Source organism: Photinus pyralis, unplaced genomic scaffold, assembly GCF_008802855.1.
Source record: "Photinus pyralis isolate 1611_PpyrPB1 unplaced genomic scaffold, Ppyr1.3 Ppyr1.4_LG2, whole genome shotgun sequence".
Taxonomy (NCBI): Eukaryota; Metazoa; Arthropoda; class Insecta; order Coleoptera; family Lampyridae; genus Photinus; species Photinus pyralis.
The window spans coordinates 2,678,667-2,750,755 of record NW_022170403.1 but is presented as its reverse complement, the minus strand read 5'-3'; the positions used below and the strand labels follow the sequence as shown (position 1 = coordinate 2,750,755).

The 72,089-nt window shown below is 35.4% G+C and overlaps 1 protein-coding gene and 1 long non-coding RNA gene across 2 annotated transcripts; one reads left to right on the top strand and one right to left on the bottom strand.

The window, feature by feature from the left end:
- Positions 1-23,227: 23,227 nt before the first annotated feature.
- On the top strand, positions 23,228-52,565 carry LOC116163087 (alkaline phosphatase-like). Its single transcript, XM_031476932.1, has 4 exons — positions 23,228-23,294; positions 24,972-25,150; positions 52,024-52,231; positions 52,552-52,565. The coding sequence occupies exons 1-4, from the start codon at positions 23,228-23,230 to the stop codon at positions 52,563-52,565; spliced, it is 468 nt and encodes a 155-aa protein (XP_031332792.1).
- Positions 32,581-33,226, bottom strand: LOC116164813. The gene is made up of 3 exons (XR_004144004.1): positions 33,061-33,226; positions 32,922-32,966; positions 32,581-32,870 (listed from the first exon to the last, which is right to left on the bottom strand). It is a non-coding gene; the product is annotated as an uncharacterized LOC116164813 (long non-coding RNA).
- Positions 52,566-72,089: the final 19,524 nt, after the last annotated feature.

The window sequence follows — 72,089 nt, the reverse complement described above, 5'->3', positions numbered from 1 at the left end:
CCATTGGTCATGTCAAAACAAAAGCTATTTCCGTAAAAAAAATGCGCTTTATCTGCACTTGTTTAATTAATAAGGAGACTAGGCGTTTGAAATTAAAAAGAACTTTTTAAATTTGCAACTCGCAATTTACTATTTAAAAAATTTTAAATTAAAAAAGTTTTTTAATTAGACATTCGAAATTCCGAACCCGTAATTAAATTGAATTAAACTTAAAAGATTATTTTTTAATTAAACATTAGACAATCCAAATACTCAACTGGCATTTTGAAATTTAAAATATCGTTTTTTCATTAAAAATGAAAGTAGCATTTTTAAAAAATCGTTTGTTTTTAATTAAAAATGGGCCTAGCAACTTGAAATTAAACAAAGTTTTAAATTTTAAATTAAGAATGATGCATTCAGAATTCGCAACTGGCAATTTGCATTAAAAAAAAATCGTTTTGTTTAATTCAGCATCAGAGTAGCAATTTACTATTAAAAGAATCTTTTTTTAATTGTAGCAACTTGAAATTTAAAAAAATCGTTTTTTAATTAGAAATGAGACATTCGAAATTCTGAATCAGTAATTATAAATTGAATTAAACTTAAAAGATTATTTTTTAATTAAAAATTAGACAATCCAAATGCTCAATTAGCAATTTGAAATTTAAAGAAATCGTTTTTTTCATTAAAAATGAAACTAGCAATTTGAAATTTAAAAAAAATCGTTTTTTTAAATTAAAAATGGGCCTAGCAACTTGAAATTAAACAAAGTTTTAAATTAAGAATGATGCATTCAGAATTCGCAACTGGCAATTTGCATTTTAACAAAAACCGTTGTGTTTAATTCAGCATGAGAGTAGCAATTTACTATTAAAAGAATCTTTTTTTAATTGGAAATGACATACGAGATTCAGAAATAACAATTAAATTAAATTAAAAAAAAATTTTTTAATTAAAAATTAGGCAATCCAAATGCGCAGTTTGAAATTCAAGAAAATCCTTTTTTAATTAAAAGTAAGATTTTAAGAGTAATTTGCCGTTAAAAAAATCGGTTTTAATTAGAAATGACATTCGAGATGCGAAACCAACAATTTAATTAAAAAAATTGTTTTTTAATTAAAAATTAGATCATCCAAATGCCTAATTAACCAGCGATTTGAAGTTTAAAAAAAAACTGTTTAATTAGGAATGAGACATTCGGAATTTGAAACGAGCAATTTACTATTCAAAAGTCGTTTTCTAATTAAAAATGAGACATTCGAGACATTTTGGCAAGGGAATTGACAATTGGTTGTAGAATGTGAAGGATTCTGGATACAGGAGAGCCAAGAAGAGTAAGCGATGATGAAAAATGGTAAGTTAATGGGAGAAAAGTACTTAGACTTTATACCAGAAATGAAAAACGGTCTAATATGCGTCGGGGGTCGGTTGGAACTCAGTAGTTTGGATTATGGGAGAATAAACCCAAGTATACTTGAATCTAGGCAAGGAATTACATGAATAATTATAGAATATTATCATCAGATGGCAAATCATATGGATAGGGAGAGAGTAATTTAAATTAATTACGTCAGACAGAAATATTTTGTTATCGCACTCAGGACTTTGGCGAAGAAGGTTGTTACGTTCACTTTGAGCAAAAATAACAAAATTACCTTAACACAATAAGCTTAGGCAAAGTAGAGGTTGGTCAACGAAGCAAAACGGCCACAGACATAAAAAAGAAAGAGAAACCACTCCAAAGATATATGGTAACAGCCAAAATCAAAAGCCCTTGTACAGGTAGACACGAAGTCAGTAGAAAAGTAATGGCGTATTCAAGAAAAATTATTTGCAACCGACAGAATCTTCACTGAAAAGAAGATCGCAACCTCTAGCGACGAAACAAAGAACTAGGTAAAAGAAACCTATAATAGATGGCCTCTAACGGCGAAACAAAGCACTACGGTAATAAGAAACCTTTGCATTAAACGGGTTTACAAAGGAAATACCAGATGGCGTGAGAATATCGAATGTACATTAGAGTATGAACATAAATAACGAGTACAAATCGAAGGTTACTTAAATGGGGAATATCAATCGGCAAGAAAATAAAGATTTATTAATGGAAGCGGACAAATCTTCTTCATTCAGATAACGGAACGAATTTGTGCGGGCAGCGGCTGAACTAAAGAGTGCATGGGACGCTTTAAATGTCAGAAAAATAATCGAAGATCTGAGTGTACGAGGAATACATTGGGTGTTTATTCCGCCAACTTCGATGGGAGGTGTTTGGGAGTGGAGTGTTTAATTCGTTCGGTTAAAAAAATTAACCAAAATCATAAAGGAAAAATTTCCCAGAGAGGATGTCTTGACTACAGCAACTGACCGGCTTTATGGCTCAGTGGTAGAGCGTTGGACTATAAATCCGAAGGTCGGGTGTTCGAATCTGGGTTGATGTGAATTTTTCATCTGTGGCAGAGATGGAAATTTCCTTAGATCAGTTTCGAGCATTCTGCCGGCTACTCCGAATTAGGTTTTCCTGCAGTTTTCCTAATTCGTAAGGTTAATACCGGAGTAGTATAGAACAACTTAAGACCTTCTGCAGAGGCACCTCTAAAAAGCATTATGCGGGTCACTCTGTAATTGGGCACAAGCCTGTTGAGGGCCCAGAACAAGAGAGGGATAATAAATAAATAAAAAAAAACTGACAAATAAACATAGTTCCTTTACTTTCTCAAAGGTTTTTTATTTCGTCTTTGGACTTAACAAATCAATTTGTTGACTTTAAATGCTCACGGCGAGAAAACGAAACGACAATAAGGAAAGCTTACAATTTTCCAAGTACGCGCTCGAGTGTTCTCTATCCGACGCTAAGAATTAGAGTGCAGTATGGTTTTTTCGACGGTGATGTTTTATGTCGCGCTCGCTTACCGTCATTGTCACAAAATATTCAAGTCTCAACCATCTAGAAACCAAAATGGACGGAGAACTTGTACCTTTTACTTTACCACTTACATAATGCGATTGAATTTTGCATAATAGAAATTGTGTCTGCCTGTACATTTTCAACTTGAAATTATTCAAAAATGGAAAACTTAAATTTTTAGAATAACTACTCGGCCGAAAAGCTACGTTTTATCAATTTCTGCGAGTGCGTCATAAAGTGTTCATTTTCAATGGTTACGTAGAGCATGAGCCATCAACGTCAGACGCAAGACGTTTGCCCACATTTCTCAAAAAATTAAACGACCAGAAAAAATAAACGTTGCGGCGTTGAACTTTAATCAAATTCGGAATCTGCATAAAAATTAGATTTAATTCGAGCATTTCGCAAAAACAACATCGTTAAGCGACAGAAGAAGAAGAAAAAAAAACAAATCTTCGCTATATAACGTCGTCGACGCCGCAACATAAATAAAGATCGTAAACCTTACTCCGATATGGCTTTATTTCTGATAGATGGACGCATAAAGAAGTTATGAACTCAAAATTCGTCGATAGAGCGGCTTTCCAGTTGGCGTGGCATCGTCTTCCCTTTACCGGAATTAATTTCGTAATTTTACGAGCCATCGAATGAGATCGAGATAAAAGTTTCTTCCTCTACTTTTCGATCAGCCTTGCATCTAAAGATCCGAATCGAGAGCCCAAGTCTATGATTATGGAGGATTAAGCCAAATTGCTCAGCGAAAACTTCCATTCCTCTATAAGCGCAATCGACAATGTTTCGGGAATATGGAAAACATTGCCTATTTAATTCTATTAAATTTCAATATTTATACAGACCACTTGTCATACTGCCAAAGTTGTTGATCTAAAGTGCTTTCAATATGGCCGCGCATGCGGTTGTATTGCTAATTTATTGCTGTAGTGCGGGATTTATAGCGCCACCCTATTGGCATTTTTTTTTATGAAATTGGTGGTAAATTGATAATGACATCAATAATTGATAATAATTTCCATATTTGCTTAATAAACTATGTATTAACAACTTGTAAATAGAGCTATTAATTTCAAACTTGCAATTTAATAAGCAATTAATGTAGGAGCGGTTTAGCATTAAAAGTATAGGAGCAATAAATTTTAATTTACTTTTGCAAACCGTTAATATGCAGTTTATCGCAGCAATTAATTCGAAATAGATGTTATTATCAATAACTTAGCAAAAAACTGTATTTACTTTTACTAGCTTAATGGTAAGCTAGAACCCTCAATTTCATAAAGGTTGCCATTTTTTTTTCAAATAAAAATTATAACCTTTCTTTAATAGCACCATTTTCCTTTGAATAAAATTGGAGCGAATTTTCTAGAGATTTGTGAAGGCGCCGTCAAGTCGATAAGGAATGATGGTGAATGTGACTTTCCATGAAATATGATATGCTGATTCGAGAATTTCTAGAAGTTTCTTGTTTGGTATACGAGAAAATTGAAACTGAAATTTCAGTTTCAACATCGTTGCCGAAGTGATAAACGTTGAAATTGGTGCTCGTGTTGTAAATTTACATGTTTATAAATTTCAGTAAAAGTAAGTGAGAAAAAAACAAACAGTTAGCAAGGGGAGCCTTTTTTTAATAATTAATTGTACATATATAAATCCCGTAAATTTACGTGACAATATGTTTCTATAGTAAAAAAAGATTTTCTAATGTTTTTTAAGGAGAAAAGTTGACTATGGCGAAACTCTCTCTGTTTCTGTGTTTAATTTCACTATTAATGTCTCAAATTTCGGCCACAGAAAAAAACCCATTTTTCTTTCCAAACTCATAATCTAAATCAAAACAAGCTTCCACACGAAACAACGGAGCTATGATTGTTAAAAGGAGTCGTCGAAAAGAAAAATTACATTTGAACTCTGGTTGTAACGGCCTTTTGAGCTCAGAAGGACGCTTTTCTGCTTTATCTGTAACAGATAAAAAACAAACAAGCGAGGGATAGCTAGTAGCGCGGCACAATATTGCGGTAGAAAAATCTAACGTCTGACACTAGGTACTCAGACTTAGGATACGAAACGTAGTGAAGCTAGTACAATTGAATCTTCGGAGCGGATAAAGTAATGTAGACAAGATCGGGTCTCCAGTACAAAGAGCTCTTTGCAAGGAGACAATAAGCCATGTAAAAGTAAGTGATAGAGCGAGTAATAACGAGTGTAAACGAGATAAGAATCGAAAAGACCTACTTAAACGGAATTTAAGATGCCGCCATTAACACCCAAACTTAAAATTGAATGGTAACAAAAAGAGCTATTTAATAACAAATTGAAATTATTATGGCACCCTTACGCTGTTTAATTTACGGTGAATAAAAAACAATCATCGTTTTACGCTACCTTCTAAACATTTTTCTTCTAGAGTTTCGTCGACCCCATACAAGTTCACATTCGTGATATGTGAAGTGCACAAATGGACAATGGCTCACAAAGTGTAAGTTTCGCCCAGATTGAAGACATTACTGAGTTGATACTTCGTCAGCTTGTCTTATGTCAAGGTGCGTCGTTGTTGATAAAAGAATTTTTCGTGCGAGTTCATGAGTTTCGACGCACTCAAAGCTCGTAATACACACGTAGAATAAGTGAAAAATAGTATTTCATATCTTGGCGCATATTCAACATATTAACAAATACTACAAATAAACTACAAAGCTAATTTAAAACATACAAAATCGTTGAATTATATAATTCCTGGATCTTGTTTCATTAGTAATACCACGAATTTTGACACCAATTTCATTAATAAATTCTTTAGCAGGACCTCCCCAAAGACCAAAAGCTTCAAAGGCAAGAGGTAATGAAAAAGATTGTCTGAAATACCTACTTCAATTTTTTATCATTTTCTAGAATTCACGCTGCCTCTCCGGGCGTTTGTGATGTTAAATTTATGTAGGATTTAGCGAGGGTATTAGCGCACGTCACAACCCGTACCAAAGACCGTCTCAACTTCTAATCTGGTCTTTTCTTGTCATTTTATTTAACAACCATTGGGTAGAATGTTTCATTTCCCGCGAATACAATTTGATACTTTTTGGATTTCTCGATCGTAACACCAAACTAATTTCATGTCGCTCAAATTTATTATAGAAAATTCACACGTATGCCGCTCTCTCGAAAATGCAATAACGCGATTACGATGTCACATGTTTCCCAAAACGAACGAAACTATCTGCCCCCCTTTATCTTTTTACTTCGCTATTTATTCTAAAATCAAAACGGAACCAACACACTTTGCGATCAGCGTCTCCTCTAAGTCAATCCGCGAGTTCCGATTTTTATATACTTTGCGGGCTTTGCAAAAGGGAACCGACGCAAATCTCTCGACACGCTGCTATTTTGGTAAAAACCCACGCATTCTACATACGAGTACTAATAAACTGACTCCGACTACTATCACTATGAAGCGGTACATATGCAATTTTACCTATATATTTCTGTGTGCACAATTGTATGTGGTCACTACACCACCCACAACACCCCTGTCCAGTTAGCTCAACACAAAACAACCTTTAAATTTAGAATTGTACTTATTTTCCTCGTAGATCCTCGACTCTCTTCACAATGAAAAATCTCAAAGTTGACTTTACAATAATAATTTGGGAGACTCAGTAGCCTCGATGAACTTCCGAAAACTACAAAGATTTTTATTAACCCCTGACATAATTCTTGGACACGAACAGAAAAATCTGACAGTCGCACAATGGATTCGAATAAACACATAATTTACTGACAACATTTTTTCCCGAAACAATGAAACCAAATTAAAACAAAGTCCTTGAATGACAGAACAGCTTACAAAGCTTGTTTGGACGTAATACCCCGCACGCAAGCGGTCGACAAATAAAATATGAAATGGTAAAATTACTTAATTATTTTTATAATAATGTAAATAATTTGGTCGTACAAAGTTTGCGATATAAGACGCACTAAACTCACACAAACGCTGACAGCTTCTGAATATTACTTTGCTTTTTATAACACAGAATTAGATGACCAACAAAATTGATGAACTACGTCTTCACAAAACAAAGGGGACTGACTGCCCGTACCTTAGTGTAAAAAAATGTACACGCGTTTCAAGCGTCGCAAAAACTAGCAGCAGCTGCAACACCGTTTACTAGTTGTCTTAATGTTTCACCACTTTTATCATAAAATAGATTTCTTCTTTAAGAATTTTTAACACATCGCCAATCACAATTAGAGTTGGTAATGTCCGTGCGGCGAAAGAACTCGGCCCCACTTACGCCGAAATAACGCGCACATCTTTTTAACACCTTATCTCTTAACAGCGATTACCCACGTGCGTTAATTAAATTTCGCTTGATAAAACTCCTTATCGCAAACGACCAGATCCCTACATTTTAACACTCAATTTGACGTTTTACAATTAAATACACAAATCTAAATAAGCAATTTACAAAAGCGATAAACAAAGAAAATTTTTACGTACCATTCTTTCTAACAGAAAAAATCTTTCAATTATTAAGTAAACTTTAATACTTATATTCACAGGGTGCTCTAAAACTAACGGCTGATCTCTTTTTACAGTTTTATTCCAAAACCAATAGGAGACACTACTTAGTTGCAAGTAACTACCAATTTCCGCCTCATCACAAAAGCTAATTTAGGACGCTCTGGTTCTCCCTTATGATGCAATGCAGACCTGGTCGAAACACTTTTCAGGGGCGAATTTCAGGTAATTTTTTTTACGAAGGCCGCTTTAAGGTAAATAGCCTAATGATATGATCCCCTTGCCTGTGGTGTTTGTCTGAATAGTTGGAGTAAATCTTCATGTAGACTAGCTTTTCGGAAAACAGAGAATAAGAGAATTGAAGAGGAAGAGATGGGGTTGGGAGAAAGAAAGTAAGAGAAGAAACAAAAGAAAGAAGAGGAATAGCCACGAAAATAGGGAATAGAAGAAAGGGGGTAGGGGATATGAACGGTTACGTGACGCTAATATGCCCCCCAGGTACGATCAAGAAATTGATAGAAGTGGATAGAGGACATCTTTATAACACGTTTTCAATTAAAAAAATTGCGGAAGAAGCCCTAAATTTTCCACAATCTTAATTAAAAGTTCACTTCATTTTCTGGAAATCTGGTGTTATTTTACGTATATTTCGTCATTCTTAAGTTGGCGAAACTGAAATATTTTATGTGGCAGCTTTCTTTATTCACTTAAAAAAATATCAATATTAAGAAAGAGAATTTCGGTTTGAACTTGACAGAACGTGAAGAATAAGAATGAGGGAACGTAGTGAAAAACGTTGTAATGCAATAACATGGAAACACGTAAAAAGAAGAAAGGAAAGACAATGCATAATGATTATGGAAAAAGAAAAGAAAGATGATGAGTTGAGAGAACCAAAAGAAGGAAACAGTATGAAGAATGAGTCAAAGGAATGAAGAAGTATTAGACAAAATGGGAAGTGAAGAGAATTGAATGAAGATTATAGATGGAAACAAAGTGAGAAGATGAGACAGCGATGAGGAAAACTACAGTGACTGTATAAAAACAGTGTGGCAACTATCAATACAAAATAGTACCACTGTATGACAACACTGTCTCCATAGAGTCTCTGAAAGGAAAACGAGCCAGGACGCCAAGGGCGAAAGGCGTAGAATGGGAGAAGGAATATTTAAGTTTACGTCACGTAATAGTATATTGAAAGACAAGTGTTACAATGCGACCTATTGTAATACGACTATCTTGTGGCACGAGTGGCGACGCGAAGCGTAGCCACGAGTGTCCGCAAGATAGGAGTATTTGCATTGTAACACGCGTTTTTCATACTATTTTTTCTATTTCGGTGCTTTAATTTAATTAAAAAAATCATTATCAGAAACTATAGGGAACATTAGAACTAACATGTTTTATGTTGGGAACACTTTTTATGCCGTTAAGTTTTAGGTTGGCAGCGTAGTAAGACGGACATTTTGAAGTTCAAACATGGAAGTACGAAGTACCTTGTACTAACTAGTAACTGCCAACTTAAGAGATAAGTTACCAAAAAAAAACGACTATAATCACTGTCTTTGTACAACTGTTTTCGGCCGAAAACAGTTGTACAAAATCATCATTGTGACACCGAAATAGAAAAAAAACAATGTTTACCATAGAATACAAAGTCTTTTTGGCCGTTTTAGAGAGCTCGTGTGATTGGTACATCCAGTATACGAAATTGCACGCGTGAGTGTGGGAAAATAAACGCGTGCCATTTGCCATATCTCTTCCGTAAAATTATACCCTTAATCGATATCACACGAATGTTACGGCAATAAACGGCCTTGTTAAGTGGTAATAACACCCTGTTCCGCCGTGTAATAATTCGACCGCGCTCACTTATAATAATAATAATAACGGTAATTGCCTCGTACGTCTCTCCACGTTTTCGCCTTTGATCTAATTTCCTTGGTGGGAGATTTTTCGCGGGGTTATTAAAATGTTCCCGAAAGAAAATTGTTTCTATTGCGTAATATCGCGAGAAGCGTTACGTATATAAGGTCTGGGATTTGAATTTCCCTTTAGGAAAATTTCGGGTTGAACGTACCGGTTACGAGCTCCTATTAGGAGTGCGCACACAATGCCAACATTTATAATGGTCAGCGGAGTGGAGGAGTTCACTTCCTTCTACCCTTTCCGTGAAGACCTCGAATCGTAAATTGTCGAAACCTTTTTCATCCGAAAGTCTGCCCCTAAAGTTATTAGTAATTGAAAAGATGTGTGAGGGTCGCCCCGTACTTTTCGATGACTGGCGGAGCTGCGACAAATGCGCCCCAGGAACCTTCGTCCCGGAACCACGAGATACAATCTCCAGTAAATTCTCCTTTATAATTAGTTTTGCCGTTTTTAGAAGATACGCCTTTATTTTCTACGTTTCGCGCAAACGGATGTCTTTTGTTACATTAAAGCGTACATCTTCTTCCGGGTTAGTAATTCTAAATTCCACCACCAGGGCTAACCACCCTACTCCCTGAGCTCCTGGAATACGAAAAACTACCCCAATAAACTACGTAAGTACACATCAATTAATTGCGTATGCATATTGCATGTGAATACTTAAATATGCAAAAATATGCATATGAACTGGTCGTTCTACTTAGAGACGTTTGTTTGGACACAAAACATATAAAATTTGTGATGGCCCGTTTAATCTACGATTAAATTATAAGTCAACATTTTTACAGGGTGCTTATGCTAAAAAAACATTAGTACCTATTTGAAAAAACATTGTCAATTCATTTCAATTGAAAAAAAAATGACTAAGCAAACACAAAAAGTTTCATCCCTACTCCCATTCTACACCATTCATCCTCGTTTTATCCATTCTGCATCGCTTTTTCTTTCCTGTCCTTTTTCGTTTTTGGACCTCCTTACGTTCCCATAACAGAAGATTCTCCTCCTTCCCGCCAAAGTCTGGATTTCCGTTCTTTCCTCTCCTTATTTTCACATATGTGAACCTTGGCATTATATTTGACTTCCACATTTTTGCAGTCTGTTGCTGCAATTTTATATCTCGACCCCTTTTTGTTAGTTCTTCGTCGATACTTTCCCTCTCTTTCTCTCCTTGTCTCTATCTTTTCAGACTTATACCCGTTTATTTCGTAAAACTTTCTTTGTTCCGACCATGCTCATTTTGTATGCATCATTGTCTGCAAACCTGGTTGTATTTTGCAAATAGGTAGATATTTTCTTATTTTAAATTTTCTTTGCATATTTTCCCCTTTCCATCCCAATTTCCTTCAATTGTTCTTCCCCTGTTACAATCTCGGTTACAATTGTGGATGTATGTCCAATTGTCCACCTATGCTATGGTCCATACCTTGTTTCTTACTACTAGAAATCCTCCACTTTGGTCCTATCGTAACTCCTTTATATTTTTTTTTGTACACACCGTGTCCAAGATAAGGATGTCTATAATGGGGGAGTTGCACAATTTAACAGTTATTAGGGGCCTATTCTCGCATAACGATGTTGTTACATAGCGAATATCGTTCGGCAACGACTGTCTCTATTCTGTATGACATATAAGAACATATGACAGTGATACGGCATATATCTGTCGTTCAAGATCAAATCGTTACCATTACGATATCGTTTGTTAACGACAATATACAGAATAGACCCCTTATCATGCTTTAAAGAAACCCAGGAAATTCCGATTACTTCCGAAGATATGCCAGAAAAACCGAAATTTGGCGATTTGGGTTATATTATTTTTAACGCATTTTCCAACGAAGTTGGGTGCGTTATTGCAGCCACTTTTTCTGTCCGTCCGTCAGTTCGAGGCCTTAACTACTCCTACAGTTTTCAAGATATTTAGTTCGTTCTTTTTGCATTCGGTAGCGTATAGCTCTGGCACCTGAACCAAGGAAAATCTTGACGATTAAACTGCGCAATGTCAACTTTCCTATTTATGGAGATATTTCTTTGAAATTTTAACCAAAGATGCTTTTAGAAGCAAACGTAGCGCATATTGTAAACATCAGATTAATGTACGCATGCGTAGGATGCGCAATATCAACTGTCTTATTTATCGAGACATCTTTTTGAAATGTTAACCACAGACATATCTGATATTGCAAACATTAGATGTGAGCATGCGCAGTCAGTCCCAATTTCCTTATTTATGAAGATATTTCTTTGAAATTTTAACCATAGATGCTTCTACTAAACATATCACATGTAAAAGTAAAAATCGAATGTGCGAATTACTTTTTGAGGCACTTTTTCGCAAATTACTCGAAGAAATAGTAATAGAATTTCATTAAAATTTGCGCTTCCGAGGTGTCGGGTCGCACCCCCCTCCCACCCCCACATTGCTTATAGATAGCAATTTGGCGTTTATTCGGAAACAACGGCGGCTAGAACCGTGCCGTTTTTTAGGTTGTATCCCATTTACGCTCGGTCGCGTTTTAAAATCGAGGGCGAGGCCTCTAATAAATGCATATCCAAAAAATCATACTGCGCATGCACAATAGACAACAGTCTTATAATCGTTTTTAAATCAGGAACAATAAGATCTGACTACCTCGCGTCGACGAACTAACAGATCCTAGGAATACAATTTTAAAATATACTCCACGTTTAAAAACTTGATTTAATGTATTAATAGGGCGAGGCGCCCGGGCAATAAATAGGAGCGAGGCGAGGCGGCGAAATCGCCGGAGTCGAGCGGAAGCATTATGAAAACCAAATTAGAAATTCGTAATTGTAAACGTTTGATAGGGATTTGACGATCCTAAGTCAAATATCAAACTCCATTGTATACACATACGTAGACGACGATTTAAATCGCAATTTTCATAAAAAGTCACAGGTGATGTCCCCAAAAAAATAAAACTCCCTTCAGAAATTCAAAAAGTTTAATCATCTAGAAATTTCGCGAAACACGTAATTCCCAAGTTTCGAGGTCGTAGATCGAAAGACGACAAAGATGCTTCGATATCTCGAAAAGGGGAGGGGATGGGAAAGATTTGAAAATCCCGTTTCGAACGCGCCAAAATGCGAATCTCGGTAACGGAAAAAGTCGAAGGAGGGCGCGAGAGGTATCGTCGGAAAGGTCTCGGCGGCGCGGTTACGATGGGTTAGGTTAGGTTTAAGGTTCCAGGTCAAGTTCAAGGTCAGATGTACATCTCGATCTAACACAACGGCGCATCTCGACGTAACCTAACCTAACTGCCCATTTCGAGCCAGTGGCATCTTTACGCACGGGCACGATGGGCTCGTGGGCCCCCGAGACGAGACGACTCTTAGTTATATACTTAATTATAAATTGCAAATGAAACTAATAGCTATTTATATATCAAGTACATAAACTGGGTCTTTATGGACGGCTCGTTTATTTAGCTGAGCGAGCTTGCGAGCGTGGCACAAATAAACAAGGCGAGTTCCCATAAAGCCTATTTATGGACGCGATATACAGGGTGACAATTTGAAAACTTACCACCCCCCATATCTTAGTAAATAAACAAGATATATATATTAGTTTATTTTTTGATTTGCACGATAATTACTAACCTAAATGTAATGCTATTTGGTATGGTTGGAAAGCATTTCTTCAGAGCTTTCCAACGACGTATCACACATGTGGGGTCACTGTTTAAGATTTAAAAGTTGGGGTGGCTGGGACGCAGGGGGTTTGAGGGGGTGCGTCGCCAACTATGTCATTGTGATTCCCCCTCCGAATTACCGAAACGGATTTAGATTTTTTTTAATATCTCGTTTATTTACTAAGATATGGGGGGTGGTAAGTTTTCAAATTGTCACCCTGTATGTATGAATTCACATCTATACTGAAACATATCTTGCACTCTTTAGTTTTGAAGTTCCGAAGTACCTATTCTCAATATGGTTCACACTTTATAGTACAACAAAGTAAAATTTATCGTGAATGTAGAACTTTTATTTATACACGAAATATGGCCAAATGAAATTTGATAACCTAAAAACGCTTTTCAATTTAGTAGTTTTTAGTGTTAACTTTTCCCATACGTATAACTTTTGTACTCCTCTTTCTTTTCATTACACTCTTGTCTGGCGAAACTAGTACGCAGTTTTGCAATCAAATCCCACGTTATGGGTGAAGTTTAGTGTTTCTTTTTATATTTACTTTGCGTCAGATGGCGAACTGGGGGAATAGTTTTCATTTCAATTAAATGGTAACCACCTAATGGCATTTGCGAATTAAAGATTCTTTTTGAGGTACTTACGAAAAGAACTCAAGAACTACGAGTATGTTTATGCCCCTAATTCGCTGCACTAACCTCAATTCGCAAGCTAAATGAAATAGATGGAAAGCGATCTGCACAAGTCTTGCAGCTACAAAAGTTGTATTCGACAATTGTAGGAATACTTCCTGAACTAATGCAAAATGAGATTAAGCAAGCGAAGTCGTCGGTGTCGGTTTGTAAATTATAATATGAAGATTTTAGTATCCCCAAATGTTGTAATAGTTTTAATTCACTTCGCGTAGTTAATTTGTGAGATAAGTAACTCGCTTCCGTGAGGCAATCAAATTATACTTGCAAATTTGCGTGATTCTGCAACATAATTCGGTTTATCGGAAATTAAAGTAATACGTGCCATATTATAGCGCCAGCTACTTTCGTGGGGTAGTAGCAATCGTCTCTTTCTGTAAACTTGCAATGCCAAATACAATTTTCAATTAAGTCATAATTACAACTATACCTTTACTGTGGGACCTCCTTTTTCATTCCACACCGTGACGATGGCAGCGATTGTAAAGAGATACAGAATCACATTAGGACAAAGTTTTTGGAATAAAAACACTTTTGGGCTCACTTTTTTAGTTTTCGTAATATTGTGGGAATAAAACCAAATTCAGAAATTTTCTAATTTGTTTTAGAAAGCGGTGCCGGCTTAGACATTGCTAGAACATCTTCTTAAGGGTAATTTTAATTCTTACGTTATAACCAACTCTCAATTTGACGGTAGAGTATTGTACTTACAATGAATTTTTTTTTACTGTGACACAGTGCAACACTCTGTTTATTGGTTTGCTGCTTTTGATGGAACTTTATTTGGACAGTAAAGTACCTACCGTAATGCTCCGGACTACTAACTCTGCACGAGCGGATATCTATTTCTCTCAAGACCAGTGGGCTAATAATTAATAATGACTCTAATTCGACTAAAATATATTACAATAAAATTAACGCTACAATTAACTATAATTAAGGACACCCTTAATCCTACGAAGACGCAAGAAATGCAGAGTCTACCGCCATAATGTCACTACTAAATCACTGAGTTAATCGCGCTGATCCGTTCACAACTAGATGGTAGGACTACCTCTTTGGTGCCGGCGCTGTGGAGAAACGACTCCTCGCTTTCGATGCTACGCCTTGGTGATGAGTGATGACGATCCACTCGAACAAAACTGCGGATTTCGCTATCGCAAGACAGCTCACTTAGTCGCGCACACTGGCACTTTGATTCGCGATTTTACGGAACGTCGAGAAACTCAGAACCCGCGCTTATACCCTAAGGACCGCTGTATTCTTCCGCGATCTTCTACGTTCGCTGCCCTCGGGGGCTACCGACGAACTTCCTAAGTTTTTTTATGACCCATTCATAGAAACCACAGGCGCTTTTCGCCACATGTAATTTTTCAGAGTGTCACTGATACAATTCGGGTCCTTAAAATGTTAGCGTTAACGCTAACGTTAAACTTAACGTGCAGGTTATCTGTCAAAAATGTTTTTTGGCAGATAACCTGCACGTTAAGTTTGACGTTTCTGATACATCACAGGTTCACCGGGTTCGATTCCATGTTCCGCAGGACCATCTTTAGCGCTTTCTCCTCGGTCGGGTTCATTCACTCTCTAAAATGCTTGGGGTAATACAGGCGACTGTGGCACATAGTTTCGGGCACACTCTGGAATTATTTTCAGACAATGCCGAGACTAAATTAAATGGCCCTAGCACATATAGAGCCGTATAGCATTATGATGTTCATAAAAGTATAAATTTTTAATATTATTATTAGAATAGATTTACAAATTAAATTCGGTATTAAATTCGACGTGCAAACCGGGATTAGATTTATGTTTGTGAATCTCAAATATTTCCAGGATGTTAAGAAAGGACCCTTTAGAAGCAAAATGAAACATTCCAAAGTCAGAGTCCATGTGAAAATGTTTTTGACAGGATTTTATCGCGTTTAACCGTTACCACCGTAAATAGTTTAACACGTTTTTGGTGTGTTTAGTTTAGTTTAAAATTGTTAATAATGTACGTGAAAATACGAAATATATCAGCCAAACCGGGTGAAAAGGACGATATGGTCGATTTATCCAAAAATAACCTCATAAGGTAAATTAAAAGCCTGATTTGTGTCGAAACGGAGATTGCGGGCCATAAACAAAGTCTTTATTATAAAACAAAGCAACTTCATGATGATTCTTTCGTGATGGATTACAACATAAAACCACAGATTTAAATATACATACAACTAAGCAAATGACGTTAAGTATACAAATAATGGAGCTCAAAAGCCCTTTGATACCCGACACTCCCTGTGATGAGGACTCCAACGATGACGATTCATACGAGAATAGATCTTCCAAACCCGAATAGACAAAGCGCGGCAAAGTCGACTACCGACGTACTTTTTGAGGTAGTGGACAATACTCCACCAGAACCGGCAGAGAGCAAATATTACAAAGTTGGTAATGCGATATATTTTCTTCTGGAAGAGTATGGTGCATGGTTTAAAGGCGAGATTTGCGAAATAAGTACTTAAGGCTTAGTCGGTGGATCCTTCCGATAAATAACATTTAGGTTAGGTATAGTATTTAAAGTTAAGCATGTTAGTGAACAGGTATAACTGAGGGGTATCACGAAATTAAGCCTCGAGCGTATCAACTTTAAATGTACCTACGAACTACAACGTATTGAAAAAAAAATCAATAGTAAATGTGAGATTTCACAAGCATAATCAAAACAAAAGCGTAAACAAGATTAACAGTGTAAATTAAATTAATTGTTAACACATAATAAATTAGTATACAGGAAACAATGATCTACTTAAATATAACAAATAGTAGAGGCAACCAAAATGTAATTAATAATATGACATAAAATTAAGATACAGTAAATAAATCTATACGGTATGATAGCAAATACGACGTCTAGAAACGGAAAATGGATAAATAACAAGCGTAATAAACCGATTAAGAGATTTTAAACAATTTCTTTTTAACAACCTCCCCAATCCACAAAATCCACCACATTGTTTGGCTATAACGCGCAAGCAGCAAAATGCAAGGCACTACAAAAATACCATGTGCTTCATAAATAAAACACACGCCGCTGACCGGCCAGCTAGCTCTGTTGATCAAATAGCAAACAGCGGAGAGAGAAAGACTAATGTACAGGGTTGTGGGTAACAGAATTAACTCAATTGGTAATTGGCACTTATAACTCCTCGATCCAGCCTAGGTCGTCAGTACTTACTTTTTTTGGTCGCTTCAATGAAAATCTCTTGGGCGCCACCTAATTCCAAGTTAAGTTTCGCTTGCCACTACCGGAACTAGGAAAGGTAGCTTTAGCTTTAAAGTAGGCAACTGATAACCCACAAAAAATCAGTGTTTATTGGGTGCAATTGCACCTGCATACGTAACACCAACACAAAAGTTATGTTCCCCAAATGGGAATCAAAAATCAATAAAGTATAATAAACACGTTATGTAAAAAAAAAACTAAACAACCCCAAGTATAAGTGTTGAAATAATTATCCCCAAATTCCAAGGTTTACATAAAATTCCCCCAATGAAATATTACATAAATTTAGTAGCTGAAACTAGTTCACACCAAAAATCCTGAAAGTAGGTATAGAACACCCATCTACCGTTGCACAGTGATTGAGTTTAATGGGTTAAATTGACAGTGGATTGAATACCTTGATTGTAGGGTATCGAAGTTTAAATCATAGTATAGAGCTCTGTACTTCACAGGTGATTTACTTCACATGAGTAAATGCAGTTAATTAAAGCAAATTATTCCCTTTCAATTTCAAGCGTACTAATTAAGAGTAATATGGGTGGCTCTAGTGTTCGGCCAGTTAACATTTACCACATAAGTATGGGTTAAATGAAATGCAAATACACAAAGGCAATAGTTTAAACAATAATAAGATATCACCACTACGATAGGTAGGTCTCTGGTTCCTAAGATTCCTGGTGTACGTGTAAACGGCTAACGGTTTTCTATGTACCGCAACAGGTGTCAAAAGGGTTGGTGTCCGCAGTATCTGTTTGGCTGCGCCTTAGAGATAGTAACGTTTCAATGGCAGATTCTACAGTACACGGAACTCCTGCATGTTGTCGTTTAACGTAGATGTGTTTCGCTTAGAGAGTAAGTAGAAGCTACGGAATCGTTGGACTTTGACTCCTTACAAGGACTCTAAAATATAATGTAATTATGGCCACGGTTAACCAAATATAATGCGCTAACCTCTTAAAGCAGAGAGTACACAAAAAAAAAGAACTTCGTTAAAGTAAGGTAACCTTCTTATACCATAAATACGATGGATTCCCCGATTAAGGTGGCTTGAAATTTCACCAGTACAAAAAAAAATTCCTTACGGAAGTTTGTCCCCAAGCATTAAAACGAAACTGCTTGGTGCAAACATTAATTTGGGTTGACTTGGTTAAAAGATGCTTTCGCCAGGGTGTTCGATCCAAAATCAACCACTGGAAGATATAACAAGCACCCCCAACTCGGGATCACAAATCGACCGTCTTTCTAAAGCAGGTGGTGAGAAAAAAACGCTAACTTTCTTGTTTCCGGTCACGATGCAACCGACGACGAATAATTCCAACCAACCACGAGAGCCGATGGATACGTCAATACCATAAATGGTAATATCTAATGCTTATCGATAAAGGAAACGAATTTAAAACCAATGACAGCAAGGTATCGAATTACAGTAAACTGACGTCATTGATCGGTAGATCGAGAAACTAAAACGGGCAGGCGACACAAAAATATAAAAGTAACTAGAGAATTGACATATTGGTTGCACTCAACGATGCGCGAACATGTAATACAGGGTAATGGAAATAGAAATATGACTACAAAGGTTAATACTATTTTAAACTGTTACATGGCATATGTCGCGGCCCAGCGTGATGGCTATAAAAAAAGTGGAGATGCACCCCTGTTAGTGCCTACCAGAGACGCCCTCACGACAGATGCTGGGAGAGGCAGCGACGTCAGGCATATGCCAAAGTATCAAGTATCAATAAAAAAATGTACAAGTTGCGAAAAACATTCTTACTATTCATAATTATCATAATTATCTGACTTTTAGATCCTTCATTTTGCCTCTAGAGGGTCCTTTCATAACGACATTTATGGTAAAATTTAATACAAAACTCGTCAGCAAAATGACGCTACTTTACTAGAAAATTAAAGCACTCGACCATTTTGCCCCTAATGGGTCCTTTCATAACGACATTTCTGGTAAAATTTAATACAAAACTCGTCAGTAAAATGACGCTACTTTACTAGAGAATTAAAGCAGTCGACCCTAAAGAGGCCCCCTACTTCAATATTTCCTCGCCAGTAATTTAACATTTTCCTGACTTTTATGTAAATAACTATTACTTGAATTAATTGCTATGGAATCTGCAGTTTTGTAATAATTAGGATTTGAATTAAAGAAAAATCTTTTTTAGACACGTTTTTATATTTTCTAATGCGGCTATCGATTTCAACCTATATTGGGTCATCTTCAGGCCGAGCTATAATAGTTTACTTTCAAAATGTGAAAAATAATCAAGCCAAAGAAGACCTCGAGCATCAATCAAGTTTGGCTGCAAAGTAACGGACAGTGACACATTTTGGCAGAACAAAAACCTATGCACATATTTGATAATTTTAAAGCTCTCGGGGTATTACTACTGAATATTTTTAAATTTACATTAACCAACTAAGTTGAATGAGAGATCCAAAGACACTCATACTTCAAGTATAAAAAATATAAGGTCCATTTCCCTGAATTTTGATTATTTCTATTTAGAATATCAAATGTTTGGGTAATTTATTCTTTTTAATTTTGATTCTGATTTGAGCATTTTCAGGAAAACTAAAACAGGATGCTTTAATTTCTTGATTCCGCTTTAACTTTGCTCGTATTCAACTGATCCCCACAGAAGGTGCTTAGTGATACATTTTCCGATATGCTGTAGGCAGGGCTGTAGGTAATTAGCCTGGTAATTAGCTTTATGTTTAAATACTCTACAGCTGATGCTACCAGGTTTTCTAATTATTAATTTAGTATCTATAAAAACGAATCAAGTGCCTTCGCCCATTTTCCATGCGTGTATCTGATGTATCGTACAATTTTTTTCTACTTATGACACAAACAAAGTAACGTGAGGTGAGTGTCTTGATTGAGGCACATATTGATGAAATGTATATCATTTTGATGGAACTCACAGGGAACAGGTCCTCTTGAAAGCGATTTTTCACAGTCGTGCGATTGTACAACTCGGCTTCGCCTCGTGTGGCAGTAATAACCATTTTGAAACGTATTGCCAACATTCATTATGTAATATACCTACCTACTATTCTCGTGAACATAAGCAATCACCGAGAAACCAAGATTATAAATGAATGATTTTGCTTTTGTTTTTAAACAATAATCGCACTAACATAACATATTAAAGTGACGCAGTATATGGCGAAAGATGAAACTGTTGGATATTTTCATAAATATTTTAAATTTTTCCACCGACATGTAATACAATGAAAATCCTTTAAGCATAGACAAAATTCCACGCTTAGACCCACGAAAGATTTGCTTTGTTAGTGTGTCTCGTCGCTTTCCATTTTTCTGGCACGTTTATAGCTTTACATATAAGAAAGTTGATTAATTCCACTAAAATCGGCCAATACCCTAACTTTCTGCGCCACCATCAATTATATTCTTATGAATCATTCATATTTCACAAATTTTCATAAAAGGATATTATTTTGCAGTTTATCATCCATTCAATAGGGTTTTCAACAGTATTTAAAGCTTCATATAGCTTGGCCAACTCCAAATTCCGTCACATTTTGCAACTAGACATCCGTACGGAGTTACTTCAATACGAATCGTCATAAATAGTAGAAGCCTAAGCTCCACCTGCATTGTATTATACCTAATTTAAATTGTCATCTAAGTCTTAAAGGAAATATTCGTATATCTACATAATTGGTATTTTGCACTTGAGGGATTCGACTGAAAACATTTAATTCTCTTATAATTTTCATTAAATTTGCTCCTATTAGCTAAAATCGGTAGGTACCTACCCGATAGTCACAATCACGGTGAATATTCACCGTGGTCACAATTTAAAGCGTAAAAATTATATTTTACAGTATACAGGTTTTATTATACATTCGCTGCATAAATAAAATGACCAAAAACACGTGACGGGGGATTACCACCAACCAAGCTATAATTAAACCGAAAATTAAATTAATCCATAAATTAATGAGATGGGATGAGAGATAAATACCACTAATACTATTAGGACGTGCCAGCTTGTTTACAGTAGAAGTTCATAAAAAAACACATAATAACAATAATTGCCTTTTCGAAGTGACTACAGGATGTTATAATCTGCTTATGACTATTCAGGGGCAGCAGATGTCATTGCTTGGTTTTAAATGGTCAATAAAGTCCCTAACTATTCTACAAATAACATAAACGTTTTCTGGGTAAAATTACAGTGCTTGTCGTTTGCTTTTTCAGAATGTGGTAATTGTAATTCAGAAATGTAGGTTGAATTTATAAGTTTCAATTGGAAATTAGACTAACTGAATGTCATGAACGATCCAGTGGAATTCGCATTAATCGTTTGTATTTTATAAAACGGCCTATTCAGGTTCAGAATAATCCATTTAATACAAGGTGTTCAACGATGAGCTGATTCGGGAGTTATTCAATGAGCACATTGCAGCTAAAATACTTTTTTCATTTATTCGAGTTCCTTGAAATTTGGGAAAATAGGTTGCCTTTTGTACACTGACAGCAATACAGAATATCTTATACCTATTATCCTTATTATTTAGAATTTTTGTACTCAAACCTAAAACCAGGGGTTGTATTAGCACTATCGCCAAAGGATCTTTATGTTACTTAATACATCCCGTGTTACTTGGTAAAATACAAAGTGTAAAGGGATTAAACTATCATGTATCGTCATAAAATAGAATACGCTAATTAATTACTACCCTTTCTACAGTAAACATTCCATTTTCTTATGAAATGAAATAGAAATTAGTATGTCTGGTGCAATATTCGTAGGGTCCATTCTACTTTTATTACACGTTGTATTTCTATTACATAATACATTGAAAATTTGGTAGTGTCACGTTGAGTACACAACGACAGTGTGGTTAGGCTCCATTAAATTAGTTTATTTTATAGCACGTGATAAACGTAGATAAAGTGAAACAAATGCTTGCGCATTCTGATTAAGTCTGTCATTCTTATTAATAATGGGACGCGAAGCACGAAATAAACTGCAGTTCATATTCCATGGAACCTGAGCTTGCTATTTTTAACGTATAAATTAAATTCAGAATTGTCAGAAGCTGTACCATGATGTCTCTGGCTTAACGGACGTACGTCTTTTGCTGTGGTCTTGATGGATGGGGATGTAATCCGTGGTGCCGGGTTGGTGAGTGGGGTGCCGAATTACTTGGTAGATGTGGTGGACGTGTACTGTTTGCGTTATGTTGGCGATGGCGTCTACCAGCTCGGCTATGTCGGCAAGGATGGCCTGGATGTCTCCTGCTTGATTCATTGATGATGTGATACAAAACTCGCCAGTAAAGTGATACCACTTGACTTGACTGGAATTAAGTTTATTTAATATTTCCTGGCTAGTAATGGTGAATTTTCTTGACTTTCATGTAAATAAATTGCTGTGTGCACTGATCCGTAGGCCATAAAAACCGTACAAAAACACCAAACAAAAACCTAGCTACCTCTTGACTTTTATTATGATCACGGCACAAAACCTCTCCCTAGACCTCTCCCCAATACAGAGGAAAGAGTCGACTCTGCTCTCAGTTAACCTGTTAACTTCTAACAGATAGTGGGTTAGACCAAATACCTTAAACTCCAAACTGAACTCCAAATTTTGAATAAATAAAATAAACCTTGGGCAAGCAACCAATAAAAACCCAGGTAAATTAGAACGTTCGTTGTGAATGAAACACACGGAAATTAATGTGAAAATTACAAAAGTGCGATTTAATCTTAACACACAAAAAGAAAATGGTACAAAACACAAACAATAATTATTACAAATAGACTAAAATTAAGACTTCACTACATACCTTACTTGTCCGGGAATTGAAGTATCCAATCAAAAGATATCCGTACACAGTTCACAAAAATTAAAATTTTCAATTAACACAAATGCCACTACTACACTAACGACATCGGGTAATCGCAGCATCTTGTCTTCGAGTAGACAAGGACGTTCACAAAAAACTCAACTTCAAACTGAGTCACGTTGAAAGCAAACTTAGGAAGCGCCGACCAGCCCCTCTCCTTGCAGCACCTTTGATGGCCAAAAATTTTATGACAATTCTCCAGCCAGTAAGACAAAAAAAAGACTTCGGGGTTGTACTATGCACGCACAAACGCAGAAAAATAATTAGCCGCGAATTCCGGTTTCACAAACGAAACTTCTTCAATCTTCAATCTCACATTGAACGACAACTTTTGATGCTGGCTGCGGCTTCAAATGAGTAATAAACTGGCCGTAATTCAACGATGGAGCTCCCAAGAAACGAATAAATCTTCAACGAAACGTAATTCCGCTCTCAACGTGGCAAAAAGCCGAAATTAAAAATTTCAATGAAACGTAGTTCTGCGTAGACTGTGGCTAAAAGCCGATTTTAAATCTTCAACAAAACGCAACTCGGCGCTGAACGCCGCTAAAAGCGACGCTCTTCTTGTGAACGTCCTATTTAAGGCGAATCCGTTCTTCCGATAATAAAAATTACAACAACCAATCATACACAGTCGACAACAATGAGAGAACCAAAATTTGTTATCAGACATTAAGAGATAAATCCAAACTTAAATTCTAGGAGAAACAAAATTTTATCTCTCTTAACCACACAGAAAAGGCCAAAAATCACATTAACCTGTCCATCAAATTAACCACTTACATTTGATAATTGATAAGGAACTTTCTTCGTTTGAATAAAATGTAAACAAAAACAACTTTGACCGCCCTGTTGTACAACACAACAATCTCCATGCCGTTACACAGACCAACGACAATTAATAAAATTTAATTATGAATGTTAGTTACACAGAAAGGAGACCGCCCTTGTCCACCCTAATTAGGATTTCCGAAAATTTCATCCTGCCGGGCGAAATAAACACAGCATAATATTAGCACGATGACACTCGGGCTATTTATTTTCGAGCCCGCGAAGCAAATATTTTCAAAGTCAATCGTATGTATGTAAAAAATGCAAGTAATACTTGTCTTGCAATGAATGTATTTTGTCTCGTCTTGCAAAGGTTCTTCTCTTCTTGTACAAAAAGATCAACATAGGTCGCCGAATCAAGAAGACACCTCCTCCACCCTGGAAAAAGCTTTGTGACTTCGACAATAAATCCCGAGTACGCAATACGAATTAGTACACTGACTAAAAAAATGTTAAGCTTTTAACTAAAACTTATTAGGTGTTGCAACATCTACCGGTACCAGTATAGCCTCAATCCTTGCAGCCGACGAAACACAACATTTAAAATTGAAATGACTCAAACAACGAAATCACAGAAAGCTTATCCGATAAAACAAAACCAAACACAATGTAGCAGATAAAATTATGAACCACATTGGACATGAAATTTGTATACCACCCCATATTGCTACCCTATTGAAACAGACTGGGAGTCTTGTAATAATTTTTGCAACAAGCACATACAGTCGCAGGAAGTGATGTTGGTCATTCCAGCGTGGAATATAAACAAACATATACTTACATGTATCCGTCGTTCAGTACTACAAATACAAATAAAAGGACAACACTTATGAAAAAATATTGGAAACAGAATACCTATACTTACTCGTAAAGCTTAAAACCTTAGGTTTGAAATCAGAGCGATGTAACTTTTGTATGAACGTTTTTAATTGATGTACATTAAAATAAGGGAATGATTCCCCCATTGTGCTGATGAAGTAATAAAATAGAACAACTCTAACCCGCAGAGTAATCCAGGCGTTGTTGATGAAAAAGGGTTCGGAATATTCATATGTGATTGGTAGTGCAACATAAAACGCCAGTCCCTTACTTATAACGCCCAATTTAATCTCAGAGTTTTGCTGATTGTATAAATACACCTCGAAAACGTTCACGGATTTAGTGGGATGTAGAAGTTTTAACGTGTAAATGTGTTTTACTTGTTTGACTAAATTATGAATTATAAGTTGGACGTGCTCACTAAAGCGTTTAATTAACTTTTTACAGGGAAGTCGACGGGAATCGTTACCAACACTCGCATTACGCACGCAACGCCCGCGGCTTTATATGGCCACTCGCCCTCCCGATATTGGGAAGACGACTCGAAGGTACCGCCAGCAGCACGGAAGTCCTGTAAAGATTTGGCAAGGCAACTTATTGAGAACGATCCAGGACGGAATATAAATGTACGTATGATTCGTTTTAAACAAGCTTTCCATAAACCTAACTCTACTGCAAGAACTTTCGGAACTCCACAAAATCGAAGTAAAGTTAAGTTCTCGAAGAAAAAAAAACACCCGGAGGAGATTTACAATTTGTTCCTTAGTTTTAAGCAGCTTACTCAAAGCCTTCTTATGCGTTCATCCAAGGAATAAATTCTTATAATGCCAAAATACGATCACGTAGATTAAATTTTATAAAAATATTGTATTTTAAGGAAGAATATTCATACGTTCATAGCGGAAACTTCGCTCTAAATTCACAACGGAGTTTAGATTAGGCAGCTCAACTGATGAAGCATTTTTAGCGCATTTTTGCAAATTTATTTGTAAAAAGTAGCTTTTAATCTCACTTTGGCTGGCTGGCTGGATGGCTGGCTGGCTGGCTGGCTGGCAGCAAATGTGGGCGCGTAGAAGAACTCTTGTAGAAAGGCAACGGGTGTACGTGTATCTACAGGGCCGTGAAATTTGTCACCCTTAGGGACATGGCTACATGATGTGGGGTTGGCGACATCTGGGCGTCATCCTCGAGCGTAGTATACTAACGTGAAGGTTTTTCAGTTTTTTCCTATCTTCTACTACAGTTTTGGTCCGATTCTTTTGAAATTGGTGTCGTCGGAAAGATGTTGTAAACGCGCACAACTCCTGCGTGGCGGAATTTTGTTTTTTGTCATAGGGGCGAAATTAACGACCTTTTGCGAGGCGCGCGCGCGCATCTTCGAGAAGTAGTCTACTTCGGACGCCTTTTCCTTCCGTTGCGAACTCACGCGGTTTAACGTTTCGTAAATCTCGAATCGCTGTCTCTCTTTCTCGTGTCGCCAATAGAAGTGAATTGCGAGTGAACGGGACGTCGGAAGTGGGTACCGTAAAAGAGAATGTGTTAGCCCGCGAAACGATCTCACTGATGGTGGAGTCAAATCTTCAATCACGAATTGCGGGTGAACGGGACGTCGGAAGGGGGTACCGTCAAAGGAAATGTGGTAGCCCCCGACACGATCTTCCTGATGGTGGAGTCAAATCTTCAAACGCGAATTGCGGGTGAACGGAACGTTGGAAGTGGGTACCGTCAAAGGGAACGTGGTAGCCCCCGACACGATCTTACTGATGGTGGAGTCAAATATTTAAAAGCGAATTGCGGGTGCACGCGGAAAGTGGGAAGCGGTTAGTGAATGTAGTAGCCTTCGACAAGATCTGTTATTGATGGTTGAGTCGAAAGTGGCTAATAGAATACTGATCTGCCACACAAAAATGCGCTGAAGTCCCTTCGATCTCAAACGAGGACTTTGATAATTTTTTTAATTTTCGAAACCCAAATTATCACCTGTTATGTTCCAAACATTCGATAACATCACAACGAAAGGAAATATAACGAACCAAAATGCCTTGTAGATGTAGTTCAAAGTTGGGTGGCTTCATAATTAAGTTTATACCAAATTTATAAGCTTAATTATTAACGAGATATACATATTCATGTCCAATTCCGTAATCGCAAATCATTCACGCATATAACGAGAAAAATTCGATTTATATTCAAAACTGGCAGAATCAAATAAATTGTACGTACGGGTCAAGTTATTATCTGCGTGATGTCATAAAATGTACTTGATATAAGAATATTTTCGTAGACACAGTCACGTGGGCTGTATCTTTCGCCTCGTACTTCAATATTTCACCAATAATGTGTCATTTTCCTGATTTTTACGTATATAATGTATTTACTGGCACTGAATGTGCCGCAAGACCTGCATCTCCACCACAACTCGTCTCCATCAACCGTCTTTCACACAGGACAAAAATCGTTATCCTTCTGTTTCATTTGCCTACTATTTTTCCTTCACTGTATGCTTCTTTCTTGTATCTTCTTGTTGCTCCACCCCCTTCTTTTTTTTCTTATTTTGCTTCGCTCCATTCTTTTCGTTTTTTTTCTTTCGCCATCTTCTCTTCCTTATCTTTCAGTGGAGTTGATGTCGGCATCTGTGAACGACCAGCCGTCCTCTTCCGACTAACACAGTGTTTAACTTGTGGTGTTGGAATAGCACACAAATCTCTAAAAGACATATTGACTGCGTTCTTCTTCTTCAAGCTCACAGATTTGTCTTCATTATCACTTTCAATAACCTCCTCAGATTCATCTGGAGATTGCAATTCGGACGTTGAATTTAAAAACAACATTATAAATATGGGCCGCTAACCCTCTGCTCCACTCTGTTGATTAACAATTTACTTTGTTTGGATCGAAAAATGAAAATTGCAATTAGAAAACTGCCGCACAAAAATATAACATTGAGATAAATTACTACAGTAAATGAGTAACTAGCGCAGTTGGTTCGATTTTTATTAACTTTTGATGTATTGAAGGAAAACGGACACCTAAATTTATGTAGGCAGTAATTTCTTATGAAATGATTTAAACCTGAAATCCCTACCTATCTCGGACATGAATAACTACTTCTTAAAGAAGAAATGGCCATCTCTTTTTTAAAGTTAAATGGTTTAATTGTGCGTACTGAATTCCAGGAAAATATAAAAAAGTCTGGAAAGACTGGTCACAAACTCGAAGATTTTTTCGATGAGAATACAAAAACGTATACAATTTTACATAAGTTTTTCGACACTTTTATGATCTGGTTCTGAATTTAATAGGTCTAGTAATAGTTCGATCGGAACGATCAGAATTTACAATAACAATACAACGAACTTTGTCGTGGATATACTTGCTGTTGAGGCCTAGGTGGTTTACAACTCAGGGGGATTACATTGGTATAGTTGACGAGTGATTGCTGGAAATGCATTCTTAATCTGACAGCATGAATATGATTGATTCCAACTGCAGCTTTTGGAAAGAAAACTTCCTGGGCGATGATCAATAGGTTTGTAGTTTCGGTTGTTATTCTATTGGTCTGGTCAGTACACAATTTTGGGGTTTGAAAAATGAAAGGCGAGTATAAACATATCCCGCTTTTAAGTGTTTGTTTTTGACTTTGCGATTTAGTGTGTGGGAAATTCCTTTCACAAAGTTTTCACTTTGATTAACTTTAACCTTAACGGCACAATATAAACGATAATTTCAACCTCGACGTACTATTATCTTCTAATGGTACTACGGAGCGTCCGAAATGTTTGCGTAATTCGCTGATTTGCACGATATAAACAAAGTCTTTATTTACATTGAAATGCGATACGATTATGTGTCTGCACCTCGGTCCTCGACAGAGATATACGTAATTGTTTCTTCGCGTAATTTTTCTCTGGCGATAATTCTTATAGAAGATGCACTTTCTTACCGGCTAACACGTGCAAATTTTACACGCCTTAGTGAAAAACTAAACGCACTATCGTTATGATAATCCAAAAAATGATAACTCAAATTTTTCCACTTGGGCTAAATGCTAACTTCCAAAAAACTATTGGATATTATGGACACTAGACTGTCCCTGGGAACTAACTATTTTTCTACTCTTTGAAGCTCGTAATATCCCCAACGCTGGGTTTACTGATTGTGGCTCTGAAATCAAATAGGAATGTGCGTGAGCTTGCTGCTAGATGCGGTGTGAAGAACATTCGTATTTGAACTCATTGTATCAATTTTGAGTGTATCTTGAGTGGAGCGTGGTTCATAATGTCATGTTCGGTGTTTTATTCTCTCGATTGGAGTTCAACGAGCTTTACCACAGCCGGCGCCGGCGCTCCATTGCCGGTGAATGCTATCGTGTTACGTGTTAAAAAGAGGTACTATAAGGTTTCATAGCTGACGCTGCGAGTTGGAGTTGCATGCGAAGGAGAGATGTAAAATTTCTGCTATGTTGGCATTTTTCACCTTCGATTTGGAGACCCAATGCAAATTAACGAAGCATCTCCGCCATTGGTGTCCATTATGAAATAGTCGTCTTAAGTTAGTTTAGCATAGAAGGAGGGGATGAGCTTTTCACAGAAATTAGGGGATTTGCGTTTGATCTGTGGCGCTAGGAGGGTGGCATTTGAAGAGCCAACCAGGGAGATTTGCGGCGTAGAGATTAGAGTTTTGGTTCTCTAGTACGGCGTTTTCCAAAAGCGGCTTCGAGAGCCTTAATTATTAATCCCAGCGTTCTTGGTATTCCGAGCTTCAAAGAGAAGAAAAGTAGTTAGTTCCCAGCGACAGTTAGTGTCTATAATATCCAATAGTTTTTTATTTACTACTTATTTGTTTGTGTTTTAGGTAAATTCTTATTTTTTTTTATTATTTGATTTCATAATGTAACTCACTACAATATTTCCCAGAGTCGTAACCTCTGCTTATTTCAAGTAACATAAACAAAGAATTTTAGAACTGGAAGGCAACTGTTAGCTAGAATTACCTACAGATAAATTGGGTTGATGAATGTGTTGAACTTAATTGAGCAGAAAGCCCCCAGGTGAGAAAATAAATAATTATTACTAAAGACGAAAGAACCTGGCTGTGCATTGGCAGATTTTTTCAAAATATTCGCGGAGAAAGCCTAATAACACAAAAACAATATTCGATCATCATAATGGCAGCACTTGGGCATTGCTCGAGATCAAAGGCCAATTTATTGGAAGAAAATAGGCTCCCAGAAAGAAGTAAGCGAACCCTTTATGCATTAATTAAATTTCTTACCGAGACTTAAATCCGCAAAGACAAAAACACCGCCTTTACTAATTAATGATATACAAGGAATCTGGAATCCAATATAAATAAACGTCAAACAGAATTGGTTGTTATTTTCAGAATATACACAAGGATTTTCCAGTATATTATTACTTCGATTTTAAAGGGAAAGTGTTTTTCCCGAGGATTTATTGGTGCCTATTAATATTACGACGGTTACAGATTCTACCAGCCATTTGGGTCAATTGATTTCATGAATCTTTGTTAGGAAGGTCTTCACGAATACTTTACTTCTTACGAAGTGTAGGGTCGGCATGGGCAAGATAATATTTGCTTATATGGTAATTTACAATTGCATTTACTTACGAGTATAGTAAATCCTCTAGCTACTTACTTATATCTCTACCTCAAATTGAATTGAATTCGTTAGTGGTGCACAACATCACTAAGTAACGGCATTAGTTCTATTTCCGTTTTAGTCAATTACCTGATTCGATAAATTTAAGTCGATAAATTAACTTATTCGGAACAAATGAGAAGTGCTACGTATTCTTTTGTTAAATGACAATTGGACAAAAGACGTTAGTTGCCAAAGTGCCAAAAAATTGCTTAATGCAGGAGCTTCCAGTTTTTTGTTGTAAATTCACTATGAAAATTTAAGTGAAATGAAACAAAAATGTAAAAGAATCATTAAAATGCCTCCACAAATGAAAAAGGCACAAGATTTTAAAGTCGCGCTTGAAAAAATAATTTCGCTTAGGCGTGTGACGTCACTTGACCTATTCGCATACGGAGCCCATTGGTTCGCTTAGGTTACCAACGTAACGGACGCATTCAATTAGGTTAAATGACGTCACAGGCAGTGCAGACCACTACTGTGGTGCGCACTGAATACTTAACTTAAATAATATATTTCTCAGTCATTTATTGATGGATTTTTCTTTATAGTTTATTAGTTTTGATCTATATTTTAATGTCATTAAGTTAAATATTGTATTATCAACATCATGAACCTTGTCCATTGAGTAAGTCATGACACTTTACTGCAATGAAATAACACTAATTCGCTAGGCCAGCCGTCAGAGGGTTTGTACCTTATAAAGAATCCCAAGATTTTCTAATTTCGGTGTGCTTTTTATTTATCGCCTCTGTAGTCTACAGACCATGCAGTGTAAAAGGTTGTGCTTCATATAGCTCCTGCATTTCGGAAATGTAGTTCTGGTAATGGTTTCTGAATTCTTATGTCTCTGAAGTTTATGCGATTGTAGTTTGTGTAGTTTCTTTAGCTATTGTAGTTGTTCCCACAGTTTTAATATTTCTAGTTTTTGCAATTTATAAGATTTTTTTCTAATTTTGCAGTTCATGCAGTGGTTTCTATAGTTGTAGCTTCGGCAACTCATTTAAATGTGATAGTTTTGTATTTCTGCAGTTTTCTTAATTCTTGTAATTATATACACTTTATTCCGTATAACTTCCGTTGCACGTCATCATTTTCTGTGACGTAATTACTATGCAATAATGCCAAATCTAGTTTTGAGCGATTTAGGTTAAGTCACTTGTCAACAAGACAGTGCATTCTTTGTGTGAACAATCCACACCTTAAATAAAATAAAAATAATTTTTATTATTCATTTCGTTAATTGGAACCACAATATACATACAATATACTTTAATAACTTATGAACTGTACAAATGTAGCATCTCTTTTACAGAGAAAGTACTAAATATAAAATTTTACAGGTTATGTGATGGATGATATTCAAATTAATCGGAATCATCGGAACTGCTTTCGTGTTCAAAGTTTATAATAATAGTAGCAACGTTTTCAAGATCTAATTGCTTTTCTCTTTCGTACCACTCGTGTATTACAGTTTCCGTATCCTTAACTGAATTGCGCCACGTTTCGGAAGTTATCGATTGTAGTGATTCTTGTCACGTTTATGCAATTTTCAATGCTTCGTCCATCTCTACCAATGTGTCGATTGTAGTAATTTTTCGCTATGCCCCAAATATGTTCGATAGGATTAAAAATGCGATGATCGGGTGGTAATCGTAAAACGAAGTAACTGTATTGCTCAGCTAAGTGGTCAATGCCTTATGCGGTACATTTTAGCTGATTTATTCCTAAAAGTATCAACAAGATTTATATAACATCAAATAATTTGCGAACGTACTTACTGTGCAACCTTTTCAACAGTTCGGCTGTAAAATCATTTTCGGAGAACTGCACATTATGATCACCTAACCACACTTTAATGTTGTCTGTTTTCCCGTTATCGAACACAATTATTGACGGGTTATCTAAATTCTTCAGTAATTTCTCTTCAAACCAATGCACAGCGAAAGACGTAGAAAATAATCAAAATCAAATCAAACGAAAAGTAAACCAAAAGCAACCTGTCAAATTTACAAATTTAAACGCGACAACATAGCGAAATGCTACCAATTGTTGCGGCTAAAATAAACTACATGCTTAATGTGTTGCCTAATAAACGAAAGTAAGTTTACGTTGGTACGTCGTTTTCTTCAGGTAATGACGTGCAACGGAAGATATACTGAATAGACCGTATGTAGGTTAATAATAGCAGCAATTTATGTATACTTGAAATCAGGAGTCTGTGGCCCTGCGTCATTGATTTGTGAATCAATTTCAGACACGCTTTTTTATCAATTTCGCACACTTGATAGCTGGTTAGTGTTTTAACGTATGTCTGCATATGTCCAAAATTGATTCACAAATCAATGACGCAGGGCCGCAGACTCCTGATTTCAAGTATATATGAGTTCTGTAGGTATGTAATTTCTGGAGTTTATTCTGTGTTTCTGTAGTATAAGTAGTTTATTATTTTACGCTGGAAAGGACTCTTCTTAACGGTCCATATTTGATAGTACGCAACAAAAGACGATTGAACTGTGTCACACATTAGAACGTTAATGAAAATTTTGTTTCCAACGGAAATTTCTCCTTCAAAGAAATTGTGTTACGCGCACATCTCTTTTTTGGTGCATTTTGTTTAACTTGGCTCAGAACTTTGCTTTGTGCCCTTGTACTCCTTCAAAATGTATCTTTGGCATACATTCCTACACACGTATTATCAGTTTTGATGACAATTTAGGGATAATGTAATTTACCTCGTCCTCTTTCTAATTCAGCTATCGTTGGTGCAAGTCTATTTTCTACAAAAAGAATTTTTGGATAAATTCAACCCTTTTGAGGGTATAGTTATAGAAGAGACAAATTGAAACAATTGATTAAATTTGGAAGCCTTACCTATCAAGTTGTAGTTTCACGCCTTCTTTTGGAGGAAAATGCAACATTTGGAATTTCAAACCAATTCTTTTTCCACACAGTGCAGTAGGGGGCATCATTTTAGCATTGGAAATGCTGATGTTTGATGGCATTGTACGGTTTTAATTTCCAATGTCTCCGATGGTTGCATCATGCATGGATTGCGAAATCTGTGAATTTTTTTAATGACAAATTGAAGGAAATTAAAATTTTGTTTTAATGGAGTAGATTATTATGGAGAAATGATAAATATTTTTTTACCTAAACAATAGTTATAATGTATTTATATTCAGTTTTTGAGGAAAAACTTTTTATTAACTAAATATTCCTAAAAAAAGAAAGAGGCAAGCTAGTTTCAAATAAGTGGACATCTAGGAATTCTGTAATTTAGACAAAAATACTTACCTACCTTCCGTTTTATTCAAGAGAAGATGCACATAATTAAGAATTGTCACGTGTTGAGAAATAAAAGACCAAATAGTTTTTATTTGAAACATTTTTCCATTACTTTGGAGACATTCTTAGTAGAGTAGAGAATTGTTCACATCCGGCAGGTGGCATGTCGCTGAGTGAAGGATTTTTCACTCAACGCTTACATCGACGCTCTGAGTTGGTATCAAATCCAAATTCCATAAATCCAACGGATGGGGAAGGAACACGATTAACCACATCTCTGATTAAATGTATGCGTTACTAATTTGTTCTATTTCGATGTGGAAACAATACCGAAACCGTACATGATTGGCCCAGTTTGCGTGCGTTTCTAGACAGAAATGATGCTGAATGAAATAGAAACGTATTATTTTTTTATTTTGTTGGATTGGTACCCCTCGCTTTTTTGCCGTCAACGGTATCCGTCAAATCAAAACTAAACATAACCTGTAAAGTGTAAAGTGTAAATAACGTACGAGGAACTTGACAGATTGTATTAATTCCGATTAATTTTGAATATATACTCCAACGAGTAGAACTTTTTTTATTTTTACTTAGCGTAGTAAAATATGCCAGCAGTACATTTTTGCTTACTTTTTGAACTCCCTTCTCGGCCAGCCAGTTTTCCAAAATTTTGTACTCCTCGTACTTTACTTTCGATTTTACAGGCAGTAAATTTAACGTCGCTTCATTGGCAATCTCTTGGATCTCTTGGAACTGCCGCAAAATGGAATTATGACCAAATAATTAAAAGTTTGAAGTTTGAAAATACAGGAACCAGGTTAGCCAACGTGAAAATAAATGAACTGTATCTATTAGCAACATACACTGAATGATAGTTTACAATTACCTAACAACGTCTAAAGGCAATATTTATAATTTGTATAATTTATTATTTAAAATAAAAGTCGAAATAGAAAAAATAGTATAAAGCACACGTGTCATTTGTCTACTTGTCGCACTCGGCTTTTGCCACATTCGCCGCTACGCGGCTTATGCGGCAAACTACCTCGTGCGACAATCTTCGTCAAATGACACTTGTACTTTAATCTCGACTTTAATATACTATTATTGTTCTAGTTCAGATATCATTTTGCAATCGAAACCTTTACAATACAATAACAATTTTCTAATTATCCTGGGAGATTAATTGAATAGATCTATAGCACGCAACAACGTATCGTATGCTATTCCGCTAAAAGCATTAGGAGCATGTGAAATTCGACGCACCAAATTGATCCAATTGGTTTGAACTAATAAAAGTAACTTTGGAAGTTTCCAACTTTTCACTTTCGTTTAGAAATTCGACTTAGAAAAATAAAACTATTTAAGTAGGATCTAATATTGAGAAGTGTAAATAATCCGTCTGCGACGAACTCTCCACACCCAAATGAAATAAACTTAGGCAGGAAAAAATATACGAATGAAATTTATTGCATTTATTTGCGGAAATATATGGGATGTAATGGAGGGTATATTATGTATAAAAATGTCCCAACAAAATGGAACTTAAAATTTTGATGTGACACACGTCGACATGATTACGGTTCATTTAAAATCCAAATTTATTTGTTTGCCAAAAAAAGTTTATTTCTCATCTCAGGAGACTTTAGTATTCAAGTGCTACATGTAAAATTTATCACCGTATCATAAAGAGCAGAACTGAATAATAACCTACTTTGTATACTTTGCCCATCATTTGTCTCTAAATTTAACCTATCGGGGAGAACCGTTGCAACGACATAAAGTCCTGCATTTTACACTTAGTCATCGAATAAGCTTTTGTCATTTCAATCTGGTTTATATCTTGTAGTATTATGCATACAAGGTCTAACAATAAAACTTTTGGAATGAATTCGTAAAAAAATTATCTGTTTTCATATTCATTTATGCCTATGATAGCCTTCACTTCGCTAAACGATGATCTCACTGTTGTTTTTGGCTCGGTTTTTGGAGCTTATTCCGGAATGAGTTTTGTGTGCCAGAAAATCGGTATCCCTTTATTGCTCTTTTTTAGGAGGTGGAAAAAGTCACTCGGTTTCAAATCTGTAGAAGTGGAATTGTCCAACTTAGCGATTTGTTTATTTTCCTCCTTCAATGAATTCAAGGTTGTCTTGTGGTCGAAGAAGTGCTCAAAAATTGTTTGTATTTGTGATCCAGGAAATTTGTTTTTTTTTTAAATTTTAGACACCTTTTTGTTTTCCATTTGCAACGGACTTCGAGAAGGAAAAACGTGTTTTCGAGGAAGCAGAAACCTGATCATCCCGTCCGTAACACATCATATGTTTTCCTGAATGAAGCGAACACTTACCTAACTAGCTAAAAATTTTACAGTTTAGTTTTTTTCCTTTTTAAACCCGAAATTCCATGTGTAAAAACTTCTTGCACAACGTTAAACTTGTATCCGTATCATTAAACTAACATGAGGACGATACGGTTTTTATTTTTTTTTACAATTGCATAGCCGGCTAGACTACTTGTACCGAAGTTACCTTCACAGACAATTACGCTTTCTTCCAAAATATCCCAAGACAGCCCCGTTTACCCTCCATTCATCCTATTTAAGCAGAAACCACCTCCACTAATAAAATCAAAATCATTACTCCTAGCGACACTCGAAAATTTCTGTACCCCGCCAAAACAAATAAAACACCTGCATCGCTTATCCCGCACGTGACCAATTAATTCTTGTTCCATAACAACTTTTATCAACACCTGACTACATAAAACTTTAAACTTATGTAAAAATTTCAATTAAATGTTCCCTAAGTTACCCGTTTTAAATTTACCATACAAACTAAATAGAACAAATAAAATTAAATGAATTAAACAACTACCGACTAAATTTACAATAAGAAACTGGAATCAAAATTAAAATGATAAAACAAAAGTTCTTCCAATTCTGTGTCTATTTGAAATAAAAAAATTCCCAGAGGGCTTATAAAATATATAATTGAATTATACTCTGGCATACAGCATGTCCTGATTACTATTCAGACCGAAATAACACGTATTTGTACAGTACAAGGTGGTTCACTGTCACTTTCGGTGTTGTTCGTACCTAGAGAAATGACACAACAGTATCTAAGTTCTTGTACAAGAGAGTGAAAGTTTTCCATTTCATTTTGTGTTGCATTATGTGTTGTTATTGAAAGAAGGAATTTGGAGAGCGTAGGTATCCAGATATCCTATACAAATTATAATTCCGTAATTTAATGTACTCATAGTTAAGTTGCCACGTGTCCTTTCATCCTTTGTGCATAAACTTCAAAGGTTAAGTTGAGATTAATTAAGGGGGGTCTATTTTATAGATTGGTAATACCATAGACTATCCTCCTATAGTCTTTGGTATTACCAATCTATATTTTTATATCCTCCTATAGTCTTTGGTAATACTTAAGAGGTACCGTCCAATTAACTTGGAGGTAATTAAAATTAAAGAAGAGGAGGACTAATTATACGCTTTCTTAGTATCTAAGAGATTTAGAGTGAGAATTTACCAGTCAGTTACCCGTTCTTTTAATTGTTTCTGACTGTTTTGTGGTTACCAATATAATGATGATTCGGGATTCAATCGTTTTTATTTTTAACTTGGAAAAGAAACACGAGGGTAGAATTCAAGGGTGAGTATGACTTCCGAACTGAAGTGCGTTTCAAAATGAAGAATGCCAATGACTCGATATCCAGGGACATCTTCTCACCACATGAACATATTTTATTTGCGCCAGTGGCGTAATACAGAATATATAGTATTTGCTAACATTCAGTTTCATTTTTTTTTGTGAAGCATGAACCTTGTGGTACCTACTACACCTTTTCCACTTTTATTCGAGAAGTTGTAAATTGAATTTGAGAATTGTTACTTGTATTTGAGAAAACGTCAAAGTAGATGAGAATAGTCAGTTGGATTTGAGAAATTATCATTTAATTTTATTGTATTTCAGAATGTAATATTATTCCTAATGAATTATAATTAAGAATCAAATTTTTATAATTCCGCTACTGTATGTAGTCCCGCAACAGAAGCAGCAGCATCAGGCTATGTTATACATGTGATTTTGTTATTGATTCTCAAATACTTAATTTTACCATTTCTTGAATACAATTTACTACCCTCAAATTCATTTGATGCCTTCTCAAATACAAATCACTATTCTGAACTACATTTGTTGTTTTCTCAAATACATTTTACTATTCTCAAATACAATTGATACTTTCTCAAATTAACTTGATAGTTTCTCGAATAAAAGTGGAAAAGGTGTAGTTCTGGTATGTATGACGCGATCTGTACCTTTAAGATGCTGCATAAAATTGGAAACGATTTTGAAAATTACAAGCCAAGAACCATTCTCCAAAGTATCTGCTCACTAAAAATACAGGATCTATATATTCGTACTATGGACAGCTTACGTATTGGGAGCCGAAGACATTTTGTCAAACAGTTTTCGGTACGAATTAGCCAAATATATACCTAGGTAGGCGAAGCAAAGATTTTCAATGAATATATTGTTGTACAGTACTTCATGGAATATTTTACCACAGTCTTAAATCACTATCACTTTCCAGTATGGATTATTTTAATCCATAAAAATCTGGAGGAACGACCTGAGATATTTGCTACTATGAAGTATCATTGGCCCAGGTTTCAGATCAGTAGCACCCACCAGTCAAGAATACTTTTGAAGAAGGGGCAGACGGACAAAGTATTCACAATGGGTATAGGTATGTGAAGTGCACTAAAAACGGTAAAGCACAATTTACCGAACGATATAAATATAAACGAAGCATGATTTACATAAATTAAAGATTTTTTCACGATGAAATTTTGCAGATGGATTCTTTATCAATAAATATACACTGCCATGTTGACATTTCCGTTAATTATGCCCCGAATTGCACGAATGTCAAAATATGCATAGCCGACAGCATACGATAGGCAATGCCAAAATTTGGGTTTGATAGATTCAAAATTCACAATGCCTTTTTGACTTCTTGGCCATTTATGAATCGATTTTAATGAAATTCCACCAGATCTATCCGATGGTGGGTAAAAATGCAAATGCAATTTGCGAGTGAACGGAGCGTCAAAACTGAATACCGACAAAGGAAGGTCTTCTTTGACGAGATCTATTCGGTGATAGGACCAAAAGTTCTAAAGCGAATTTTCGGTGAACGGAACGTCGGAAGTAGGGGTAGGTACCGACAAAAGCCAACTGGAGTTTCGGGTGAATAGATTCAAAATTCAAAATGCCCTCTGGGCATATCCGCCATTTATGAATCGAATTGCATGAAATTAAAATTGGGTATATACACTGTGTCCAAGATAAGCGTGTCCATCATTGTGATCTCCGAAACCATAGAAGCTACGACGATGACCAAATTATGGAAAAGTTGCACATGTACAGAGTCGGGTGTCGTGCACGGGTGCAGAATCCTGTTGAAAGGAACAGTTTCCAACTTTTGTTTTTTGTATGTGCCGTACAACGTTGTATTCCATGGCAACCATTGTCTCAATAATCGTTGCCATGGATTTTAAGCTACGCTTGCTAAGCTCCACTTAAACTTGTCGGTGCAAACAGCCATTAGTCCACAAGATGGCTAAGAGAGGTATAAACTTAAGAAGTGTTGAATATATGTTTAGTAGAACCTAAACAATAATAACAAGATAAAGAACGATTTAAAAAGTTCAGCCTCGTAGTTGACAGTGGTAAGGTGTTTATCGTGAACCTCAGTTCAATTGTCAGACACGGACCTGTCAATTCATTTCGAGTTGTGGATTCTAGCGTACCTACTGTTTTATTCAGTGGAATTGCTTTGTCCCAAGAACAGAAGATTTTCTTCGTAGAATCGTACTTCCGAAACTAGTGTCTCAGTTACATGGTATGTTCACAATTAAACTCCCATTGCTAACTATGACGCTTGCTGAATTTTTTTAATCGCTCGCTGTAAGTTGTATACAATACGTAGGTATAAAATACTTAGTCGTTGTATCTTGACCAATTTGTAAGGGTTCGGCTATATCCTATACCTTTATCGAAAATGAAATAACTTTCGTTTATTTTCCTTTGAGAATTATTCTCTTTCATACGGGTGTAATAGGATATATCAAACATTTTTTGACATATTCAAATAAGGTGAATGCCAATGTTACACGGTGAAACCTATTTCAACACCGTTTCGTTCGTTCCTCTACCTGCTGTGTTCATAAATTGAATAAGTAACAAGTAATTTGTTTTAGAAGAGCGTGACGTATAAAACCATTATCCACACTGGGAGGGATGTATATAGTATGTGTAATCAGATTTAAAATATAAGCAAGAACAGTATCGATTATCAATTAGGAATGTAATTGAAGAGTGCAATTTGCATTTTGAAGGCACTATTAAAAATGATGTAAATGTAAATTGGATTTTAATGACGGTTCTCTTTGTATTAAATTTACGTGAGGAGTGTGCAGCTTTTACATGAAAATTCTCCAAAAAAGATAATATATTCACATAAATATCAAATGAGATAATGTATGGCATTATGTTATCACTTTAAATTCAGCATTACAGACATACTAGTGACGTTAAATAATTTCAAAAACTTCTCAATATCTGCTTTATTTGCAAGTTTCAAAAGATTGAAAATTGTCGAAAAAGGCTCTGGTAGCTAGCTCGAGCTATACACCTTTCTTTTTCTGCGAATGTAGATGCAAATCTACATTTACGCAGAACACTAGCTCTATTTATTTAATTAATATTTACATGGGTATTATACTTATTTAACAATATTAGCGACATAGGATCATAAGAAGAAAAATTTTGAGCTTTTACGACAAGTTGAACATTTTGAGTTGTTACGACATTTTGTAATCGACTGACTTCGAATAGAACCAAAGTGCAACACTGCTTAAAACTGGGCTTATTAATAATACCTACGAAAAACCTTTACCTAGGCAAAAGTTCTGAACTGAGCATTCAGCCCGTTGGTATAGAGATATGCGTTTTCTTGCAAGTCTCATAGACATGGCTCTGGTTTCCCTAGTAACACAGTTGCGTACAAAAAGCGTTTGTTGTTTACGTGTATAATACGCATAAATGTCCGGCGGATGTTGCTGTATTCTCGTAGGAATATTATGCGTTTATTATTTTCCATTGATGTACGATTTATATACATATATCATATATGCGTATATTAAACTGGTGTTAGGTATATACGTTTATAAAACGAATGCCAAAAACGGATATTTATATACGTATTATCAACGTAGAAAATGAAGTCTATGGTTTATATACATATGAATAAAAACCGTATTTTAAACATAGGTATAAAATCGGTCTACACCAAAACGTACACCATACTACCAATACCGAATTTATCCTTTCACAGCGCTTTAAAACCGTTTTTAAACGTAAAGTGTGTTTGCTGGGTTAGTTTGAAAAAATCTACCAATTAAGACGTGAACGTTAAAGGGTTTAGATCGTTAGGAGTCTGAGGATATTGAAGACCATGGTCGGGAATTTAGGATTCATTCGACCTAGACTAAAACTGCATTGAAATCCTCATAAGTTAATTTGGTATTACTCAATACCCTTTTTAATTGAAATTTAGTGGATTTAATACCGCTTTCCCCCTTGATGAGGTGCTCCGGGGATAATACATTTCCACTGTATACCTTTCAGACTTACATTTGAAATTATAGAATCCTGCGTATCAGGGCATTGTAGAAAATTTTACCCATGTGTGCATTGTCACTAAATAATGTGTAGGGTTTTCGCCTACGTCCTGTAAAACTATTTAGGATCGCCAGAAAGGCACCAGAGGCAACCTCGAGTTTTTTTTATCTTTAATTAAAACTGGACCAGCATCCAAATCTTCGACGGTTAGGTTGCCCATTAATAAATTGTTGGAGAAATGAAGACGGGATTAACCCTGAAACATTGTACGTAGTTTCCTGCTTGTAAGCATGACTCGGCCCTTACCTAAAAAAGGCAGTACATTTCAAACAGACCAATGATTGTTGTGGGCCACATTGTAACAAAATAATATGATAGTGTTTCATAATTAACTGTGTTAAGGCATGATTTACTTGGAAGGAGCCAGGAGTGTTTTTTCTCAAACTTGTATTTAGAATTTTTAATCCTCCCCCCCCCCCCCCCCCACCCTCCACGCTCAATAATTTAATATCATCCAAAAACGGATTTAAAGAAAATACGTTTTATTTTGCCTTTCATTTATCTTTTGAGAGCAATTATTGCTTACTTTCATTTGGAAAAGACTCCAGTTAACAGATTTTCACTAATGTATTTAACGAGTGCTGTAGTGACTCATTTGATTTGATTTTAATCAACTATAACGTTTCCGAAATGGAGAGATTCATCGCACATCAATGAGTTGACCAGTGTACCTCACCTAACATATTCTAGTTTTCATAAGGCCAATTACAAGCTGTCTAATCGTTAATTATACTTAGTGTATATTTCGAAAAATAGGCACTCAGGACCAGAAGACGAATACCCGCAACAAGCGATCGATAGAACAACTTAATTAAAAGAAATCTTAATTATATACTTTAAAGTGTTAATAATCCAAATTACCCGGTAGTAACTGCGATTTTCAAATTTTCAAAACGCACAAAAACACAAAAACCTTCAATTCTTTACTTTAAGTGCACTTGAAACTTGATTGAGGTGACACTAGGTTTATTGCAATTACTGATATAAAATTGACTCGTTGAAAAACTAACTTTAACTGGTACTAGGGAAGGCTTCACTTAAGCGATAAACGCACGATAGATATAACACTCCTTTTTTAAGCTTAGGCAAACGCTCCAGTCAAGACAAAACTGACTGTCTTTTCAAGATCTTAGGTAACGTCAAAACTGCCAAAGACAAGCGGCTACGTTGCAAGACCCACCAACAAAAAAAACAAAAACGATTATGTCTTCCCACAAAAAAGCCTCCAATAACGTCCCGTTCGTTTTTATTAAAAACCATTTCCCTCCTTCTTATCAAAATTACTACATCGTCGAATAACTACCATCTGTGTTTACGTCGGCGAAAAAACATCTGCTTATCTTGAAACTAATTAGCCTACGCCGCATTTAAGGAACTTCTGATCGCAACGATCCCAGATATCATGAGATAAACTTTTACAAATACTACGCAAATATTTCCAGTTCCTTATCTTACAAACACAAAATAACGTTACAATTACAAATCAATATAAACCAAGCAATTATTTAGACAAAATTAGACATAATTAATTATGAAACAAAACATTAACCTCGACTAATATGATCGGATTTGCGTTTAATACAACCTAATTTATCACTCAAAGAACATTGAAATTCAACCTATACACAGTGATCCATCGTTATTGGAGGTGCTCAAATAAAACGTCCATAGGCATAGTTTAGCCAACATTATTTAGCTCTAATTAATTAATCAATTTTCCTTAATTAATGAAAATGGGTGATATCTAACAACCCAATAAGACCGTGTCGTTTAGTGTACAAGATTTAGAAACCCTATCAAGTCGCATCGCAAACATGATGATTAAACAGACGGCGGAGTTAGTTACAGAAGTACAATGTACTGCATTAATCCATTTCTCCAGTGTAAAAGGTCTGGGTTCTTGGCAATTAATTTTGGCGCACTTAATAATTAATCATGAAACTTTGAAATAATGCTCACTTAATTAATCATACACTGTGCTCAACACCTTGGTCAATATTGTAGTAATTCACTAGCACGCCGTTCCTGAATTTGAAAAGAGCTGTCAGCCATAGTTAAAAGGCATTTATAAATAATGAAGGTGGGTTATACTCAAGGTGAACATTTAGCAAACCTTTGTTGTTTGTGCTCTTCAAACGTATAACGTTTAATGCCTTGGTGATTACGTTTTATAATCCAAGCTACGCCAAATAATACAATTCCTATGTGGAACGCTGGATTTAATTGTTAACATATATTAACTAAAATGTTTATTAGTTTTACACGTTTTACGGAGTTGTTCATTTAATTTAATTATCCACGTACGTGCTCCTCAACGGATAGCTTCCAAAAGTTATTTCTAAAAGCTTCCCTTTAAACTTTATTTTACGGACTTTTCATTGTTCAGCGTTACATCAAATTTTCGCCGAATGTAGATATTTTCAAGTTCAATTAAAATTATAATTAAACAAACTGTCACTTAAGCAAAGAGCAGACATTATTAAGAGTGTTTCGTTAATGCAAAACACCGACCTTAAAATTGATAAATTATTAATTTACCTGATACTTCCTCCGAATGTGGGCGTAATTTCGTTGTAAATTAACTCTTATTTTAAGTGCTTTCTTAATTTGTGCCGGTAGGTTAAAGAGTTTTAGCTATAACCTCGTTCTTTATCTTCTTCATAATTATATTCTCTTATTAAAGAGTTACACCCAATATTCATTTGCGACTGTACAGTAGCGACATAACTCATTCAAGCCCCATCTTTCGTGTCTCAAAGTAGCTAACGTTCATGGAAATCCATGATCCATTCGCATATGAGGTTATCTATCATATAAGCAGAAAGGTCGGCTCAAAAACAATCGACATCGAGGTTTACATTATTATGAGATATCCAAAGCTCTCCCTACTTTTTTTTAGGATGCAGTTTCCGCTAAGTAGCATAGGTAGGATGGTTAGTGCCATTATATACTATGCGATCAAAAATGTATTGCTGTCGAGTCGCCTTTGGAATTTTTGTTTACACAGGAAATCGTACTTAACTTGAACGTCCAAAGGCGACTCGACAGCAACTCATTTTTGATCGCCCGTTATAAAGAAAAATATCTAACTACATAAACACATAAATGAACTTGATCTTGATACACCTATTCCCCATAGGTTGGCAACGATGGTATTGCGATTTCCAGATACTGCTAGTAAATTAATAAAAGATTAGATCAGACTGTTGGTTTAAAGTGAAAAACATTACAAAACATTGTTTTTATCGAGGCAAACTTCAAAGTTTTTTTTTTTTTATTTATTTAGCCCTATCGGGATCGATGCCCATGTGGCTAATAGGAATGGAAACAAAATGACTCCATGCGGTCTTTCATGGAGACTTTTAATCAGACAAACACAATAAATAGACCACGGAACGGTTTAGGATGACGAACAGAAATATGTTATGATAGAGGTATTCTTCAATAAATGATTTTATTTATTTAAATTTGAATTTTAGCTTCCATCAAAAATTGCACCAATGCGTCGTAGATTTTTTTGTTATTTGAAGCTAATAGGGTGACCATATTGGTTGGTAATTCCATATTATGACAGCATATTTCTTTAAGTAATTTGTCAGTGAAATTAGCGTTATTCACACAACCAAGGAAAATATGATTAAGGTCACCTTGTTCTCCACATACACAACTGGGAGTATCTGTCAATCCCATTTTATGTAAATGAACTGGATATTGCCCGTGACCAAATTTTAGTCGAGCTATTGTGGTCGCATACCACCTACTCACAGTAACGTTCCTCGACCAGTGAGTTCGAATCAACTGAGGCTGGATTGTCGCATATTGCGTGCTTTTCTCCGAGTTGGTGTCTTCCCAAAGATTTTGCCATTTTGTAAACAAAATTTGGTGCTTAAAATAGGTTACGGCATCACTCGGTGTTATTATTTTATTATATTGTGTTCCCTCTTGTATAGCCCTTTTTGCTAACGCATCTGCTCGTTCATTATCTTTTATATTGACATGAGACTTCACCCAATAAAATTTAATCCTACATCCTTCGGTTCTCATCATTGCTATGAGCTTAAAAGTTTTTTGACAGATTGGATCCATTGTGAACGAGCAATAATTCGATTGAAAAAAGTTTGTACTTGGTACTATCAAACATTTAGAAAAGGAAAACAAAAATGGTTGCGTCAGATCAACACTGACGAATAATTTCAAACAAAAGAAGACTTACCAGACCAATAGGTGAAATAACGCCAACAAAATTAAAAGAAACCGAAGGATTGCAGATTTCAGACATTAAGTAATACCTATATACTGTGTGTCCTCGGATTGACTTCAGTTTTATTATTATTATTATAGTTTATACGTGTAATTGATCAAAAAATTTTGTGTCGCGTTTTGATGTTTTGAGATCCCGGCCTGCTTGATCTGAAAAGAATTTTAAGTACATTCTTACTTTTTAAAATCCAAGATGGCCGTGACATATGAGAAAGGCGATAATCGTGGTACTTTGGCCACGACCTTGGGATTTCTCTGCTTACGTAATTAAGGCGTGAACTTGCGTATTTTGGTCCTTGGTGATGCTGAAAACTTCAAATTGCGAGTGAAACGTGAAAACCGTGAATAAATCGCCATAAGCTGCGATCAAGATGCCGTAGACCAACGAATCGATGAGAGAAGGAGCTGGCAATCCACCAACGCCGAGTTCCAATCCGAGATTCGTCGCATATAGATGAAACTTCCATCATTTTGGCCAGACTACCCTGAGATGTGGTTTGCCAGGGAGAAAATTATTTCCGTCCCAGCGGCATTGTCAACGAAGACACACACTATGGGTATATAGCTTGCAATTTGGAACCGATATACGTAGCAGAAGTGAGAGACATACTGACTAATTCACATTGGTCAAGATTAAAAGGGAGCTGGTCCGAAGACTAAACGTATAAGACTCATCAGCTACTTGAGCGTGACGAATTTGGTGATCGCAAAGCATCACAGTGCCTTCGTTACTTACCGTACCAAGCCTAGGCGATTGTCCCAAACGCGAGCTACTACGATCCATTTGGGCCAGTAGATTATCAACAAACATCCAGGCCATCCTCGCCGCACAAAACGGAGCAAGCCTGGACGACATAGCCGAGCTCGCGCATGCAATATCCAATACAACTCAAACAACATACGTCCACTAGCTCACAAAATACTCTCAACATGCAGGATACCCTACGAAAATTATCAGAAGAAGTAGCCGCCTTGAAAATGCAGGTACACGAGAAAGGTGGGAGCAGAGACTGAAAAACGCAACGCGGCAGGAGCAGACGAATCAAAAAGCGTTCAATCAATAAATTCAGCACCTCGAATCAACGATACAGCACCACAGATAACATCCCCAGTCATCAAGACCATAAGAAACGGAAGACAAGTTAAAAAGGTTGTACGACTTTATGACTCCGTCATTAGAAAGGGGGTACTGTAACATTTATATGGCAACAACACTTCTCTGCGTCAAACTGAGGGCGTTTGATAGTCGGGGCAACACTACTGTCGGCTTTTCTAATGTTACAAACATGCTGACAGTGACCTACCTCCAACCAAAAGAACTTCGTGCCACTCGGTACCTGTCACGTGGACTTCCCCCACCATGGAAACAAGGTATAAAAGCGCGCGCATCGGTGTAAAATTTCAGCCTGCTTCTGCTGTTAATAGCGAAGGAAATGGCTACCGCCGCTAACAGCGTAGACCTAAATACCTACCGCTGCTAATAGCGCGGGACCACAGAATACGGCCTTCTCAGAATAGAAACAGCAATGTTACAAATTTGTATGCATAGATATATAAATACCTAGATACAGCCATCCTTAACAAACGTACCTCGGTTTTTAAAAAACATATCAAAGAAATTTGTACATCTCTCCATTACTTTCTAACCAAGAAGAAACATGTTCTATCTCATTTTATTGCATTAACCACTACGTCGTACGCGAATCGGACGCTTAAAACAAACTTAGCGCGTCCCATAAGTCATGTGACAGTTGACACATTTCACGATCGCGCGAAATCAAATCTAACTAAAAATATTCGCCCTAAACATGATGGACGGTTTTTTTCACTAAATATTATGTAATTATTGCGTTATCAAATGTATATGAATAACATTAGTGCTTGCCATAATGATAGACGCGTCCATAATTGTTATTCCTGAAATAGTTTTATTACATAGAGCTACGCCATTTAAATTTGGGACTATGTTTACGTTGTTTGGCATGATGTGCTGCAGTGAATTCATTGCTGGCTTGCAGAATATCAAAAAAACCGTAAGTAAGTAAAGTTTATGTTCAACATTTTAATTTCAATTGCATGGTTTTAGGCGTAATGGTAACGGAGATTAAGTTGCGACAGGAAGTGAATTCGTTTCCAATTATCATTTTGGCCTATATAATGTTGATGCAGTGCGTTTGTATCATGATCACAGGATCCGTGCAATATTCTTAGGAAAACGAGATTTATAGACTGTGTGTGCGTGCAATATCAAATTTTTTATCGCTACGCGTCTTGCCTACCTTTCGGCATATGTCCAATCGGTGGGGTTTCTTTTTGAAATTATAGTGCTAATTGTAGTAAGCAAGCTACACGTGTACATTTATTTAAAATAAATACAACATCTTAACAATGATATCCAATTGGTGATAATACTCATTTAGCGAACATTCATTACGTTTCTAAAAGTTCACAATCCGAATAATCGTCAGATGAAATTGACAAATCCGAATCATCACTGCCATTATTAACACTTATTATAAAGTTCAGAAACATCAACCAATATAACTTCTCTTTTAAATTAATCACTTTCCACATGTTCACACACTTTCTTCCAGTTGTCAGCTGTAATTTTTTCAAATTCTTCATTTGCCAGCTTTCTAAGTAACATCTTCCATTTTAAATGTAACATTTCTTGCTGCTATGCGATTTAAATAAATAAAAAGGCGGTTTATTTATGTTGTAAAGTCTCAAATCTGATAATTTTCTGTGTGACTTGTGCGAACAATTTGATTGACAGTTATAATAAATAATGCGAATCTTGTCTTCCATGCTCAGGGTACCTCTATAAAGGATAGCGCTATACGTAATTAATGTGCCGAAAGTGATGGTAATAGATGGTACGTCCTTTTGAACTATGTTGGGGTATGGCTGTATCTATGTATTTATATATCTATGTTTGTATTAAAGTCACTAAATATAGAAAGTACCGCAATCCATTAGGCTCGTGTGTTAGAGAGAGAACGCATGATTTTTGCCCAAAAATGGCGGAAATTACCAGATTCTAGTAACTTTAATGTTAGGGATTGTTCCACCTGTTTGGAGATATCTGTATATATTTTTATAAAACATGACAGTACTATGAAGTTAGGTTATAAAAAATGACAGCTATTCAGATTTTATTTGTCAATTTTTTTAAGTTGGCAGCAAATTTGCCCAAAAATGGCGGATGATTGCGGTACTTTCTATATCTAGTGACTTTAGTTTGTATGGTATTTTGGCGGAGCCTGGTGGGTGTACTGTGAACTAAAGCATCGAAGTCAGAGTAGCGCCATCTGGTGACCAGCTTCTAAAGTCATGAAGTAATTTCCCAAATTCGATATAAATCATAAATATCGATAAAGAATACACAGTTGTTAAATTAAAGTGTATTTAGATACAATCACATTACATTATTTAACACAGAGAACTTAAATTACATGTTTACAAATTACATATAAAACTCAGAAGTGAGTGGAACTTACGGTTTGTAGATGTTAACACTTGGAGAAAGATCCTTACATAACGATTTGTCGTACGAAATATTTGGTTTTAATTGCTGTTTGGACTACATATTTTTGTTAAAAAATATCGTTAGAACTAAATTTTTTGTTCCAAGAGGTAATAAAACCGTTTCAGCAAATTGTCACACAAGTTTTTGACAACAAAATGTTAACTTGATTCTGGTGCTTACTTGTTACTTGAGAAGCGAGGGTGGAAGTTGTTGAATTATCTAAAACGTATTTTTTATTCATTGTCTGAAACGAATTATAATATACCTAAGTATCTACGTCTATATAAATATAAAACTCAAGTCTACACCCTTTTGCGCCTATACCGTTGGTAATTTATAAATTCCATACCTTGCATAAATAGGAGAGAAATGACAGCACATTTCAATCCTCTTCGCGTTTCAAGCACAAAACAATATGTTTCAAAATATGGGAAACGATGCCTTTTTGATATTTTATTGTTACAATCCGCCACACAACACTTTTTACGGTCACATAACTTGTTCATATTTTAAATCTTTCAAAAGTCAAAAATGACATGTACGTATAAAATCGACGGCAAAAATATTTCCTGTAACGAGCAAAATTACAGGTTTTGCAAAAAAATATTTGAGTCTGCGATAAATAGTTCTCCGTACAACCACGGGAAACGCTGTAATCAGTGACAGTTTAGCGCTATTTATGTTTCTGTTCTGTGAAGGTCTTATTCTGTGCGCGGGACTACCACCGCTCTTCCGCAAAGGAACGCGCTTTCTTAGACGTTCTCCGCTACCATAGCCAGTATCACTTTTGCCAGCGACTCCAAAGCGTCTTCACAGAGAAGAAACCCCTGGAAGCTGGTGTAGTGTACTACCTTTGCAGTTCCATACGACGCACCTCTGTCGAGTCAGTTTACAAGATCCTGGACGTTTCCCCATTAATTCAAACGTTTACGTTTACTAAGAATATTTAAATTGCAACCTTTGTTAACGTGAGATTTAAATTATTCATTGTTATTAATTAGTGTTACGTTGTTGTTTGTGTTCATAAACCAATTAATAAACCTTACAGACACTAAACGACAACGTTTTCCTACTTGATGTTGAAAATCCTTATTTTTTCCAACTTTGCACACAATATTCACAGGCGAAAAGGATGCATCGCTAGGATCGCGTAAACTGTAGGAGAAAGATGATGAGAAAATGATAAAGTTGGTAATGGTACATTAGTTAATGTATGCGTTTGCTGGCGATTGATTGAAAACTAATAGGAATAATAAAGTATTTCTTTACAATGAACGAAATTAGGAAGAAACAAAGACGTAACTAATGAGTGCCCTTGTTTGTAGTGCAAACTCGTGACCTTGGTGTAGGATTTACTCGGAAAAATATTCCTGACCTTGAGGAATGAGGTTTCCGGGTTATGTAAGTAACTAGGGAGTGACTCTTTTATGGTGTCGTGGTGTTTTGGGATTTCCCCGGCAAAAATACACTGATCACATGATCAATGATAAAGAAAAAGTTCTACATTCCCGTAAAATGCTTGTATACACAACAGTATATTTTAATTTTGAATATTACCTTTCTCGGCTTATGTGCATGAAGTAAAACATGTGAACTGTATTATTAAGAAGGAATAATTAAACTGAAAATTACTTTCAGAAAATGATCCTCCACGATTCCCAGACTGATATTGTCAAAGTCCGCAGCATTGCTGTTCGTGTTTGTATAGGGGATGGAGTAGGAATAACAAAAAAGCTACTATTCGTATTCAGTTGCCCATTATAAACTAAAACACGGAGGGTATCTAATATAAATATAATACGTTAGCCACTTCGCGTTGGGGGTGTTCTCACTTTCTGTTTATGGTAGCCGTGAATGCGTAAACCCTGTAAGGGATTTTTTGAATAGCTACGGTGTGTATTCCATTGTGTTTAGTATTGGAATCCGAGAAATTAGTAGATAAGAAAGAGTAAACAATGAACTATTATCCAATGAAGTTAGCGGAGTTTGGAAGTAAACAACAAAAATAAATGCCTATTTGTTTTAGCTTGGCTTTGTCAGTTGTGAATTAAAATACGAAACGAAGCTGTACTGTTTTCCACTACAGGGTAATATATACTCGTACTTCCTGGTGTAAATTAAGCTCTTTGCATACAATTATGAAAATCATTCATTTTTATCCTTTTAATGTACTCGATAGGTGAGAACAAAACAGAACAGAATTGAGATAAATTCTTTTTTCGAGGTCTTGATTTTGCGAAGACACTTCGGGCATGTCGACTAAACTGTTTTATATACCTACACAACACAGATTTAACCCATGTTGGCATTGTTTCCCTATGTTTTCTAACTATGTCACGTGTTTGAAATAATTGCACTGCAGTTGAGGCTGCTCCGGAAAACCGAGGGGAAAACTAAATGAAACATAATAGTTGAAAAAGGCAGACATTTCAACAACCATTATTCTGAATGCTAATTCCAAATCGCCAAACGGTATATTTTGGTTACGTTTGAAACGATTTATTCCCAAACAACGCAAGTCATAAAAATCGACGACATTATTTGTTGAGATAAACGGTATACAAAATTCTGTAGGCCGACAAATATTTCCCCTCCATTGAGATGAATAGGTTTCCTTGCCCTAGTTAAGAGCAAACAGATTTTTTTGTTCCTTTATCAGTGGATTGCACGTTTCACCCAATGATACCTCTCTAGTGGAGAAAACGGTTCTCAAATATTGACTACAACCGTAAAAACTCCATTCTTTCATACGGTCGTTTTTTATTTATTCTGTTTCTACAAATTTGAATCCTGTTTATGTATATGACACACGTAAAAAAAGAGCAGCTCATTTCAAAGTCAATGCATTATGTATCAACCTGATAATCCTACAAGGATGAATCCCATTTTGAGGCACGGCCGTGCCTACATATTTAATCAACAGTGATCGGCTTTGCCGTTTTAGATGTGTTCAAATTAATCTAGCAGCAAAATAAATTTTAGTGTAGCAATAATTTATTGCAGGTTATATTGGGGGGCGGTAGAAGACATTGGATGCCAAAAGTAGCTCGTGATCCTGAACAGACGAAAGAAGAGGGTCGGCGCCTCGACGGCAGAAATTTAATCGACGACTGGGTTCGAGATAAGAAAAAGCGAGGCCTAAAGGCCGAATACGCTTGGAACAAGGGACAGTTGGAAAAAATCAATCCTCATTATGTCGACTACCTACTCGGTAAGCTTTTTTTTGTTATAACAATGATTATCTGTTTCTTTTTACAATGTCCGTACAGCACTTCCCAAATAAAATAAATTTAAACTTTAATTCTCTTCGGCCGGGATAAAGCATTTTAGGTCGTAAAGAAAATTAAATGCGTTCAAGTCAGTCTTTCTTTGAGATTACGTACACAGTGCCATTTCTGTAATAGGGTTTAGAGGAAGGAAATTTTTGTGGGTGTGAAGTATATACAATCACCATCAAGCGGACTTATAACTAACATTTAGGCCTCTTATCGGTATGAACTAATGTTGTGTGCTAATTCAATTTTTGTACAGACGTACTCGCATAGCATCGCCAGCAGGAAATTGTCACTTTTAAAAACGCCGTATTAGCGAAGTAGGGAAAAAGTTACTGAAGGAAATGTAGCATAGAATTAAGCGAGCTTCTTTTACTAACTTAACTCAAATCGTTTAATCTCAAACCTCAATTCTTGTGACAGTTTGAAACTTTCCATTTTACAATTTGAATTTATTTGATCTCTTGAAGGTGTTCGATGCTCATTGGTGTTTTCCCACAAAAGGTATTGGTGGGGTTCTAAATGGAAAGTCGGCAACATACGCTCCTAAAGGGAATGTTAACTTATTTCTCTAAAAAAATTTGCATAATTCCTTGGAGTTGCTAGTAGTAATTATGACTCTTTTTTTTAGCATTATCTTATTGTTTTTCTCATCTAAAACACAGTAGTCAATTAAGTTTAACATACATACCTCAACAGAATCTCTCGCCACTTTGCAAGAAGCTCTTGATTTCTATCTTTCCCAAATAAGTTGTATTGCGTAATTCACAAACTTTCCCAAAATTGAAATCTGTTATACTTCTTCTGCGTTCAATGGGTCAATTTTCCGTCAACCATATCGTAATGTTTATTAACGGTCTCAAACGCTCCTTTCCTGTTCTAGAATCAAAAGAAAGATAAATAAAAGACAATCTCGGGGGAAAAGGGGCAAGTCATTATAAAGTGCACTTATGTTTTTTAGATCTGTTGTTGTATCAAGATGTATGATGGTATTAATTGCATCAGATGCAGTATGTTGTTTATAGGCATACAGTTCATGCTTGCCAAACGTGACAATGACAGCACAAGGCGATTATGTTGTGCTTTAATCTTAGGCCATACAGTAGGTGAATGGACTGCTATTAGCCCTATGTTTTCAATACAAAATACGTGGCCAGGGATAGGGTGTACCGGGCACTGAAGTCGGGGGTATGTCATAGGGGTATGTGATTCTCAGGATAAATCGTGTAAACGCCACTCGGTTCGCGTCAAGAGCAGCTTCTATAACCACCGCGTAGTAGGGGCTATAGGGAAACAAGTACAATTTTTGGTGTGCACCAAAAAATCAAATTCAAATTAATTCACGTTAATTCAAAATATGTAATTCACGCTATTTCAAATTAATTTACGACATTAAGTTAAATTAATTCACCTTAATTCAAATTAATTCACGTTATTTCAAGTTAATTCACGTTAATTCAAATTAATTTACGTTAATTCAAATTAATTCACGTTAATTCAAATTAATTCGCGTCAATTGAAAATAATTCACGTCAATTCAAAATAATTCACGTAAATTCAAACTAATTCAAACTAATCCATACAATTTCCGAGGGAGAAACACATTGAGACGCCATGAGGTACGATGAAGTCACAAATTTAGACCTAATAACAATGTGGAAATTTCATTACATTGGAAGATCGACCGCATCTAGGATTGCATTATTGTAATCCAGGCGAGCAAATCGATTTAGAAGCGACGGTCGTCCCCATCTCCGTATTCTTCTACCTACTAATCCAATCAATCTGAAACTTTCCACATGTATTTATTCCTGATGACAATGCATTCTTTCAATCATTTTTTACATGAACATGCTTAATTAAGCGTTTTATTTAACCTCGTGCTTTGCCTCGCGCTTCATGTACAAACGTTGTTTTAGCGTCGAGTTGTAAACGAGGCGATTATGCTTTTTCCCAATCGCCCTGTCGCTCGCTCGATGGCTTCATCGATTTAAAAATAAGAGAACGGCGATTACGATGAAATTTTGGAGGTAGATTCTTTATCAAGTTCGTAGATAGGAGTTCGTGAATTGGCAATGTAGACCAAAAAATAAAAAAGGCTCTTTTGACATCTTCGTGAGTTATGAACCGAACTGCATGAAATGTTGTATACAGGGTGTCTTAAATTCAGTAAATGGCTATGTTTGTTATAATTATACTTACAGATTCTTTTAAATTGGCAAAGTTGTGTAGTTTTTGATGCGAATGGATATTCCGATGCGATATTTTGAAAGAAATAAATCGTTTCCTAGATAATTGTAAAACAGTGAAAATCGCCATTTAGAAAAAGTTCAAATATTTCAGTAACAACGAGCGCTATCGAAAAAGGCTTCAAATAAAAGTTGCAAGAATCGATGGAATAAACTCAATGAGTATAGAAAAAAAATTTAAAAATGGCAGTTTTCGAGATATTGACATCAACTTCCTTATTTTAAATGGACACCATATTGGATTTTTACGTCACTCGATATTGAAAAAAAAATTACCAAACCAGTGATACCAAACACTTCGTATTTTATTTAGGAATCAATCTTGTTTTTTTTTGTCTTGAAGTTTACAATGTATTTCTTATGGTAATAATTCCATGGCCGTGTCAATGGTGACTATGCGAGATAATAAAGGAATGAATTTGGTTTCAATCATAAATCAGCCATGGAATTATTACCATAAGATATACATTGTAAACTTCGAGGTAAAAATGCAAGGTTGGTTCCCAAATAAAATACTAAGTGTTTAGTATTACTGGTTTTGTAGTTTTTGTCTGTTGAGTGACGTAAAAATCTAATATCGCGTCCATTTAAAATAAGGTAGATGTCAATATCTCGAAAACCGCCATTTTGAAAAAATTGTTTCTACGTCCAGCGAATTTATACCATCCAATCTTCCAACTTTTATTTGAAACGTTTTTCGATAGCTCTTTGTTACTAAAATATTTGAACTTTTTAAAAATGTCGATTTTCACTTTTTTTTTTAATTATCTTACGAAACGATTAATTTTTTCAAAATATCCATTAGCACCAAAAACTACACAACTTTGCCAATTTAACCGAATCTGTAAGTATAATAATAACAAAAGATAGTCATGTTATCCTACTCAATTTAAGCCACCCTGCATAAGCACCTCGAATAAAAGTAAAACTAATGACGAATGAAAAAATTTGTTTTGCGCATGCGCAATCCGATTTTTGATATTTCTGTTAGTTATAATCCGAATTACCTGAAATTTTGAATGTAGGCACCTCATGTAACTAACGCCGAATCAAAACATGTAGTTTGCGCGTGCGCAATGCGATTTTTTAAATTATTAAGGTATATAAATAAAATTTTGTATGTAGACACCTCTAATGAAAGTAGTTCTAGTGTTCGCAGCATATTCAAATAATGTCTTTATCCAAAAACCTTTAGTCCAGTGGTGCAGTCCAGTACAATTAGAGCAATACTGGGCATCGCAGCAGGCGAAAATATGTCGTTATTCGCTAACACAATTCGATGTTTCGACTGCTTTTTTTGTATGGGAAACTAGAGAAAGACAAGACAAAGAGATTTCATGATCAAACAAAGCTTTAAAAGGAGTGATGCTGATCCTTGTTTGTTCATAAAAAAAGCAAGGAGAAGATTTCGTGAGAAATTTTAAAAATCAATTCAAAATTACAATGAAACTAGCTTCGTAATATCTTGCATTAGAAATCGAAAGAATCGAAGAAGGATCGATTAGAATTAGTCAAACGAGTTATACAAGAATACTCCTGCGAAGGTTTCAAATGGGAAACTGTAAACCAGTATCCACGCCGATTATTACCGAAAGTACGAAAGAACCAGGGAGGTAGATTGGAGAATCGAATTCAGAAATTGATTTTCCATATGTACATGCAGTTGGAGCACTGATGTACCTCATGACATACACGACCAGATATTTACTATTTCCAAGACACTTTAAATCTATACCATTAAGTATAAATCTCAACAACACTAAGGTACAATTTCAAGTTGGTTGATCTATTTTCCCCATTGATAGCGGGTATACCGATCATTTAGTACATGTGTTGTCTATGAACATTGTGCAATGCGTCTAAATGAACTAAAGCACAAAAATAAGACGTTAGAGGATAAATATCTCAAACAATCATTGTCAGATATGCCAACACAAATATTTCGATCAGCTTTCCTAAGAATTTCCTGCATTTTGTGTGATATCATTTAGTGACCTTGCCGCAAATCACTTACAGGACGTAAGTGGCGTTAGAGAACAAGATATTATTAGAGGACAGGTACAATAAATTATTTTATCTTTGTCTGGAGATAGGTACCTAAATTATAAATGTACAGTTGCGTTCCGCGACTACCATAGAAATATGTTGAGCCTGTAGAAGATTTTAGGGCAGCAAACCCATTTTCACATAATCACGGCCACACAATAGGGACTACTCCCAATGTCCTTAGCAACGATAAGACAACAATGAATCATTAATCTAATAATCCCTGAGAGAAAATGCTATTTTCAAGATGCCAATTTCAGACGCACGACACTAATGTCGAACGATGTTTACTTTCAGCTCGTCTTTCTTGTATTGTTTGTATTGTTTTTCAAGTATATGGTGCCCTGCCATTCCCTTTCATATTATTTTCCGCTTGAATAAAACCCTACTGCTTGGCGTTTTGTCTTTTAAAGCTGATGTTGCCAAATTTAAGATGTGTTGCGAATTGTAAGTTGTCAGATTAAGTTTGGAAAGTATAGACGCAAATGGAACGTAACTTGGTTCAAGCACGTTTACAAAAGGGCGTTATAGTAAATGCTAATTTATGTAATGTACAAATTTTTTATACCAAACTGAAGTGTATTTGAACAGCTTTCATAGGAAATACGACATTTCGGAGATTCATACTGCTAGGGAATGTAAATGCATTACTTTATTTACCCAAATACCACTGGGTATGTAGCGTTACTGACAAATTTAATTATGTTAAATAGGAGAGAATCTCTCTTTGCACAGTGCACTTCAAAATTCTACAGTTTTGAAATGTAATATAGGTAATAGTACGCTAGCTCTCGCAAGGCTAGTAGGGATCGAAGACGTTTTCTATTTAATGAGATAATTCATACATACAAGACGATTGTAAATCCGAGAGTAAATCAAGGTACATGATTGAGGTAAAATATTCAAATGATTCCCACGGGGTCCTCAAACAATACTCCAATTCTTATTTAGAGAATAAAAAATTTAACACGGAAATTAGATTTCCAAAATTCTCCACTTACGAAACTTACCTCTTACGATGAAAAGTTTGATCAAAGTAGCCAAAAGAAATGTATTACACTTTATTAAGAGGGAGCTTATTTCGCCCCGCCTCCCGACCCTTATTATCAAAGAAGCAAACCTATTTATAATCAATTGGCGCATTTGTGCTTCTATACACATAATTTTCTCCCCAAAAATTTTTTATTTTTCTTATTATTTTTCTTTCACTGCATTAAATACTGTTTTAATTGTGCCTTTATTTACAACGCAATTAATCTTTGTAATGTCTGATAAACGATGTCAAGTAAAACGAAGGCCCCGCCCTTCTAAAATTTTAAATTTTCATAACTCCAAAAAAGTACGCATTAAATATACCCACAATTACGTTTAATAATTGAGGATTTGTTTACTTTATTTATTTACTTGTTTGCATAAGAATGCAGCACGCCTCAAGTTGTGAGCTTTTCTAAAATATATTTGGAGGTCTCGGAAATGGTAAATATTATTGTTACTGAAAAAAACACTGCACTATTTAGAATAGATATATTACCTAAATACTATTTTCGTATGGAAATGATAAATATTATTGTACATAAAGAAATATTTTTCAAAGCATGAAATTATAAAAATGCGGGGCCATATGTAACGTTCTGTTGAATGTACTCTTGAGTTGTGTAACTGACTGACTCTTAGTGTGTGAGAAGTAGTTGGTACCATTTGGATTGGAAGATATCACTTTTGCTTTTGTCGTTAAAATGACAGGTCTGATCTTTGCTAAAAATGTTGATTTGAATTTGGAAGAATCTAGTCATCACGCTAAAATGGTTTAAATTAATTATTTAAGCGTCTTTACGCGAATGAGGGATGTCTGTATCCTCTTTAGGTAAAGTTATTTTTATAGAATTGCTCTTTGTTAACACGTTTCTTTTTAGGGTATGCCATATGTTTTAATTTAATTTATTTTAAGCAAAAAGTGTATGAGTTTTTCACTTATAATTGCACAAGAGGTTTGTATTTTACCGAGTAAATTTGGGTTGTTTAGGTAATGAAAATCTGTTGCCTAGCAATTAGACGAGAAAAACTGTCAACTAATAAAAATGCGACACCGAAGGTGGAGCATTTTTAGGTTGACAGTTTCTAGAGTTCAATTGCTAAAAGGCAACAGATTTGAATTGCAACAACACAAATTTACTCGGTTTAAATACAAACCTCGAGTGTAATTCGGCAGGACAATTTAACGAACAAGAAATTCACCAAATTAATCAATTATTGACAGACGTCAAACTAGTCATATGGGAAAGGATAATGCGATTATTGGTTCGAAAATGAATAAGTGAAAAAACCACTAGTGCATTTGTCGCTGGAAAAGTTGCAGGTAACTTTTGCCGCTGTCAAAGTGACAATTGCACTGCGGCTTATGCGATTTTTTATACATGAGTTGAATTGTCATAGAAAAATGTTTTTAATTGGATATTCTCGAAAAACTCGAAAAGTATGTGTTCTATTTAAGCAAAATTGTGGAGAAAAGATTGTAGTTTTTCAAAAAAGAAAGAAAATGGTTTTACATGGTTGCTGTATGAATAATACGAACTGAGTTAGCTCTTATTCGTCAGTAGCTAACTTCTTTAGTTTCAAAGTCAAACAACCGCAACACTATGCACTATTTCCAGACAAGAAAATCAGCAAAACAAACCCATAATTACCACCATAATTAAAATTAGTTCTCCCCTTTTTCCAGTTTTCTCCTAATTACGTATTATTAATACATTCTAGAAGAGTCGCTAGTTTAGAATAAGTACCTAATTTTGAAATAATGAAAGCTAAAAATGGATAACACATTTCTGCAATTTTCTCCTCAAAATAACTCTGGAGATTTTAAAAATGCTACAACATGAAATTATAGCTTTTTGAATTCCAAACATATTTCGCACTGATAATTTTGTATACCCCAAAAATTAGTGAGATGTAGACGTTTATAACGTATATGCGAGCACTACCTTGTTTGCGCCCTTGAAGCTCACCCCCTTTTACATCTAAGAGTTTCAAAAGGGATTTTGGGATAAGTATTTCGTATATTACACACTAGAAACTTACATACACTCTTATATCCATTCCATACACCATACACCTATACAGTATACATATAATGTATATACACTATACAGGTCGGTTCAAAAAGAATACCACTCCTTTCAAAATATTCTGTATTTTAATTAAAGATACAAAATAGATTTCCCTTATGCGATGGTTTTGTCCGTCTGTTTGTCTGTTCGTCTGTCTGTCTGTTCCTCATCTAACTCGAGAACGAAAAGAGAGTTGATTTTTAATAGTGGAGTATTCTGAAATAGTACTCCAGAGCCTCTAATCACGAAGAGCGCCCACCGATATAATATAGATTTTGAAGTGGAGGATAAGTGTTTAACTTAATCACAAATTATCATGCAAATCTATGCATTTTGAAAAAATTATTTATACTATTTTAAGTTTCGTTTCCTGGACTCTCTCATAGAATCGTCAACATCCTTTTTGTGCAGGTTGAGTTTGCCGTTCACAATTATCTTTTCCAAACGAGGCGTATTGACGTGATGACGAATTGATACTATTAAAGTTTGAAAATTTGGTGTGTATGTGACATAAAGGCCTTACGTAAATGTAAGCGATCGCTGATTCACTATTTTCGGTATGAATCTCGAAGCAGGTACCTACTTTTGTGTATATGTTTTAAAGTATCCCATTGGAAACCTATCGACATAATACAAAATAATGGTTAATGACACTATATTCACTGCAACGAGTTCGAGTTCGAGCTAAACTTCAGACATAAACTCGAAAAGCGTAAACTAACGATGAAACCGTATGAAACAAGACGTCTTGGAAAGGCAATGGGGCCAATGGCGGCAGATAAAAATTTTACGATAAAACTAAACCAAAAAGTGACAAGCAACACTCACACAAAGTAAACAAACATTAGTTAACTTGCGTAAAAAATAGAGCTATCATCGTTTCTGAAAGTCAACTGGAATTGAAATCGATTATTAAATTAGTATATCGTTGCCTGTATTTAAATATACAATGGTCACACAGAAGGGATTATTGGGGTCCGACTGCCGAATATGCACTAGCACACTTATAAGGAGAGGTTAAGGCAATTTAATTCATAACATAACAACGAAAAACGTATATACCACAAAATGGAAATACGTTGATAAAAAATAAACCCAGCATTGATCCCTCGATAGCTTTCATCGCTAGAATGCTAATGTTTAAATTACGGTATCACGTGTATTCGTGAACAGATTAAAATTTCCGTAATTGCTAGGGTGGAACGATGATAGATCTGTGGCATTCATTTATAATGAAACTCATTGTTACACAAAAAAAGCATCAAAGATTAATTCTGACATACTTACTCAATGTGCTAACTTCATGGCCACTGCGGAAAACTGAAATGGCTGAATTTATGCTGTTGATGTTAGATACCTACTCACAATTTGCACACCAATTATAGGTTTCCTTCAAGAAACAATAACGCAGTCCATGAAAAGGAATAAGGGAATTCTAATTTACAATTGCCATTATCAAGTCTCTCGGAAAAACAAATTTGATTACCAAACCTCTAGGTACTAGCGAAGTTTTAATTATTCGATATTTGAAAACTTCCCACATAAAATAACAAGAATTCGATTCGGTTTATATTGGTTTTGGTTCAAAATACTTCACTGTATAGTTTACAAATTATATAACAGCGTAGTATCCAAACCGCGAACGATAATAAATGACTGAGGCAAAAGTTCGAGTAGTTACAAATCGATACCCACCAATTTTTCTTTCATCTGAATGAACCCAATCGTTTAAGCTTTTATTTCTATCACCTATAGTGAGGAAATCGCTAATACACCTTTGACATGCGACATCTCAACCTTGTTTATGCTGCCGAGATGGAGGTATATAAAATTACAAACATTATTGTATATGTTACATATATCATTAGATAGAAAATTATGAGGTTTTTTGTAATGCAACAGGCGTAAAAGGACACTCCGTAGTGTAATTCAAAAGACCGTACCGAAAATCTGAACAAACATTTGCAGTGAAACTAATACAAAGAAATTGGAGACAGCTGTGGAGCAGCAATTTACTACATTTTAGGAGGTAATCTGCACAGTACCCAAAATAGATACATAACAGACTCAAGCTATCCTGCCACCACTTCCAAGACTACCAGACACCTGGTTCTTCTACTTCTCTGGTGACGCGCGAACTAACACACTTGTTACATTTTCATGTACTTCCAAAGTATCAAGTGCAAAGATTTTGAAGAACCAGACAATCCGTGTAGCAACTTACTGTAAGAAGTGTTAACAAACTATTTTTTGGTAGTCAAGGAAACGCTCGAAAGTCTCACTTTTATGCAGGAGGAAGAAATACAGAGATGAACAAAAACGTGGAACCAAGTTAATATCTTTGGAGTTTTATTATATTATTAATTATTAAAAAGTAGATTAAGGGATTTATGTGTGTTGTTTATACGTATGTCTACTTTTAAATGACAAAATATCTTTTGAAGGTCGCCTAATTCTATGCATCCAAAATAACTTCTTAAAGCAAATAAAAGATCCCGCTGTCATATTAACTAATTAGAATATTCTTGCTTTGGCTTCACAGAAAATAAATCTTTTACGCTTATTAAACAGTTACCGACACTATACCGTTAGACAATATGAACGTTTTCTTTCGTTGAACACATCACACACGAGCGAGAACAAAAATACGGAAGTCAAAACAACAATATTCAAATTGATTAATATGACAGCCAGATTCTTTTGGATGCATAAAATTAGGCGCCTTTCAGAAAACATTTTGGCATTTAAAAGTAGACATAGGGAAATACAATATACGTAAATCCCTATTGACAATGACAAAAATTTATTCTGAAACACATGAAACAAACATAAAATAAAATCCCTGAAAGAAAGATAGGCTACGCAGCCTATTTTTTTTTCAAAGATTCGTACGCACGCGATTGATAACAAATAATAAAGAAAGTCTTTAAATTACAGTTTTCTCTTATAAATCCATCTAATCTAAACTGACTTTTCAAATCGAGTAGACAAACGTATACGCTTTTTTTCCATCACGAGTTGAACCTGAACAGTCGCGTTTTTTTCCTTATTTCCGATTTAGAAAATACATAAATTGGTTCACGGCTACGTGTAATTCGACCTCTTCACTCTTCAGGAATATATAATTGACTTGGCAAAAATGATTTTTATACAAAATCCCCAAAAACGTACGTAAATTTGCACCGAAAGTTCTGCTAAAAAATCACTATGCGATCGAAAAATGTAGCGCTTGGCCGGCATAGATTTTCTTTGAAGATTTCAGTAAGAATCCCGCTCTCCCACCAAATTTTTTATAGTCTATTCTCTGATTGAAAATTCTGAAACCGAACCACCGCAACAGAAGCGTTGACTCTGTTTTATACATTCAAGGGATAGCGGAGATTTCGGTTTCTAGAGCCGGCAGCATTGTAACGTTTCGACTTTTATCTGCTTGAACCCTTGTTTTTATCTTAACTCGCTTTATTTGTCGAATATTAGTTCTGTTCTCTTTAAATTTAAAACTTAGCGTGCAATATCCCAATGCCCACTTGATTATGGCTTTTGTTCTACAATATTGATGAAAATAACGGCACGTACGAGTACAAAAAATATACGAAGCTAAATTTGAAACCTTAGATGTTATATTTACTGCATAGGATCCGGATTAAGATCTACCATTATCAAAACAACTTGGTCGTGCAGTTTTCCTTATACAGGGTGTAAAATGTTAGTATGTAAAAAAGTAGATGACACAGAGAATATTGATCCAAAAGAGATATTTTTAATCTTTTTATTCTTTGGAAAGGGTGTCTTGAGCCCCCTACAACTACCTGACCTTGATTCTACATACCGCTACACCCTGTACATTATATCATACCTACAGTTTAATAAATGCACCACAAAGTTTGTTATTATCTCCACAATGGCTTAAATAACAAATATTGACAAATCACCAGCACGAGTTAGGGTGTTAACAAAGTTTCATTAAACCGCAGATGTTTAATTTTCTAATTAAAGCAACGAATTACCAAACTTTCAAGTTACATTACCGATGGACACGTAAAATACACAAAACTAGTATTGTAACGGTTTTGTGATTTGTTCCCTTCTATTCCGAAGTTGGGCACATCTGCATTCTAACAATTGTAATTGAATTCAAATTTAATTAAGCCAGCACGTCCATACTGATAAACATTCTATTATGTTTGTTCAGCACGTTGTTTAGAATTACGTAATCCATTAATTTCTCTGTTTATTAGTGAAATTTGCACGAGTTCTAACAAAATGCAATTTATTAGCTGCTTGTGATGCACAACAGTGGGTAAATGTCTCTTTGTTTAACAAGCATTGTTTCAACGTAGGGTAGTTAATTACCATTGCAATTCTATTCAGATATCTGTTGAGATATCAAATCGTATGATTTACTGACGCAATTAATCCTACCACGCATTGTATTCATTGGTAAGTAACTCATTTCGAGATAAGTAGTGCTATGTGTTGGTCTGTATAATGCACACTTTACCCTATACCTTTGAATATAAAATTAGGCCTATACCTATATAATATAATACATAAATTCTTGGTTATTTAATTGACATTATTTCGCTTTAGTGTATTTTCAAATTACATGATTGAGTCAGCTCAAATTTAAATAACCAGAAATGGTAATCCAAACTATGCTAATACATTGCTGTTGTCATTTTCGATTAGTACAGCTCTCGCGTAATCCCTGTAAATCGGTACCTATATCATTAAAAGCGTTAAGATTGGGTTCCTCCCATTTACGGAGAGCACAAAGAATTTTTGCAATTTCTGTAAAGGTGTTTGATCCGATGTCTCGGTATAACATCTTTTCATTGGAAAAGGTAAAAGAAATCACTTATGACGCTCACCAAGAGGTCTTCATTTGTCGTAAAAGGGAAAAAAGGAAAAAAGCTTGTCTAGACTTTACTTCTATAACATTCGATATTTCTATACCCTTTCACCCTCATTGTTCGACTAATTCTCTGCATGCTTGTAATTATAAACTAATAACATGTCTATTCAAACTGTCGTAAAAATATATGATGTAGGTATCTATTATAATTTTCGTGGAAGAGTGAAGTTGAACTAGTCTTTCAGGGCAGTGTAATTCAGTCTCGAATTCAGTGGCTTTTCGCAGGTTCATTTATGTTTGTAATGGCTAGGTCAAATTAGAAAAAAAACCCTACAATTAATTTTGAGTTATGATTTTATGGACATTGATAATGATAATGTAAATTATATTAAATTCAGCTGATGAAAGGATTAATTATTTCCTTTTGCTTGTTTCTCTTGTATTTAACTTGTGTTGTTGTGTTTAATGTGTGGCAAAGTACGAATTACCGAGAAAGATTAAACGGACTGTCAACCTAATTCGTAATAACGCCGTTTATTTCCGAGTGATAAAAGTTACATCAAGGAATATTTCTGAGTCAAAGCGCGTTTCAAATAAAAACTGGATTAAAGGAAGTGATAAACAAAGAATTTCTTTTTTTCGAATCGCTAATAGTAATGGCTGGTTGAAAGCAAGTTCCTCAAAGTTGGGTGACCTCATTGTACAGCGCCTTGTGCGATAAAAAAAATTTTGTATACATTTGCCTCAACAAAACCTACTTATAATAAATTGGGCAAAATATTAACACAGCGGAACATTTGCATTTTATTTCTGTGCACAATCACGATCTCGAGTATTAGTTTTGAGAAGTTGTGGTCGCGATTCATACAGACTTTTCTTCCACCAAACTTTGTATTTATCACGAAGATAGCGACACTAGGGTGGTGCAAAAAGTCAACTATACCATCGAAGCGATCGTTTTCCATATTTCTTAAAGCAGTATTTTCAAATGGGACTTAATATCAATGTGTTACCAGAAGAGAATATTACCCACGTCAATAACTGTAAGTCATAAAGTCGACTATTTTTAGGAATTTGTTTTAAATAATTCTGTTCCTAAAGGAATCTCCCATATACATTATTTGCATGAAATAGATTTGTATTACATTTAAAACGAGAATCGAATCAAAAGAACGAATGTTCGATATTTTGTTTCATTGATGGGGAATTTTGCCTTTAATTTCAGTAATACTAGTTTTTTGGTTGGATCAAAATCTTGTTTAGCATTCAGAGGTGTTGTGTATATTATTTTGAACCAGAAAATGTATCAGGAATTTATTATGTATTGCTGTGTGCACTGATCCGTAGGCCAGGAAAACCGTACACAAAACACTAAAACACAAACGTAGCTAGCTCTTTCTCTTTACTCTTATCACGGCACAAAACTTCTCCCCAGCACAGAGGAGAGATTCGACTCTGCTCTCAGTTAACCTGTTAACTAGTGGGTCAGACCAAATACCTTAAACTCCAAACTGAACTTCAAAATTTTGAATAATTAAAATGAACCTTGGGCAAGCATAAAAAAAATAGCAGATAAATTAGAACAGATGTCGTCAAAAGTACGATTTAATCTTAACACACAAAAGGAAAATGGTACAAAAACACAAACAATTGTTACAAATAGACTAAAATTAAGACTTGACTACTTACATTACTTGTCCAGGAATTGAAATATACAAATAAAAGGTATCCTTACACAGTTCACAAAAACAATTTTCATTGAACCCACTTTATACTAGCGACCGGGTAATCGCAGCATTTTCTCTTCGCGACAGCTGAAGTAAAGAATTCGTACTGTTGCAAAAAGATTTGCTCGCCATTTGGCTTTACAAAAAACTTTGAAATGTAATATATTATAATTAGGAACTAAATTTCTATACAGCTGCATTTATTTAATTTTAACGTATGCGACTTTGTTTAAATTCCTGTGAACTTTTTGTATTTTTCTTTTTCAGAATATTATATGAATTTTTATAAGAATTATCCTATTTGTTATTTTTCTGTATTTTTTTTAAGTTTTATAAGTTTATCTGAATTTGAGTTTTTGTATGCACCTAATTTTGTTGAGGTTTCCCCGTTGTTCCTCAGGTAATGTAAGAAAATCAAAAAAAGGTTTTCGTCCTAAGGCAGCTATCTTAGCGCATTTACCATGAATTGATCAATACCGAAAGGAAAGGAAAATGAGTTATGGTATAAATATTGTTATAAATAAAAGACTTACCATTGCGCAGTCAGCGCATGCGCACACCTGATGTTTAAAATATCTTCGTTTTTACTAGAAAAATCTTTGGTTAAAATTTCAAAAAAATTTCTGTATATGTATATGTAAGAGCGCTGACGTTGCGCAGTTTGCACATGCGCAATATGCGATATGCTTGTCTTTATTAGAAGAATCTTTGGTTAAAATTTCAAGAAAATTTCTCTATAAATAGGGAGGTTGACATTGTGCAGTTTGGGAGTATTATAATGAATGCAAAAAGAACGAACTAAATATATTTTGAAAACTGTAGGAGTAGACGGACGGACCGAGAAAGTGGTCATAATAGCACCTTCCAACATGAATTGGAAAATACGCTAAAAATTTTTAATGTGTATCCATTAACACATATTGTGTTGCGTATAATTGGTTGTACTATGACTATTAAAACTATAATTGTAAGGGAGAAGGATGAATTTAATCGACCAATCAACCTTTTGACTGATTTACTGGTATAGGTAACATTAGTCTTGGTAGCGATTAATAAGCCGCTATTAATAATGCACAAGACTAATAAAGAGCTCCAGATGGAATCTGCTGCCGAAATAAACTCCTTGATGGGTAAGAATTTTCTCTTAAACGTTAAGAGTATAGAAAGAGTCTTTCCTATGCTCTTAACGTTTAAGAGAAAATCGTTATCAAGCACTTTATTTCGTACACTCAAACAAGTGGTAATTTTGACCACCTTGAAGTGAGCAACAGGGCCCTTTTTGCCGATGAAATTTATTTAACGTGGCACCCAAATATTTGGCTTTCACGTATAAATGCTATTTCTATCGATACAATTCTAGCCACGAAACTTACAATAAACTCTGACTGTGATATCATAAGTAATATAATTGAATTTTTGTATTCAATGGTAATATCAACGACAATAGACGAATAAGGCACTTCCAGTTATTAAGTGCTACAAATTGCCAGCTTTATACCTACCTACTTAATTTAAAACTTGATTGGTTTGAGACAAAAGAAGCTGGCAGCATCTTTTCTATTTGCCTGAAAATGTAACGCAACGCTAAATACGAACTTGTCCCAACCTTTGAATCTCCAGTCACGAATAATTAATTTCAAACTTCACTTTGCGATGAAGGCTGCAATAAGGACCAAGCTTTTAGAAATACGTTTTCTTATTTTGCGAAAATCGTCTTTCTAGATAATAAAGACTCGTATAAAGCATTAATCATACTTTAATAAGACGACGTAAGTTTTTCTTAGCGGAGTTCTTTCCTTTGATTTTTTTTGCAGCGAAGAGGATTACGCTACGGATGTGCAGAATATGGCCTAATTATGTAAATTCGCGTTCGCGTAGCGTATAAAATTAACTAATCAAACAAAGGACTTTTAACAAAACGCCGTGACACTCGACAATCTAGGCAATAAATCTTACGTTTCACACTGACAGCAGGAAGCCGAATAAAGCTACAAAATGTGTGCTGTACGAATAATGCTGTCGAAGTGGGCCACTGCTGCAATAACTGATGGAGTTCCCAATAGGTGAAATATACGACCCCAAAGTATGGTCGAATTTGTACGTGCTCTCCGAAATTGAAATGGCAATAAATATTTTATATTGAAACTTGGGGTTGTAGGAAGCTTCACATATTCTACACCTAAATTTATCCAAGAATGAAATGAATGAAATTGTGAGGGGATTATTAATGTGATATATTTGAAATATTTCCATTTAGTGTAACGTATCCATCACCATCATGGTATTGAATTCATTGAAACTTATTATCCATTACAGCACATGTATTTTAGAATACAAGAGATCACCAAAATTAGAATGGTAGCTGTAAAGATTTCCAAACATTTATAACAGTCATTAATTAAACAAAAGGCAACAAAAAGTAATTCGCCAAAGTGCTGGTTTTCCTCACAGTAGAACTTACGGGTAATGACATATATAATCGTTTCTAATTCTAACCAAATAGGCTTGAGACGACGGTTTATTCCGTAATATTGGGAATAAACCGTGAACTACAACGTATAATTCGGCCGCTATACAAATAACGCACAAGATTCAACCGCGTCCGTTATTTGACTCATATCGGCCTAATGGCGTTAATAACTATTATGTCATACTAGACCATTATTGTTTATTAACGTCTTGGGGACGAGGTACGTTATACTGGTAGTAATACCCTAGGGCATTAGGAACTATCGTTATGGTCATGAAAATAGAAATTACAATTTTGGAATATTCCTTGGAAGCTATTCGAAGTTACTCGAGGGGTTTCCCCGTTTCCATTCTGACGGAACCTCTGCCGTAGACAGGTCACATTTCCAAAAGGAATATTACTAAAGGTTTTTTGCTTTGTTTGGATAATAAATAAATAAATAAATACAGAGCAGTGAGCCAAAAGGCCAAAGTTGCGAGTCCCTCAAACACTCGATTCTTTTTTACTCATAATATTGCCCACAAAAAAAAATGTTATATTCTAACCGCGACTTCTGCGAAAATTACAGGGATGGGTCTATAGTTCACGGCACTTGGATTTCGAAATGCCGGGACAGGACGAATAGATTTGCCCATTTTAGGGTGCGAATTTCATTATGCTATTGTTTTGTTTGGATAATCCATGGTTCGGTCATATCGACCCAAAAACACAATTTTTTCTTTCAAAGTTTTTTGAAAGATATAAAAAGGTTATCAAATAGAACCTTTATTTCTGTTTATTTTTTTAATGGATCGAGTAATTCCTTTCATCTCTATTAAATGGAATACTTATCGTTCTTTTCAAACGTAGGTGTCGGTGTGTTAATTTTTTAAGTGTGACAATAGTTATTTATGCAACAAGTGAGTAAAGTATATCTTTTTTTCACGAGAAGGAAGATTTGCCGCACGAGCCGAAGGCGAGTGCGCAAATCCGCCGAGTGAAAAAACATACTTTACTCACGAATTGCATACAAAACTTTTTTCACGTTCGTACCTAAAAAAATTAAAGCATAAGAATAACAAAAATACTGATGGGTTTTATTTATAAATATTAATATTAAATGTGCAATTAGTGGGATTAACAATTTGAATCTTGGAAGCTGATGCTGGATTTACATCCATTAAATGAGTGACACTGACAGATTCGTCAACCTCTTTAAGAATATCATCATATGCGCAGTGGAGATTATTGGGATTACTATATTATGAGATTATTATCGTTAATATCATCCACAGTAATCTTGTATAGTTCTTCACGACGGAGGGCACCCGCGATTCCAAAAATGAGAGCAAGCTGTAAACGACAATACATCATGAAGCGTATAATGGTCATATTGTTAATACCTTGTGCATAAGAAACTGTTCATCAGGAGCATTGTGAAGGAACTTGTACATTTCATCTCGAGAAATGTCCTTGATTTCTTGGGTTTATGGCCAACGGACTTGTTCTTCAAATAAGCAATTAGCTTTGAGTGTTTCCGTATATCCACATTATTATTGATTAATAGTGTAGCCTTTAGTTTAGAATAGGTCGACCAAAGTGTTGGCGGCTTCCATTGTTTTGATTTTTCTTCAATATATCATAATAACACCCTTTCACTAACACTTCCAACGTGTTTTTCGGTTCTCCATTTCATAAATAAATCATATTCCTTCAAATATTGGTCCTTGGACTTTTCGGGTAACAGATTGTAGGTGTCGATACCTGCCGCGTTCACAATTTCTTCGGGGGTGCATGAAAAACTCGCATCACTGTCCATTTCCATCGTTCAAGCACACAAATTACGCAAAACAGCGAGATGAACTTAATACGTACTTGTAATTATTAACAAATATCAGCGAGTATCATAGCAACGGCGGCCTCCTATGTTTCTTGTCTAAATAGTTTGCGTTAAAAAATGACACGTTACGTTACTTCTTTTCACTCAAATGCGTTAAAAAATGAACCGCTACGGCACTTTTTTTCACGCTACTAGCGGACGAAACAAATGCATCCTTTATGAACGCAAATTGATGGAAAATGTTGTACTTTATTTTACGAACGTGAAAAAAGATAATTTTGATGGGAGTGCGAAAAAAAATTCGGATTTAGACGAAATTTGGTACCTGGGTGTTTTTGAACATGAAAATCTCGAATCTGAAAAATCTAAAAAAAATTCCACTGCAATTCTTGGACGAACAAAGAAAATGGAGAGAATTCCACAAAATTTGTTGTGTACAGTGTGGTCCAATTTCGATAGGATTAAATGGGTAACATTCTTATTAGCACAGATACATGAAAACGGTTCAGTACTCATGACCTCTTTTTTCATGCTCATTTCATTACTGTTGCCAGAAATAAACTGCCGTCTTATGTTTTTCCACTAGAGGGAAAAGTGACCGATTCCTTCAATTTGCTGTAACTCCTTTATCTTTGAAGCAAGAAAAAATGGCTTTCGCATTATTCAGGCATTTTTTAACGTAGAAGTCAACATCATCAGTCGTTTGTTTCTAGTCCATGTAATAACTGCGTTGTAATTCAAAGTTAATTTTTTTAAATGGAAGTTACGGTTTACCACTCTGTACACTAAGGTATAAGTACCTACTTGAGTTAATAAGGAACAAAATTGTCGAGGGTTTTTTTAAATCACTTTTCAAACAAAACTTACTCATTTGAAAATTGGCCCTTCGGGTTTTGAAAATGTGTTTGGTTTCAGTATTTTGCGGTTAAAAGACACCCAGGTACCAAATTTCTATGTCGTTTTTAGATCGTGGCAAATTTAAGCTTGTGCGCTTCAAGTTTTTCATGTTCAGATAATATTCTGGGTGGATCGAAAACGAAAACAACTATACTATATAAATATTATATTCGGCATGGTGACCTGAAAGAGCAGTGCAGATAGAGATGAAACCATTATTATTATCGGTGTATATAGCTTTAATTTGTACTAATAATTTGATAAACTCATTTTAATAGCACTATTAATTATTAATGCTGCCTACAAAACTAATTTTCTAAATTCCCCTTGACTATATTACCGAAATTCAGTCCAATCTAATTATTTTTGTTGGGTATATCGTCAATCTTCCAAAAGCATACGTATCTAATACAAAAACGGTATCAAAGATTAATGTTTTGATTTTATCAGTGGAAAGCGAGCTTTGTTAGAGAAATAAAAGGGAAAGAAACGTATTATGTTGAGAAATGTGAAAAAGGATTAAGGATATAAAAGTTTGTATTCTGAGATATGAATTCCACTCCTACCGGATTCGTTAATACCCAAATCCCAGATTATTATCGAGAAAATCCATGTCATCTTGCGGATAAA

What these genes read in the sequence shown, in the direction of transcription:
- LOC116163087 (XM_031476932.1), top strand. Translation starts at nt 23,228, where the DNA reads ATGAGTAATAAACTGGCCGTAATTCAACGATGGAGCTCCCAAGAAACG. An exon ending in GAATAAATCTTCAACGAAAC is followed by an intron (nt 23,295 to 24,971) that starts GTAATTCCGCTC and finishes AACTTTTTACAG; the next exon opens with GGAAGTCGACGGGAATCGTT. An exon ending in ATCCAGGACGGAATATAAAT is followed by an intron (nt 25,151 to 52,023) that starts GTACGTATGATT and finishes AATTTATTGCAG; the next exon opens with GTTATATTGGGGGGCGGTAG.